Here is a 71,441-nt window from a genome sequence, read left to right as displayed (position 1 = left end):
TTTGAATACTTGATTCCCAGTTGGTGGAACTGTTTGAGAAGGATTAGGAGGTGTGGCCTTATTGGCGGAGGGTGTCAAGTGATGGGTTTTGAAGTTAAAAAGTCCATACCATTCCAAGTTATCTCTCTTTCACTCTCTGCCTCATGCTTGAGGATGAAGATGTAAGCTGTCCCCTATTGCTCCAATGCTGTGCCTGCCATGTTCCCTGCCATAATGGTCATGAGCTCTAACCCTCTGGTACTGTGAGCTCCAAATTAAATGTTCTTTTTTGTTTGTTTGAAACACGTTTTCTCTGTAGCTTTGGAGCCTGTACTGGAACCAGGATGGCCTCTAATTCACAGGAATCCACCTGTTTCTGCCTCCCAAGTGCTGGGATTAAAAGCCTGTGCCACCTCGGCCCAGCTAAAGGCTTTCTTTTCTGGCTAAAGACTTTCTTTTGTAAGTTGCCTTGGTCAACAATAGAAAAGTAATGGAGTAACTAAGTAACTATGACACATGTCAAGGAATTGAGGCTATATTTAAAGTGAAGAGTTTGTTAACCTTTAGCCAGGTTTTTATTTGGGTTACTCTCCTTCCCCTTTCTAAGCAATCATATTATGGTGATCAAACCACAAGAAGACTTGCTATAAAAGATGGTCAATTGCTATAAAAACTATCATTTCTTGTTGTTATTTTGGGTGCCAGTCTTCATATGTGTACCAGGCTGGCCTTGGACTTGTGGCAATCTTCTTGCCTCAGTCTCTTGAGTGCAATATGCCCAGTAAAATGCTATTTCTGTTCCCTATTCCCTCTAAAGCCTCCCTGTTCAAGGGTTCTGGATTCTGTGTTGCTTAACCATGCTCCTTCACTGTCGCCTGGACTGTTAAGTGGGTTCCATTAGTTTTCTCCTTTTTAGTTTGTGTCTCTGAGGCTATCATGATGCCCACTCGAGGATCCATCTCTGACATTTACCAAGGCATGATTGATTTAGTAAACGATGTTACCCAGAAGCATTGCCACATTGCCTTGTAAGATGTTTCTAAAGCCTTTAGAATTGCCATGGTGCTGCTTGAGATTTGAGATCATCTTCGACATTTTTCCTTTTCAAATGCACATATTGGGTATCCCCTTTCTTGAACTATTGAGTCAATCATGGCCTTTTACGATTGCTTTCACTCTTTCTAGGAGTCAGGTGCAAGTCCCTCGTTGTGGGACACACCTGGAAGCAGGACCTGGCTAAACTCAGAAGTATTCTTTAACACTGATGTGCCCTGGAGCCTCTCTTATGTGTCTCCACTCTCTCAGATCTTATAACCTGTTCTCTCCTGGGTGTTTTGGTCCCCCAGGTGAGGCTCAGTACATCCTTGGTCAGTTTGACACGCTTAGACAACTTGGAATGGGCTTAAATTCTCAAGGTAAGTCCTTTATAGGTACTCTTCTTGGTGAAATGCAACTAAATATATTTCTAGGATGGTTGGATTACCATCCTACTCAGTGAAAATTACACTTTGGAAATAGAGATGTGTTTGTTTCTATTATTTAAATATGCATTCATTTATTTCTTCACTTAGTCAATGTACATGTAATTAGCAGCAAATATGCTTACTATACACCAGGGACTGTCCTGGGATTGCAGACATTCCAGTGATAAAGTCAGGAAACATCCTTCCTTTCTTGAGGTTTACTTTCTTGCAGGGGGACGAAATAGTTAATAGACAAGTCATTGCTGTTATTTCAGATGGGGCGAGGGCCTCTTTAAGTCCCCTGAAGCACCGGATTTAGTTTTAATCTTGGATGCATTCTTTCTGGAGTGTGACTGATGAGATCAACTGCAGAGCTTATGTCACCTGTGCACTTGGTTAGACATGTCCCCTCACTGCAACAGGTTCACCTCGGAGTCATTGATGTGGAAAGGGAAGAAGCTTGAGAAAGAAAAATGAGCCTGATGCTTTTCCACTGGACAGCTGTTGATGTTTCCAGCAGCCTCTTCTATCTTCTCCATCGCTCTTCCAGTGACAGTTCCAGCGTTCTCCTGTTGAAGGGAAAAAACGATTTTCACTTTATTCTAGCAGGATGCCTTGTGATTTCATCTAATTGTATACCGCTCCAGTGTAGAAGGCGATGTTCTGAGTATTACCTCTGAGCCTGTTTAGTCTTCCTAGGTTTCTGCAAGACCTTTGGTTTACAGATGAGTGTCCCAAGTCACAGAGTAGTAATAGTATTGAGATCTAGCCATCTACATGTCTCCTGCCATACATTAACCCTGGCTGTTGTACGGTACATTAGCCTGGAATCAATCAATCAGTTTTTGTTTTGTCTCTCAGTCTCTCTCTCTCTCTCCTCTCTGGGGTATGGGTGGACAAATATGTAGAGTCCAGAAAACAATGTCATGTGCCTTTCTCAATTGTTCTTAACCTTATTTTTAATGATAGGTTTTCTCATTGAACCTGCAGGTCTCTGACTCCACTAGGCTGGCTGGACATGGAACTCCAGGGATTCTCCTGTGTCTGCCTCCATGTTGCCGGGGTTGTAAGTGTGCGGACTGCTCAGCTTTTTTTGTGGATGCTGGGGACCAAACTCAGGACCTCCTCATGCAGCAAGCATCTTACCAACTTAGCCACTGGCTCTAAAGATTTTTGAGATGAATGTTCCATGTTCTTTACGTCTTCGAGGAAGTTGAAGTTGGATGGATGAGGTGGCTTATCAACTCACAGAAGCACTAAGCATGCTTTTCTGCCTGACTCTAAAATGCATTCACTTTCCACTAAACTATAATCATCACCAAAATGAAGTCAGGTGGTGTCAACTGTACTTGATCTTGGACGATAATATGAAGGCCAGATGAGCCATGGGGCTAGAATTCAAACCCAGGTCCCCAAAAATCAATCCTAGCCAAGAGCATTGGCCGTAAGAGTCATACAAGTAGAAGTTTAAATCCAGCCTATTGAACTCACAAGTGGTATGTCTATTGACTATTCTGCATCTCAATATTCTAACCGGTAAATGGGCATAATAAATGCCCATCCCAAAAGGTTATTAGAAAGAGCAAAAAAAAAAAAAAAAAAAAAACCAACAAACTCATAATTCTGGTTTTGGTGCCTATTAAGCTGCCTGGCCATTGTTCTGTTTCACTGTGGCACAGGCTTCTCTTGTTCCTCACTAAAATCCATGCTCTGCACAGCTCTCAGGCTTCTCCTGGCCCTGATAGATCGTGGTCTAAGTCACAATTTCTCAAACTATGGTGCCTAGAAGGAAGTGTCAGTGCAGCTTACTATCAATACTAATTTGGGGTCCCATGTTAGATCTACTGAACCCAAACTCCAAGCCTGCTATTCTCTTATGACTTTTGCCTCCTATGCAAGCCCATGTCTTTTGGAATGCCAAAAGATTCTGTGGACTCTAATCAGACTATTTATGTCTGTCTTTTTTCTGTGTTGACAGTGGAGCACAAAACAGCCATTTCTTCTTTCTGTCAGACTAGATGAACCAGCAAGATGCTAAACATCCTGGATGAAGAGAAGCTTGGTTGTTCACGTGTCCAGTTACAAACACAGATCATGTTAGGCAAGGAGAAGGCGACATGCTGTTGGGCAAGTAACTGGGCTGTGAAGTTTACTATGGGGACCAGGAAAGGACCGTCTCAAATGAGACATTTAAACAGCAACCTGAAGGGTGAGTGGGAGTAGTGAGATTGCGTGTGGGAAGATGAAGGGGAGGAAAGGTAAGAAAATCTTCTTATAGGAACTGGCATTTGCACTGTCTCAGAAGTCAAGCTGGTGTGGCAGAAAATGTCTCTGTATGTGCAAATTAAGAAGAGCATAAGGCACAGGTTAGAACGTGAACAGGGTCTATGTCTGGGTTATGGGATTAGAAGTATTTCTAATGTCCTTGTTTATGTGTGCTTTTAAAAGGAACATATTGCTTGTGTAGTTCTTTTGCAATAAATGAAAGTTCCCTTAGAAAAGTAACCATGGCTAGAGCTGGAGCTCAGTTGGTAGAGTGTTTGCCCAGCACCAACAAATGAATTTAGCTTTGGTTCGGTCCCCAGCACCGCATACATCTGGCATGGAATGCAAGCCTATGATTCTAGTATTGTCTCAAAAAAAAAAGTTCATAAAAGGAGGAGGGGCAAGAGAGGGACACACACACACACACACACACACACACACACACACAACACAGACAGAGAGAGAGAGAGAGAGAGAGAGAGAGAGAGAGAGAGAGAGAGAGAGAGAGAGAACAAGTAAGGGAGAGATTGACTCAGAAAGACCTTCCTGGCCTAGCCAGGATTGGATTGGAATGTATGCTATAGGGGAGAGGTGATCTTTTCAGGCAAAGGAAGTGGCCTGGACAACAGCCTGTGTTTAAATAACTCCTAGTTGCTAATGGCTTGTTCCAGCATGGCTGTGGGGGTTGTGTGGGAGATCAGACAGGAAAGTCGGCAAGAGATCAAATCCCAGAGGCCTTGTGTCAGCAGGAAGTTTCATGTTCATTCCATGGTCATGTAGAGTAAATTGATCAGATCTGTGTTTTACAGAGGTCCTGTGGTGATTGTGTGAGGTTTGTGAGACAGCTGTTCTCACTGAGGTGAGTGACACGGAGCAGGCTGGGAGAGTGTCCTTCCTTCCTTCCTTCCTTCCTTCCTTCCTTCCTTCCTTCCTTCCTTCCTTCCCTCCCTCTGTCCCTCCCTCCTTTTCCTTTTCCTTGGGAAACAAAACCACAAAAATAAAACATAACTTAATTTTTTAAAAATTTATTCATTTGTGGGAGAGGGGGAGGTGTAGTCAGAGGGCAATTTTGGGGAGCTGGTCCTCTGCCTCCCCGCTTCCCTGTGAGGAGTCTGGGGATCTAGCTCAGGTCATCAGGATTTGTGGTGAACGAGCACCTTTTCCTGCTGAGCCATCTAACTAGTCCCGCTTTTTTATTTATTTTTTTTAAGGCAGCAAGTTCAAGAATGTGATCTGAGATTTAGTCTTAGTTGCTTTCTGATTAAACATTAAATTCAAATAATTAGTAAAACCACGCTGATGACAAATAATGGGGCAAGAGGCATCTTCAGTATTTCATCTTCTATTCTAGTAGCTCACAGGCCACCACTTCTCATCTTCAATGAGTCCTGTGAGTATCTTCAGACCAAGAAAGCACCTCTCTACTTCCTACCTTAGGGCAAGATCAGGATGCGGTCATTCCTGCAGCATGATTGACATCCTCAGACACAAATGGCTGAGACAAGAACTGTCAGCATCATTTGCCACCAACTTTTTATGCAAGTTTTAATTTTGTCTGTTCATTTCAACCAACTCTGAGGTCTCCATGACTACAATAGAAGAACAGAAGGAAAAGAATGCTTCTATGTTGGAACACCCTAAATGGTATTGTTTATTATAAAATGTGGATATTTTAAAGGATGCCCACGGCTTTAAAAGGTGTAAATGCTATTCATATGGTGTTCTAAGCCACAGACATTTTTATGTTCAAGCTGTGGGTGATACGGGAACACATTGAGAAGATGCATCAATAAGGGCTCTCAAGAGAGACGAGAGACAGACAGAGTTGGGATCGAACACAAATGGAAAAAGATGTATATTTTCTCAGCTGCCAGGGCTCTCTGAGACCTGAGCCACGAGGTCAAGTGTGGTCAATTGGTTGATTTTAAAAAACAACAGAAACCTGAGTAAAACAATCAAGAAAAAACATTAACCCCCTTGGGGCTTTTATGAGAGTATGGCTAACCTTCCCAGCATCATTAGGACATGATGGCACTCCAGCCATGTCCTTTTCCAAAAGGAGCAATGTGTCTGAGGTTTTGGGAGTGATAACTGAATTCCATCTCTTCTACTTACTGTCTGGGCTTAGATGTCTTTCATGGAATACGGGACCCATTGCAAGGTGTTATAGCGGGAAAGTAGATGTAATTCATCAAGTTCCCAGAATTTAATAACCTCTCAAAAACAGCAAACCTTACTGTTGTTGTTATCCATACTCTTCTGGCCATGGAGACTTTGTGTGTGCCTCCACAAGAATTTTGATTTCTGAAGAACACTGAGTAGAAGTGTTAGGATAGGGCTGGGGTTTTCTGTGTTCAAGGAACTGAGGTCCCAGCCCCTGATCAGCGTCTGGATGGTTTGGAATCATGCCCAGTACCTGAGGCTATTGTTTTTACACAGATGCCAACTTCTCAGGCTTCCAGCAGACACGGTCAAGGAGACAACAGTTTACCACTGAGCTGGGCAGTTCCACAGCCTCCGGTGGGAGCAATTCTGGCTGGCACTGGTCCACTGACTAGCTGTCTTGATGTTTGTCAGTGGTGTGGGTCCCCAGCCATTTCTCAGGCCTCCTTTCCTCCCTCCTGGGCCCTGTCCTAGTCAGGTACTCTGCTTCCACTCAGGTATCCAGTCTGTGTCCTATTTTGTTCTCTGCTAAGGAGAGCAAACCTCTGCAAGGTGAAGCACTTGATGACAAAGTGGGGCTTGTGCCATTTGAAGAGGACTCTCGAAATCTGGAAGAATGACATTTTAAAGACAGAATGATAGACAACAGGTTGATGCTTAGGATCAGAGGACTCTCCCTGTCACCTGTGATTAGAACACAGCAGCTGCTCTGTCGATTAAGAGTGTAATTCCTTTCTGGAAATAGTTTTTAATTTATCTGGAGGGCCTGAAACAACAGGGGAATGTTTAGTAGAGGGGCTATCCCTTCCATTCCTCCTCTTTCTTCTCCCCATCTTTAATCTCTCTCTCTCTCTCTGTCTCTCTCTGTTTTTCTCTGTCTCTCTCTGTTCCCCCCTCCCTTCCTTTCTCTTTTTTTGGTGGCAGGATCTCATGTAACCCATGTAACTCCATTGAAGATGATGTAGAAAGGTTGTGGGGAGGACAGAACATAATCAGTAAAATGAAAACCCAGCAGTGGAAACATCTTTCCACAGACTTAGCTGATTTGTTATGACAGTGTAGAAACGGTAGAACTACATTGTAACTCTAAAAAAGCCACTCAGTTTTGGATGCGTGTGGTGGCTCAGGCCTATACTCTTGGTGCTCTGGAGGCTGTGGCAGGATGACTGTAAATTCTGAGGCCAGACTGTACTATATAGTGAGATCCTGTCTTAAACAATACAAAGCATACAACAAACAAGAAAAAACAAAAATCTATTTCTTGGGCATCGTGGAAAACCTGTGTCAGGATGCATGGGAAGGACTCTGGCTGTTTTCCTAGTCCTTTGTTCCTCCAGATCTTCTGATAACAACACCTCGGTTTTCCTTTGGGACACCTGCATCTTCCCATGTGTGTAATCCTGCACGACTTTTTGTTTTCACCCTATTGGTGAGGGAGAGATCCCTGATTTAGGACCTGGGGTGGCTGAATCCTGACACTTAGTAGGGGAGAGATGAGGTCACCAGTATTGGTTTTCCTTTGGGACACCCGCATCTTCCCATGTGTGTAATCCTGCACGACTTTTTGTTTTCACCCTATTGGTGAGGGAGAGATCCCTGATTTAGGGCCTGGGGTGGCTGAATCCTGACACTTAGTAGGGGAGAGATGACGTCACCAGTATTTTATTATTCATACGTAGTCACAACCTTGGAGAGGAGGATGCTGCAGGCCACACAGGGCCATGAGGCAGGGCCGGGGATTGTGCTCGAACTGGGGAACAGCATGAGCAAGAAGGGGCCCTAGGAAGCAGACTTTGTAGATGAAGATGGTGAGGAGTGCCTGTGACATTCGAGGGTGTAGCTTGATTATGTAAATCATGTCACATGCCACCAGGGAGGCAAAACCCACACCTAGGCACAGGCAGAATCGCCCTAGTTCAATTGATGAGGAGGGCTGTTTATTCGCAGGTGTGGTGAGAATTCGAGTTAGGTTATTTAAAACCCTTATTTTGTTCCTTAGATAGTATTGGGTTTTATTTTATTTTGAAACAGGGTTTCTCTATGTAGCTCTGGCTGTCCTGAAACTCTCTATGTAGACCAGGCTGGCCCCCAGACTCACAGAGATTCACCTGCCTCTGCCTCCCTGAGTGCTGGGATTAAATGTGTGCACCACAATGCATGCCTGGCTTTGGGCCTTATTTTAGTCTTTTCACTTGTTAATCATAGTTCTGTGTCCCCCACTGTAAAGAGAACAAACCAACCATGCTGCCTTTCTTTTCTTGTAAATAGGAAGCATGAAGTTTGGGGAAGCAAGGGCGGACAGTCACTGGAGTTTGTTAATCTAGACAGGGCTTCAGAAATTGCCTGTCCTGAACACGAGTCTCTCTTCTTGTCCTTGCTTTTCTGAGCATCCTGTCTTTCTCTAGAATATGGGAAGTTATCATTGGTTAAGTTGCCTGGAGCTGCTTCTGCTGCTTATAGTAGAATACTGAGAGTTGTACATGTGTTTGATCTACTGGCCCTAGGAGATAGATAATTTTAAATTTTATTCTTTAGGGACTTCATACACATATACAATTCATTTTGATCATATCTATCCCCGCATTTACCCTACCCTGTCTCTCAGAACTCCTCTCCAGCATATCATCTTCCCATCTTCATTATTTCCTCTTCTCCTCCTCTCTTCCTCTTTTACCTCCTCCTCCTCCTCCTCCTCCTCCTCCCCCTCCTCCTCCTCCTCCTCCTCCTCCTCATCTTTAGTAACTCATTACGTCCAATTACTGTTACCAGCATGGGTATGGGGTCATTCTCTGGAATATGGCCAACCCACTAGGGGCCATACCCATGAAGACAATTAAATCTTCATATCAACTACCAATAGTTCCTTAGCTAGGGTTGGGGCCTTGTCAGCCCTCCGCCATCCGTGACGGAATGCTGACACTGGCTTGATCTTGTGTGTGTGTTTTACATGGGTAACCACAGTTACTGTGAGTTCAGAAGTGCAACAGATGTGTCATGTCTAGAAGACAACATTTTTACAGCACTCTTCTCCATTCTCCAGCTCTTACATTCTTTCTGTGCCCTTGCCTGTGACATTCCATGAGTCTTGGTAGTGGTGGATTAATAGAGAAGTCCCATTTAGGGCTGAACACCCAACAGTCACTTATTCCCAGCTCTTTGACCAGTTATGAGTGAGTGTCTTCATTAACTGTTGCCTAGTACAAAATAGAAGTCTGGTCAAAGTTGAGATCAGCACAAATCTACAGGTATAAATATTTAGAAGGCAGTTTGAGCATTTCGAAGACAACAGTAGTAGGCTCCCTTTCAGGACCGATGAGCACACCAGCCATGGATTTTTGGCCAGGTTTCAGTATCAGACATGAGTTTCCTCCTGTGGAACTGGTCTCAACCCTAAGCATCTGGTTACCCTCACAACCCTCATTCCACTATTGTACTAATGGGTGTATCTTGCCTGTCAGGTCAGGATTATGGCATACAGGGCTCACTGTTACATATTATAGCACACTGGGTAAGACTGACGATGACTTTACACCCCAGCAGCCTGCACTATGAAAACTCCTAGCACTATGAAAACTAGCCTACAGAGAGGAAGTTTCCCAGTCGTTTTCAGCTCGATTCCTCTATTCCCTTCAACCAAGGGTGTAGTATCTTCAGTAATAAGATCTTACCATACAGCTATGGTGGGAAACCAAGGGCACTGGCAATATTCTGTGTTGTTCGGGAGAGCCTCTGTGGCCTCCCTGACTAATAACTTATATAACATACCTGGAACTGAGTTTTTTGTTTAATAACCCATGCCTTCTGGGAGAAGTCAAGGCATGGAAATTATGGATTCACCAGACCCAGTAGAAATGTATAGTGGAGTTTTATTGGGGAAAGAACTTACACAGAAAACAGTAAGTGACCGTTGCAGCATTCCTGCTCCAAGGATGCAGACCCTGTCTTCCCAGTGTTCTTTGTGAAGGGTGAAGGTGTCCTTCCCCCTCCCCCCATCCCGATCCTCTCCCTTTAATCGGTCTTGTTCACACATGTAACCACGCCCAAAAGGCGTGGCCACAATTACAGGTACTCAGACAAATACATCGATACAGAGCCGTACTATCCACACATGCACAGCACCTATATTCAGATGCCTTCTTTCTAAATACTATATATTAAAAATAATTTACAAAGTAGTGGGTTCTCATAAGGATTTTCAACATATCCTTAGTTTTGGTTAACCCAGGACCATCCCTCCCAGTAGTTTTTATTATTCCCACTTTACAGATGAAGGAAATGGAGGCAAAGAGGTACCAAGATTGTTCAAGTTCACAAAACACATAAGCAAAGATGGGGAAAGTTAAAAAAAAATAGAATTAGCTTTGTAATTACGAGCGACTCTGCATCCTTTTTTTTTTTTTTTAAAGCAGTAAATGGAGACAACCTCTTAAAACTCTGAATGCCAACTAGGAAGAGGAGTATCAGTATGATAAGTTGTCCTTCATTGGCAACATTTGGTCCACCATTTGGCCATTTATGACCCTGTGAAGTCCCTGGCAATTTTCCCAGAGACAAGGGATCTCATTCCTTGAGTTCTAAAGATTATCATGAGTGAGGCACCTCGTCTAAGTGGAGGCTATACCCAGAGAATGAAAGGGTCTTGTGGAAGAGGTTTCTGTCTTGAGTGGGAAGGGTGTGTGCATATGTGCACTTCAGGTGATGCAGCCTTTCCAGACAGTCATCACTTAGGTCTGGGCTTTGGTGGGCAGATAGGCCAGACCGAAGACAGAAAAGAAAGCTAGAGTAGAGACCTGGGGTTTTCCCATTCATAAGTAAGGTCCTGAAAATGGAGAATGTGAAAGAAAGATGGATAATGTTCTAAAAAGGGTTTTGATCTAAACACCTAAAGGAAAGCACATCTATAGAAACAGGAAGAAAACTGAGAAGCAGCAGAGTCTCTGAAACTGAAGATGGAAAAAAGCTGTGCAGAAACAGAGAAGATACCACGGTGGTGACTGTCCAGAGCAAAAGGTGCCTTTAGCTGGGTATCTCAACCAGGCATTTCTTTCTCTTCCGTGTCCTGCCTCCTTGGAGCTGAGAGCTGCTTTAGAAGGGAGTGTCACTGAGCGGATCCCAGAAACAGTAATGTCTGCTTAGATGTTCAGAGGTCATTGCCTCATTCCAGTGGTGAAGGAGGAAGTGTCTTCCTACAGACACAGCAGATCTGGAATATGGGACCACAAGTGGTGATTGCCTCAAGTCCCACTCCTCAGGAGACCCAAACTCATTGTCAGTACTTTGAGGTCTGTGGCTCTCAGCAAGGTCTAAGGGCTTCAGTGCAGAGGGACATAACTAGTCTCTATCTGGGAGCCGGCCTGGCAGTAGGAAAGATGATGCTGGTCTAAAATTATCCTGTCCTTATTGCTTCAGCTGAAAGACACACTCTAAGGGCATAGGTATTATGCTGTCAGTCTATCAATGGCCTCAAGCTTCTTGTCAGAGGCATTATTTCAGCACAGGAATGGATGGGGCTGGAGTCTGCCTCTGTCAAGAGGGCAACTTTGTTGCACCAGGATCAACAGAGGCTCAGCTCTGGGTCTCTCTCTCCTTCAAGAAGCTGCTTCATGGACACATATAGGACTTGGGTCCTACCCATTGCTACCTTGGAGGGAGTAGGAAGGGATGCTTGTGTCAGGTCACATGGTAAGGGAGGAGCCTGAGAAGAAGCCACAGAGGGAAGCAGATGTTTTCCTGTTGATGGGCTGGCTCTTCATCCTGAAGGTTGCTGCTGCTTAGCCTGTTGGCTGAGAGCCCATGTTGCATGGGCTTAATTCCAGCTGCACAATGCCTAACTTCTCTGTGCCTTAATTTTATTATCTGCTTAATGACAGGCTTATCTCAGGACTTCTGATGACTGAGGAAAAATAATCCATCCATTTTCGTTACTTTTCTATTGTGATAAAACACCACGGCCGAGACAACATATAGAAGAAAGAGTTTATTTGGGGCTTACAGTCCTAGACATTTGAGTCCATGATGGTGGAATGGAAGAGATGGTGACAGGTGGCTGGAACAGCAGCTGAGAGCTCAGTTTTCAAACCACAAACAGGAGACAGAGTGAACCCTGGGTGTGTCTTTTTAAGTACCAGAGCCTGTTCCTAGTGGCATACTTCCTCTAGCAAGGCCACACCTCCTAATCCTTCCCCAAACGACCACCAGCTAGAGATCAAAGTTCATGGAGGTCAAGTATTCAAATGCCCAAGGCTTATGAGGGGGCATTTCGTTGAAACCACCATACCATGAAAAAAAGCTAAGTACCATGTTGGCATACAGAAAGTACCTAATGTGTGATTGATTATGATGCCTAAATAGTTGTCTTTGGCACTTCTGTCCTTGAACTTTTCCTGATCACACCATAGAGATCTTCTGGCCCCAGGTCAGACTTATTAGAGGTGAGATGGCAAGTGGGGTGGAGAGGAGTGGAAAAAGGGCTGAAGATGCCTTGACAGATGTTAATACCAAGTCTTGACTCTCTGGGCACACTCTACCCTGTTTTGTGCTTGGATTATATTCAAAGACACACTCTTGTGGCCAACGTTCTTAGAAAGCTGGCTCGAGCCATGCTTGGCTCTAGCAATTTTAGTGGGCAAGAGGCCACATTCCTCAGCTGGACCTGCTCCAAGCAAAGTGAAGTGGAACAGGCTGTCTTGGGCTCTCCCCCATTTGTTTCTGAGGCCTTTTTAAAATAATGACCTTCTTGTGTACCATCTTTTCTTGTTCCTATCAATGCCTTGGTTGAGTAAAAGAGCAGAAATGAATTCGTCCTGAGGTGTGGTCTGTCTTGAGTGTTACTACTTCAAGGGATACATTTGGACACAAATGGATTTTGATATAAACACATTAATTGTAGGGGTCAGCCCATGGGAGAAGGCATTCCTGGGGGCTCAGGACATTCTGGAATATCTTGCGTAGGTGGTTAATTACCTTCTGCACCCTGGTCTTCAGATCTCTTCTTTGCAGCTTCCTTAGCTCTAGTTAAAGGCACCAACTGAACAGGAGAGGCTGTTCTCGGGGTGCAGGGGAATTGAATCTGGCACTAGGGGAAGCCCCAGCATCTGCCACTCCACACTCGACTTGCTCCCAAACCCATCATTTACAGGAGAAGCTGCTGAAGTAGGAGGCTACTGACGCCCCCATACAGGGTGGTGAGAGGAATTCTGGGTCTCTGAAGCCTGCTGTAATAATTAGAAGGGTCTGACAATTCTCCCGCACAGAGTGTTCTATCTAAAGGAACTGTACCTTACATATATTGTTTTATTTATGTTGCCATTTGCTTATACATACTGTAAATATGTACTCCTGTCTCAGTATTGATGATTTGATGAATATTGGGGCTCTCTATTGTCTACTTACCTACCTCAATACTAAAGTAGCTTTTGCTTTTTAAAAAAATATTATAATGGTTGATTTTATATGTCAACTTACATGGGAATACCCATTTAGCTCAAATCATAATTTCTAGTAAGTCTGTAGACTAGTTACTTCTTGTCTTCGAGACCAAATACTTGACAAAAAGTAACTTGAGGGAGGAAGGGTTTATTTTGATGGATGGTTTGAAGGGACAGCCCATCAGCTGGGAAAGGATGCTAACAGGAGTGGTTCACAGCTGTGGTAATGGGTGCTTGCTCACATTTGCATAGATTAGGAAGCAGGGAAAGGGCAGGAAACAAGGGTTCCCCAATGTGACTCACTCTTCCTTGACATGGGCCCCACCCCTAAAGGTCCACTGTCTCTCAAAACAGTGCTGTTAGCTGGAGACCAAATATGCAAATGCTGGATTCCGTGGGGGAACAGTCCACATTCAAAGCAGAGTATTCTGTCTGGATGCTCTGGATGAGATTAGCATGTGGGTTCATAGTTGATGAAAGAAGTTGCCCTTTTTTGGGGAGATGGTATATACCTTCAGTCTTAGCACTCAGGAGGCAGAGGCATGTAGATGGAATTTGTTCTGCCTGGTCCTGTAGCCGTTTAGTCCCAAATGAACATACAGAGGCTTATACTAATTATAAACTGTTTGGCCAATGGCTCAGGCTTCTTATTGGCTAGCTCACTCTTAATTATTAACCCATAACTATTAATCTATGTATTGCTACATGGCCTTATCTTACCAGAGAATGCCTAGCATCCTATCTTCCTGGTAACTACATGGTGTCTCCTTGGCCACACTCTAATTTCCTCTTCCCAGAATTCTCCTAGTCCCGCCTATACTTCCTGCCTGGCTACTGGCCAATCAGTGTTTTATTCATCAACCAATAAGAGAAACATATATTAACAGCATACAGAAGGATATCCCCATCCGAGGCAGGTAGATCCCTGACTTCTTCAAGGTCAGCCTGGTCTACACAGGGAGATGATGTCACAAACAAACAAGCACGCAAACAAAATGGAGGTAGAGACGTGAAACTTTTGTCCTAGTGCCTTGTGGGTCTAAGTGAGCCAATACTTTTGAGCAAGAGCAGTTTCCTTCCTCCCTCCTCCTCTCCTTCCCTTCTTTCCTACCTTCATTCTTTCCTCTCCCTCCTTCTCACCCTTATGCTTTCTTTTTTTTTCTTTTTGAGACAGTATCTCATGTAGCCTAGGCTAGCCTTGAACACTGATCCTCTTACCTCTGCCTCTCAAAAGTTGGATATCAGGCATGCGGCACCACACCCAGCAGCAAGAAGATGCCACTATGGTTTTGGAGGAATGACTCTGAGTCCTGTGAGAGCAGAAGCCACTTGTGTCCTGTGGGTGTTTGGGTTACACAACACTCCTTGGGCTCATAGTTAAAGCTCCAGTTTCAGTTGTATAAAGGTAAACTCTTTGTGTATTCTCCTCCCATGGTGGTTTGAAGAAGAATGATCCTCATAGGCTCACATATTTGAAAGCTCTGTCATCTGAGAGTGGCACTATTTGAAAAGAATTAGGAGGTGTGGCATAGCTATGGCCTTGTTGGAGGAAGTGTGTCATTGGGGGTGGGTTTTGAGGTTTCAGGAGCCCAAGTCAGTGGTGGTCTCTCTCTCTCTCTCTCTCTCTCTCTCTCTCTCTCTCTCTCTCTCTCTTCCTCTCTCTCTCTCTCCTTGCTGCCTGTAGATCTGGATGTAGAACTCTCAGCTTTATCTTCAGCACCATGGCTGCCTGCACACAGCCAGGCTCCATGCCATGATGATAACAGACTAAACCTCTGAAACTGTAAGTAAGCCCCAATTAAATGCTTCCTTTTAGAAGAGAAGCTGTGGTTATGGTGTCCCTTCACAGCAAGAGAACACTGACTAAGACACCTCTAAAGAAGATGGCAAGCTTGTTCACAGCAAAGATGGTCTTACTCCTCTTTACATCTCTTGTGAAACCAAGGGCTATGTCTTGCTGTGTGTTGATGTTCAATAAATATTTGTTAAATAAATGATGCAATCTGTGGCTTAACTCCCACTAAGTTTTATTTCAAAGTAGCTTTTCTCAACACCCAACCCACTCAATGACAATGACAATGTTCCTTTCTGACTTCTCCATCAGTGTGTGCTGAGGGAATGCAAACAAAAAGTTAATTAGAGAGGTGAGTGGACTTTGAAATGAACTCACATAAGCAAATGTAGGACAGAGGCAAATTTTAAGACTTGCAGAATCATCGGAGGTTATTATCCATGACCTTACACTGGCCCAGTTTTTTCAGATAATCAGGTTATAATTGGTATTGGTTCTGTATTCCTCTTTAGAACGGAGGAAGAAGGTGTGAGGATGTTATGAGCATGAAATAAGAGAAAACACAGCCATACAAACTCAAAAATTGTAAGTTGACACAAAACCAAGAGACACTGCTTTTCATAGCTGAAGTCTATGCAAATATACCACTAGGCCCCAGTCCACACTAGAGGTAAGTTAGGATGAGACCACACTTCCGTCTGCTGCCTCTCCTCGAGTAGGGGTGGGGGTAAATGAAGTTGGATGGCAGCAGGATTTTAAAGACATTAGCAGTTTGTCATTCCCGGTAGTACATTCTCCTGCAATAATACAAGCTTCCTGGCTCTCTCAGGAAAGGTATTGGTTTGTAACTTTTGCTATTACACAGGTAACTTTCCCAAGATTTGAGTGGCAGGAGAAAATGTTTCTTTCCTTTCAGAGAGAATAGGAAGAGGATAGGAGATCTTTGCACAATTTGGGTTAGAACAATTTGGGTTACAGACTTGGGACTGTACCTGTTACAAGTCAGGGCCACTAAGAACAGCCCTGTCTTGGTCAGATTGCAGATTGTACTGAAAGGGTCAAAGGGACAACTTGTTGGACGTGTGAATGAATGGGCAGATGAGTGCACAACCCCAGAGCCCCTGCCCTTGGTCACTTTCCTACATAGTCCACCGACCCACTGGCTGTCCTCTCAACAGAGGTGACTTTAGTCACTGTGCATTATGATGTAAGGATGGCATGTGTGAATTCATTTGGTCAAAATCGAAGAGCCAGGTTTTTATCTCTTTCAACATGTTGAATTACCACTTAGTGACCTATGCATTTGACTTGATTTGAAATGCCCATCATGGTTATCATTGAGAGCTTACATAACAAGGTTAAAGAATTGAATTGTGAGCTGGGTGCGATGGCTCAGTTTGGAAGGTGCTTGTTTGAATTTGGGTCTACAGCACCACGTGAAGTTTGTGCAGTGGTAGGCATGCCTCTGTACCCCATGCTTTGAAGGAACCCTGAAGCTCATAGGCCAGTCAGTCAGTCAGCAGAGCTGAATCACAAGCTCCAGGTACAGCAGACTCCCTGTGTCAAAAAATAAGGTGGGGGGGGGTGGGTGACTGAGGAAGACAACAGACATTGACATCAGGATTGACATCAGGCTTCTCTACCCACATACATACATAGATATCACACACACACACACACACACACACACACACACTTCTCACTAGCACATGGGAGGCTGAGGTAAGAGGATCAGGAATTCACACTCACCTTTGACTACATAGTAGATTTGAGGCCAGTCTGTGCTACATGAGATATTTTCTCAAAAAATTGTGTTTTAAATTTCTGTAGGAAGCTATTGGAAGATTTGTTTTTGTGCAGAAAGCCATGGACAATTTAAATAAATTTAGTTGAGTTTGGATCTTAATGATCTCCTATTTGTCAGATTAGCTGGTTGGGTCCTTGTCCTTTGAGACACTAAGACAAACATTTAATGAATTAATTTATGTTTGAGACAGGATCTCATTATGTAATCTTTGTTGACCTGGAATTCACTATGTAGACCAGGCTGGCCTCTAAGTCACAGAGATCCACCTGTGTCTGCCTCCCAGAGTGTTGGTATTAAAGGGGTGAGCCATGATGCCCAGCCTAACACAAGTATTTGAATCTGAGGAACACACAGAAAATTAGGAAAGATTTGAGGGCACCCTAGGAACCTCCCCCTTGGTACATCATGTGCTTTAAGGGACACAAAGTTGCAATTGTCCTAAAGGAAGATTGGACATGAATCTAGTGTAAGGAGTTGGTAACTCAACTTGCTTTCTCTGTATCTGGCACCTTGTTAACTAATGGAGCTTCTTGAAACGCCTCTGCTATGCTGTCACGATTCTGTTCAAAGATAAACAATGTTTGTCTACGGCCCATCAGTTCAAACAGTCCCTCTCTTCTTCCTTGTTCTATTGGTTTCACTTATTTGCCTTTGGAGCGTAGTTACAGCTGTGTGAAGAAGGCCTAACTAGCATGTTTTGACAAGAATAATGACACACTGGACAGTTTTTTAAACAATGGATGTGTTATAAAGATATATGGTGTATGTAATTCATTCATTAAAACTGAGAAGCTTAAGCTGAGTCAGGTTTGCCACAAGTTCAAGGTGGGCCTGGGATAGATAGTAAGTTCCATGGTGGGCAGGGCTGTAGTGTGTGTCCCTGTCTCAACGGAACAGACAAAAATACTATGTATGTAATGCCATGTGGTAAATGCACAGATAGAAACACATGTAAACGGAGGTTTCTGCAATGAATACTGGACTAGGGTTTGGAAAACTTGACTCCAGATCCCACTACTCATTATGAAGCCTCGAATAATACTTTCTGGTGAATCAATTTGCTCCAAAGTCAGTAGTCCTCTGATTGTTTCCATCAAATCAAACGATTGTGAGTCTTTTTAAAATGCAAACTCTAGAATTCAAATAACTCTCAAATACATTTCACCAAGTAACAAACAGAGATTCCATCAGCTTGTGGGTGAGTGTTCAGCTCAGTGCACTTGCTAAAATGGGAAAGCAAAGCAAAGCTTTGGATTTCCCCGACTCCCAGCGTCTCAGCTATTTCAAGAAAGCTCCTGAACCTTCGAAGTCGGGATCAGCTCAAGACTGTACCCAGGGTGTCCCTTGGGACCCCTGCCGGGACTTCCTCTCCTCTTGAGAAAACCCAAGAATGGTGCTCTTGTTTACTTTTAGAGGGAGGCATGCTTAGGCACCAGGGATTGCTGGGCTCACGGAGGCAAGGAACAAAGTAACACACCCGGCAGAGGAGGCGGGGCGGGTGTTTGGGGGGTCAGGTTGGGGTGAGTGGTCACACCTGCTTCCTTCCATTTTCCAGGGCAAATGGCTTCAGCTGCTTCCCGGCAACAGCAGTTTCATAAAAGCTTTTGAAAAGGTGTCAGCCAATAGGAGGGCGGGATCCGGCCTAACAGCTGGGGGCCCCTCCCCCCTCCTCCTGGTTGGAGCACAGAATGGGCAAGCAGCAGATGGAGGCCTTTCTCCCCTCGGCAGGCTCCCAGGGCTCGGCAGCAGTGCCCCCAAGATTCACGAGCTCAGGCAGAGGCAGACCCTTCACCACTGATTTTCTTTTGGACCAGTCTGCAGAAGAGTCCCCCTCCCATCCCCCATCCCCGCAGGCTTGCAGTTTCCTAGGTGGGGTGTGAGGTACCAGATCTCATCCAGAGCCTAAGGGTTTTGCTTAAATGTTAAATTTGCCTCAAGTCTTCTCATGTGACATTAATCAAACAGCTGAGCTGTGGCGGCCCTGCTGGAGTACAGCATTCATTAGAGTCCCCAAGGGACCCCTTTCTTTAGATCTGGGAACTTTTTGCGGCAGGAATAGAGATATCCGCTCTGCCAGGAAGGCCCCAGGCTTGAGGCACTCCGAGGCCACTCCTGGGCTTTCCCTGAATGTTCCCTGGGATTTCGAAGCCCCATGGCCGTCCCTAGGACTCTGTGACTCTCTCCGGATTCCTATGAACCCTGCAGCAACCAAGTCTCTCGGGGGAGCCGCAGCACTGCGATCTGCATGGAAGTTTCCGAGGACACAGCCATATGGAGCATGTCTAGACTGCTTTGTGAAATGTTTTCAACTTTCCCTGTGGCAAGTGTCAGTCCCTGGGGGCTGGGAGTGAGGAGAGTCCTGGGCCCTCTGCCAGGGATGCTTGGCACCCCTATCTAATCTCTCCGAGGAAGAAGCTGTTTCCAGAAATCCTGGCTTTCGTCTCTCAGCCCCCACCCCCTTCCCCACACACCAACCAAGCGCCTTTCTCCTCTTCCAAATACAGACGGGTGCCGGGAAAAGAAAAGCCCCTTAGCTGGTGGTTGCCTGGCCAATGTTTCTAATCACAGGTGAAAGGAACCAAGTGAATGAAGGCCTGTCTCAGTGGCTGGCGCTGTGAAACCTCTGGCCCTGGGATGGAGATCCGAAAATACAGCCTGAGAGGTGGCTTCTGATAAGAGATGAATCGACATGCGCGGGTTATAACTCCTCGGCTGTAACCAGCCTTCCGTTTAACCTTTCCAGAACTATTAAAAAAGAAACTAAAAGCGAAACTAACCTAATTTCTTGCAGGTAGTTTCATCTCTTCTGCCACCCCACCCCCTTCCACAGACACACAGTAAACCTGAGCAGTCGTTGACATTTGAATATGTGTAACTACACGTGCACCACAGAGATTTGTGTGTGCACTGATCTCAATTCGTTTGTGGTTCCCATTTTGTGCGTTCAAAAACTAAGGCACGGCAGGATTGAGTCACTTGCCTAAGAAACATTACTTTTTTTGCTCGTTTGGTTTGTTGTTTTTTGAGACGTCTTACCTACTGCTCCGGCTGGCCTGAAACTATATAGGCCAAGGTGACCTTGGCCTCACTTTGATCCTCCTGAGTTCAGGGACTGCAGGCATCAGCTTCCACACTGACCCTGACACCAGTGCTGTCTACCCCTCTGTGGGTTTTCCAGGGCTCTAGTTTTCTCCCTTCTCTTCAATTGATTTTACATTTCTCTTAATCCTGCTGACTAATAAACAGTACGGCAGAGTAACAGGGAAGAAGAGAGACAGAAACATTGAAATCTGTTCACCTTTAACAACCTTCAGCCATCCTAGTGGTCTTTTGGGTCATTCCCCCCCTCCCCCCACTGCCACATTGGATTCTCTGAATTGTGGATATCACATGAAAGCCCAGCTATGTCCCTTCTTTTCTCCCAGTTAGTTCACTTCAAATCATTTTTAATAAGCACACAAATCGTTTCTGGCAACTAAGACTCATAGCCCACTACAGTTAAAACATTCTATCAACTGAAGGTTGCAAATGTTTATACTAGAGCCTTAAACTTTCAGGAGGATTGACCCTGTGAGGGGTAGTCACCAACCTTAACCTCATTACTCAGATTGCAAGATTTCTTGGCTATGGGAATCTTAGAATGTGTGTGTGTAGGTGTAAATTGGGATGAATTGTATGAATTGGGAAGACAGAGTATATTGCTTCCATCTTTCCACAAGGACCGACCCATGTTCTGGAAGCTTTGGAAAGGCTCCTCGTGTGTGGTCTGCCCTCTCTGCGTATCTGAGTTTTGATTACAGTTGTCAGCTAGTGTTCAGTCTTGTTCAGTTATCTATTTTAATAATAGCTGAAGGGGTTCTATTTCCCTCCACCAAGACTAGAGAGAAATTGTTTTGTAAGGAAACTGCTTTCTGGATTTGTATTTTCTTCTAGAGACTTCAGGGGCTGCCCCCTACCAGGCTAGAAATTGCTTGGAGAGTCTTTTATTGTTCTTTAAGGATTCCATACATGTGTACAATGGAATATGATCATATTCATGTTCGGTCCCCTCTGGAGCTCCCCTCACATCCCTTCAGCATTTCCTCCTAACTTCATGTCTTTCTCTTCCTCCTCTGGCTCTTCTTTTCTTTTTGCCAATTCACTAAATCCAGCTAGTGCTGCCCATATATAGGTAGGTACGGGGCCATCCAGTGGCCACACCCTCAAAGGGGGAAACCCCCCCACAAAAAAAAGATTCTCCTCCCCTCATTAGCCTCAGTAAGGGGCAGAATTTGAAGATCAACTCTGCCATCAATGCAGGGATTTTCGCTGGCTTGATCTTGGGTAGGTTTTGTGTGGTGAAAACAGCTGGTGTGAGTTCATGAGTGTGACAGCCATGTCACAGCATCCCTTCCCATTTTCTAGCTTTTACAATTCTGCCTTTTCTTCCATGATGCTCCCTGTGTGTAACAGGGGTGTAGGTGGGGAGCTGATGATGATTGTCTAGGGGATTGACAACTTGGTTCCTTGGCACAAACAAATACTTGAATGACCAAGTAAGACAGAAGACCAAGCTACAGAGGAAGGGAGAAATATCAACTTTATAAAAAGAGGGAACTCTCTTTCTGCTGTCTGCAGATTTGGATGTAGAACTCTCAGTTATTTCTCTAGCACCATGCCTGCCTGCATGCCACCATTCTCCCTACCATGATGACAATGGACTAACACTCTGAAACTGTAAGCAAGTACCAATTATATGCTTTCCTTCATAAGAGTTGTCATGGTCATGGTGTCTCTTCACAGCAATAGAACACTGACTAAGATAGAAAGCTTGAGCTACAGAGTGAGATCCCATCTCAAAAAACAACAGCAACAAAAAAATCAACAAAACCAAGACAAAAATGGAGAAGAAGCTATTTTCCTTCACAGTTCTTGGCAAAACGCACACCATGGCTCTCTGGTCCAGGATGTCCACTTTCTCTGGTGCTGAAGCTTAAAGTGCTCCAGAGTTAATAGAGACGTGAAGGTGAAGGCACTCCTGAGATGTATTTATCAACACCATTTCTATCGTAATTCCTCGGCATTCTGAGGAATTGATATATGCAGCGATGTGAACCAATGGTTTCCAAATATAGACTACTTACAAGCATCAAAGAAAGAGTTAGCACTGACTACAGAAATATTCAAGAATCCCTTCTCCAAAATGCAATGCAGTGTGTGTGTGTGTGTGTGTGTGTGTTTCTTCCCAACAATTTCTGTGTACCTATGTGGGTAAAGAATTACTCTTCATTTTGCTATCTTTTATATTTTTGGGCATTAAAATTATCTTTATTTAATAAAATGATAGCAGTGGTAAATAAGATTTTAATGTTTTTATTTGGAAATGAAAGATTGATGATTCTGTGTTACTAAATGAGAATTAATAAAATTTTACTCGGCTATGGCATACAAATATGGAAATTTTATGGCACAAAGTGTCTCTCAAAGCTATGTTTGCTAATGGGAATATGTATGATAGGAAGTGGACAATATACATATAAAAGAAAACTTTAAATCAATCACTTTAAAGAAAAGAACAACTAATCAATATTTTAGAGGACACAGTCACAAATAAGTTTTCTAGTCCAGCCTGGATTTCATGAGGCTCCTGTGTCAATTTACATTTTTGATATTTAGAAATGAAGGTGGAGTGCACAGATTAAAAATGGTTTGTAGGTAACAGAGCCTTAATGGCAAAATTTCAGGGTCAGTGTGGGAGATAGTACCACGAGCAGGCCAGTGACTGCCATGACAATGACCTTTAGCACCTGCTAACACCCCAGCGATGGTCTTACTGAATCCCTGTGTCTTCTGTTCAAATTGTCTTAACAATTTATTTCAAATGAGGCTTCCAGCTGGCAGGTGAGGAACGAAAGACAGAATTACAGAAATGGAAACAAATATATAGATAACTTAGTGAAAGGTGGAGGCACAAGAAGCCTGTGATTTGCTCAAAGATTCGAGCTGGGAACTGATTACATATTTTAAACATCTGTGCCCAAGTTGTAGAACCTGGTGTCTTAGTCAGTGTTCTTTTGCTTTGAAGAGATACCGTGACCACAGCAGCTCTTTGAAGGGGATGCTTTTAATTGGGGCTCACTTACAATGTCAGAGATTTAGTCCATTATCATCATGGTAAGGAGCATGGCTGCATGCAGGCAGGTGCTGGAGCAGTAGCTGAGGGCTGCATCCTGATCTGTAAGTCAACAGGGAGTGGGGGAGACAGACAGAGAGAGGGGGAGAAAAACAGACCCACATACTGGGCCTGGCATGGGCTTTTGAAACCTTGAGGTCCACCACACTTCCTCCAACAAGGCTGTACTTCCTAGTCCTTCTAATCCTATGGACAGTCACATTCCTTGATGGCTCAACGTTCAAATAGTTGAGCCTGTGGGGGCCGTTCTTACTCAAACCACCACATCTGATGCAGAATAAAGTGTCACTTCTTTGCCAAGATTTTGATGAGACAAGGAAAGCAGGGTGAAATTGGAGATTTGGCTCTTGTCTTCACGGGATGTTTAGTCTAGTGGGGGTGCCAGAGAAAAGCAAACAGCCAGTAAAGGATAGTACATCCACACTGGAGGACAGCTTTGTTTTCTGACACAGCATTAGTTTATTGTACTAAGCCAAGGATAGGGTGTCAAGGGGGAGTGTGGGTTATGGAGAGGGGGTATCGTCTGAACCCATTCATCTCATCAGGACAGTGTGAGGTCCTCATGGGAGTCCTTATTTTACAGGGAAGGACAGATATGTGGTACAGAGAGGTTAAGTGCGTTATTCTAGGTAACAGAACCAGTGAGTGGCTGATCCAGACTCCAAGGTCCGTCCTCTTTGTTGTGCCCATCCATTGCCTTTGGAAACAGGAAAAGGAAAATGAAAGTTGGGAACAGGATTCCTGGATAGATACTTTAAATTCTATTTTCTCCAAATAAACTTACAATACAAGATTTAAACCCACAAGCAACTCAATCCCACGTGTGCAATGCTCCCATGTGGACCTTTGTTCATAGGGGCTCAAATACTGCCTGGGTTGGACTCATGGATTTCTGCATCAATGAATCTATCCAAAGAGTTCAGAGGATTTCTTTTTTGCTGTTCTTTGGACTATTAACTATTTCTACCCATCTGTCTACTGATCAATCCATCCCATTTTCTTTCTATCTGGAACCTCCTGACTCCTTCATGTCTTAGGACTGGGCTATTTCGGTTAGATTTCTCCTGTTTATTTTCTCTTTCCTCCAGCTGGCAGGCTCTGCTTTCTCTCGGTCAGACACACTCTTCCGGGAAAGGAGGTGGCCTCCTCTTTCCTTTTCTTCTCTCTGATCTTGGACATTAATTGTGTTCCCCACCATAGCTAATACTGTGTGGGAGAGCAAAACCATCCTTGGGTGTGGTTAGTTGATCAGAGCTAGAGTCATTTTTACTGGAAGTAAGACCTGCCTGGGAAGGGAAGAGAAGGAAAAGGAGACTAATGAGTTATTTAAAAGTGAGCTCAGGCACTCACTTTGTGTGCAGGGAGAGGGATATGCAGACCTTACATTCTACTGAAAAGCAGAGGCCATCTGGTTTCTCATTTTGCTTCTTAGCAGTCTTCTGTATTTCTGCATGATCAGTATTCGTTGCCCTTACCCAAATGCAAAAATGCCTTTACTACAGTCATTGTTGTAACAAATCACCACACACATAGCAGTGATTTAGCACAAATTTATTATCACACACTTCCATTAGCTGGAGGTTTCACAGGAGTCCTGATGGACTAGCATTAAGGTGTTGATTGGCTTAGTTTCTTCCTAATGCTTCAGGAGAGATCATTTTCCTGCTCTTTTGGCTCCTTAGGTTGCCTTCAGTTCCCTGTGCATGCGGACCTGACATCTTTACCTTTGAGGTGGTTTTCCAGCTTTCCATCTGTATTCCTTGGTTTTTGGCTTCTTCCTTCATTTCAAAGCCAGAAAACAGGGGTCAAAGTCTCTGTTACGGGTTGAATCTCTCCTACCCTTCATCTGTTTCGTCTCTCACCTTCCCTTCTGTGCTGTACTTCCACTTGGAAACAGATTTGTTTTCATTTTATTTGTGTGTGTGTGTATGTGTGTGTGTGTCCTTGCTTGCTGCAGGGCTTGCAGGAGCCCGTGGAGAATAAAGAGGGTAACAGACTTCCCTGGAGCTTGAGGAAAGGCTGTGACCTACCTGATACAGGTGGCAGGAATCCAGCTCTGGGTCCTCTGCAAGAGCAGTAAGGGCTCATCAGTGCTGAGCCATCTTGCCAATTCCCTGTTCTTTCAGTTTAAAAAACATATGCTATGGGGCTGGTGAGATGGCTCAGTGGGTAAAGGCGTATGTTACCAAGCCCAAGAACTTGAGTTTGCTGCTAGGAACCCACAGTAGAAGGAGGAAATTGACTCCTGCTAGTTATTCTCTGACCTCCACGGACTACTGGAATGTGTTAGAATGTCACTGGCCCAGATAATCCAGGATTGGATTGGATTCCCATTTCTAGGCCTCTCACCCTTTTGTGTCTTGCCTTGTTTTCCTTCCTTCTTCCCTATGTCCTCTGTCATTCTCGTGTTTATTTCTTTCTTAAAAACAAAGTTTTACTTTGGAGATGCATACTTCTGTGGACACTGGTAATATAAAGATGAGGCTGAGTTTGTAGAGTGCTTACCTAGCTAGAATTCATGAAGCTCTGGATCCTATCCTTAGAGCTACATGAACCAAGTGTGGTGGCGAAGGCCTATAATCCCAGCTCTTGGGAGGTGGAGCAGGAGAACCCGAGGGTCAAGAATATTATGGCATCTGTCCTCAAATAGCTTACAACTGGATGGGAGAATTTAACTAAAAGAAAAAATAATGTGTTAGAATATGTTATCCATATGTCAAGTCACTGTAATGTCCCTCCTTTATTACTCAACTCTTCTTACACTCAAAATAGAATAAATCTTGTAACTGGAAACAGAAAAGAAGGCTACTTCTGCGGGTGACTATGTATATCACTTAGGAAACACTTGTGAGTCTCTGTAAGTGGATCACAGACTGCAGTGGGATCTGCTGTTTCTTTCATTCCTCTTTACCCAGAAAGGTGAAATTTCTTGACCAGGGATGTTCATCCAACCTCAAACTTTGACACCTCCCTCCTCCTCCCTCCCTCCCTCCATCCCTCCATCCCCTCCCTCCCCCCCCTCCCTCCTCCCTCCTCCCTCCCTCCCTCTCCTCCTCCTTCCTTTTCTTCCTTTCTTTCTCCACCCCCCCCCAACCCCACAAGACAGGATTTCTCTGTGTAACAGCTCTGGCTGTCCTGGAACTCACTTTGTAGACCAGGCTGGCCTCCAACTCACAGAGCTCTGTCTGCGCCTGCTTCTGCCTTGAGTGCTGGGATTAAAGGTGTGTACTACCACCACCCAGCTTGACTCCTTTCTTTCTTGTCTGTTTAGTCTCTGTTGTGTAGTTTCTTCTCCCTCTCTTCAAAATCCCCACCTTGATATTGCTTGTCCTTAAAGCTAAAACCCTTCTTATTCCATCCTCAGTTCTTGATTCAGCTTATCCAGCATATATAGAGTTCTTGTACATTCCAGGTACTTATCTGGTGCTGGGGATGCAAAGAAGAAAGAGTTCTGTTCTTTAAAGCAAAATTCGTTTTTGTGGCTGGTCATATTCTGCTATTTGACCTCTTTTCATTTCATTTATTTAAGCTGAAGCTTCCCAGTCCATTCACTGTACAGATCCTACCATCGCTGAGCTATTTCTTCTCTAAGTCTTATAGGACACCTGGCTGAATCCATTGTCCCCTATAGAAATGACATTCTGGCCAGGCACCTCCAGCATCAGTAGGCAGAGGTAGGTAGATCTGTGAGTTTGGAGGTCAGAGTGATCATCTACGTTATTAAGTTCCAGGATAACTAAGGCTGCATAATAGAGAGACTCCATCTCAAAACAAACAAACAAACAAACACAATAAGTGACATTCTGCTTGTGTGATAGGGTGAAAAACTGTGGTGCAATGATACTCTTGAGGCAGATGTCCTCATGTGCAGTGCAAGACCTGCATAATTCCCAGCATCTCTGGGAATCTGTTTGAGGATACTATGTTTTTAACATAAGTAATAAAAATGTTTTGAGAAGATTTTAGATGGTGGTTATTTCCTCCCAACTTGAAGAAAGGAAAAACACTGTCTGAACCCTGCTGGACCAATAGAGAGAGAGGAGAAAAGTCATTTCTTCCAAAAAGGTTGATATTTAGTGTCCTCAATCCAAAAGGTTCAAGAGGGCAGGTACAGAGAGCAGAGGAGCCATCTTACGGTATCGGGGTCCAGGTGAGATGTGATGGACTTTGATGGCTCCTCAAAAACAGGAGTAGAAGCACATTTACTTTCTGTGGGTGGAGTTCTTAATGACCATGTTCATTTCTTACTCTTAATGAGGCTGTCATTTCCCTTGGATAGATTCAGCACTAGAGTTGCAAATTCTTGGGACTCCATCCTAGCCCTACTCAATTGGAAACCTGGGGTGCTGGGTCTCTCAGTTAGTATTTTAGCAAACACTGGAGAGGATTTGCGCTTGGATCTCTTGTTCTAAACCAAGTTTCTGGTGCCTACCAACAGCTTCAATTCAAGGTTAGTCATGTGTGTCTCTCTCCTCACTCACACTGATCTCTCTTCAGTGTTTGACTCTTGTCAGTGTTCATCTTTTTGAGTTCTGGACTGCTACATTCATCCCACTTTCTCTCTACCAGACACTTTTTTCCCTTCAATCTTTGCTTGGCTCTTATTTCCTTTAAATGTGGTAACTTTTTCAGGATCTTCCCTGCATCCCCCCCTCTCTTCTCACCATTGTTGAGGGAGTCTATTTACTGCTGCCAACTCTTGCTTTCAAGTATCGAGCTCCTGCCTTTCCATCTCTTTATCTTCTACCCTGACACAGCTCAACCAATCCATCCCCCAAGCACAACCAAGCACAGTACAGGCTTTACCAGCCTAAGGCTGCTCTTCTGTCTAGGTCTCTCAGTATTCACAGTTAGTTCTCAAATGATGGGTTACAGTCTTTCTCACCTCCTCCCCAGGCTCGGCTACTCTGAATTCAGCCCCCCTGCTAAATCAAGTCCACAAATCTCCATAGTTGTTTCCTTCCCCTCAAGTCCATTGTCGTACTTGAGTTTGCATCTTCTCTTACCTTTGAATTCATGGTAACCTATGACTGGCTTCCTCTTCCTCCAACTCAGTATCTTCTTAAAATGTAGATCTAAGGATCAAAGTGACTGCCACTTTCTTAGAGAGATGCCCCACTGCTAACAGACAACTTAGGCACCTCCAAACTCTTTACTCCACCCAGGCCGTTCTTTAGCCTTGGGTTCTCCATCTCAGTCACTTTTGCTGGTCAAAATCTGCCTGCAGCCATCAGTGTACAGGAATGAGGTACCTCATCCCAGAGAGCCTCCTTGACTTCCTATTTGAAACTCTCCCTCCTCAACTCCCTCCAGTTGTTTACTTATGTGTGAATTAGCACATACCAGAATCTCCATCCCTTTCTCCTTATCTGGCAGACCCTGAAGCACATAGTAGGTTCTCAATAGTGGTTGTTATATCGACCTGACTGTGTTTAAATGGAGTAACATTTTAGGCAGCAGCAATATGATGAGACAGGAGCCTGACAGGTTGTGGGGGAAGGCGGTTCATCTTTGGACCAGTGGCTGGTCACATCCTTTGGCGAGAGGCTTGATTTAGGAATATTAGCTTGTGGAAGGCAGGGTGGTTCCGTAGACGTCCAAATCAGTCACTTTGCCCTCTACATCCCTCCACATGCCACCTCCCTCCTGAGAAAGCTCTTGCTTGAGGTCTCCTTTCCCTTCGTTAGCTGTGCTTGTTAGAGTATTTCCCCAGCTGCAGCCTCCTTTGGTCTCTTCTCTCCTTCACTGTTTGTTTATTTATTTCCCTGTCACCCTCTCTCTCTGGCTGTGGTTGTAAACAGAGCCAGCAACTGTCAGCCTGGGGCTTGTGCAGTGAACCCATGGCATGAACACTCTAGAATCCTGCGAAGGGCCCTCCCTGCTGCTCAAAAGCAGCTCTGGGCACTGGCCCAAGGTAGCCAGAAGGTTGTGCGCTCCCGGCCCTCAGAATGGAACTTTACAGAAGCATGGTGTGGCACATTCTCTCAACTCTTCTGAGCCTCTTTCTTGATCCCATTCTTGACAGCACAAGCCCTTGCTAACCCATTGTGCATGTGGCAAGGGGAGCAGCCCAGCTTGCCTCTACACAGGCTGACAAAGGACACTGAACATTTCCTGCCTAATACCCATTCATCTCTAATATTTTCCTCCTCTTCAAGAAAGTTGGAGTAGTGCTTGACAAGAATTGCCTGCCCATTCTCAATCCTAAGTCTAAATGGCTTTTCTAGTTACAGGAGAGGAGAGGGACAACCTTGAAGCTAAGTCACGAATGTAGGGCTGTGTTTCCCCCTTCCCCTTGTCACCAAGCATGCTTCTGTCTCGGTGTGATTCTCAGCAAAAGCAGACCACCCTCTCTCTCCCACGTTGGTGACCTCAGTCACACCCTTTTGCTTTCTGCTCTCGGCAGAACTTCACAGAGCCACCAGCCCCTCAGAGGTAGTTAGTTGTCTGTGTTCAAGCCATCCGCAGAGAGCCACACAGGCATTGCCATCCTGCTGGAGCCCGCGGTCCTCCCCCAACTGCGTGGCTGCGCATCATCTGTCAGAGTGCCCCTCTCCCCTCCCTCTGCCTCCCCGCCCCCTCCCCTGTGCTCGCTAGCTCTCTCCCTCTCTCTCCTCTCTCGGTTGCTCTTTCCCTTTTCATGAGATGCAAAGCCTGGCACAGAGCAGAGCACTCCCGAGCAGCATGTTGTGGGAGCTCTTCTAGGGGTCCGAGGTGAGGCGGCCACGCTCCACCACCCTCACCCATGTGCCAGGAGAGGACTGACTCTGTCACTCAGGGCTTCACCGAGCCATGCCCAGCTGGGGCCGACACCAGCTGCATCTTCCCAATTGCGCTGCCCACCACCAGACAGGTAAGAGAGAGAGCAGCTGTTTCTCGCAGGGCCTGGTGGATCCCTGGACAGGCCAGCTGAGTCTTACTGGGAGAAGCAGGACAGACAACAGAGAGCAGAATGGCACTTCCCTCCTGTTATAATCTCCACTGATCCTCTATCAGAGCTCGTCTGGACACACTGGTCCAGAACAAGGATGCAGGAATAGCATCTTTTTCCTAGTTAGTAGAGGATGAGCTGTGAATGCTTTTTCTTTTCTTTTGAGTTATAATAATAATAATAATAATAATAATAATAATAATAATAATAATAATAATTTTATCCATTTCTACCTCAACTCCTCAGGACCCCTGAAGTCTGCTTTCTTGCTGACAGGGATCCTGTTTCTGGCCTCAGATTTTTTAGGCGGTTCCGTGAAAATATTGTCAGTTGATGTCTGGACGGTGCCACAGGCTCCTTATTTTTAGTTCGGTTCATGTCTTGCTCAGCTGCTGTTTGGAACTGGGGTCGCCTGAACAGCAGCCTGGCTGCGCATAGCATCTGTCTTGTTTCTAGTCAGCCAAGCAGGTAGGCTTGGCTCTGCTGGTGACTAACACTAGTGACACATTCCAATGCAATGACAATGAGTTGGAGGGAGATTAAAATGTGTCTGAGGGTACCAGTTCCTAAGTGGCAAGTTGAGGTCACATATAACAGCAGCAAGAGGTGATAGGTCCCTGGTGTGGTGGCTGGGGATTTTCTTTTGGGGGGGGTGAGAGGGCGTTGTGCTGGGGATATAGTTTTTCTTTCTGTGTTAGAACTACCTGACATCCTTCCACTGTCTATGTACTGAAGACCAGACTTAAAGGTCCCAATGTGCTCTGACTTTGGGAGGCCTCCACTTGCAGCAATACAGGAACGTTTAACCTAGCCTACAACATGGCTTTCTTTGGGGCCACTTGTTCTTACAGATTTGGAGACCTTTATGGTTTTCTTAGAGGATGCAGGGATTTCTGGAAAGTGGGGGCATAATAACTGTTTATGAGGCCATATTAGTGATTCGGAAAAGTTAAACCTGGACAAGGAGGCAATGCGGTACCCTGGTATCGTGCTGATAGGGGCTGTCATTATCCTCTGGGGAATCATAGCCCACAAGCCATCCATGTAGTAGTCTTGATTAACTGTTGTCTCTCTGCTCACACTCAGAGGAGGCTTCTTGGAAGGAGTTTGTGTCAGGGTTGGGGCTTGGTGGCCTACATCTCAGGCCAAGGTGAGTGCTCCTGGCTATCAAAGCCTTTTAGCTTTATTTTATTCCAATTAGTTTTTTTTCAACGTTCTTTTATTTGAATTAGAAACAGGATTGATTTACATTACAATCCCAGTTCCCTTCTCCCACCTGTCCTCCCCTACCACCTCCCCCCCAACTAAAACCCTACCTATCACATATCCTTTCTGCTCCCCCTGGATGGTGAGGCCTTCCATAGGGTGTCATCAGAGTCTATCGTATCCTTTGGGATACGGCCTAGGCTCAGCCCTGTGTGTCTTGGCTCAGGGAGTAGTCCTCTATATGGAATGGGCTCCCAAAGTCCACACCTATGCTAGGGATAAGTACTGAACTTCTACAGGATGTCCCGTAGATTTCCGTGGTTTCCTCACAGAAATCTATGTTCCTGTGTCTGGAACAGTCCCATGCTGGTATTCCAGCTATCAGTCTGGGGAGCAAGAGTTCCCCGATGTTCAGGTCAGCTGTTTCTGTGGGTTTCACCAGCCTAGTTTGGACTCCCGTGCTCTTCACTCATCCTTCCCTGCATCTGGATTCCACTTCAGTTCGGTGATTAGTTGTGGGTGTCAGCTTCTACTTCCACCAGCTGCTGGATGAAGGCTATAGGATGGCATATAAGTTAGTCAACAATCTCATAATCAGGGGAGGGCCTTTAAGGCAGCCTCTCCTCCGTTGCTGAGATTGTTAGCTGGTGCCATCTTTGTAGATCTCCAGACATTTCCCTAGTGCCTGATTTCTCTGTAAATCAGAAATGTCTCCCTCTATTATGATATCTCCATTCTTGTTATCATCTATTCATTCCCTGATTCAACCTTTCTGCTCCCTCATGTCCTCTGCATCCCTCCTCTTCTCCCCTTCTCATTCTCCTAGCTCCCTCCCCTCTTCTTCCCGTGCTCTCAATTTGCTCAGGGGATCTTGATCCTTTCCCCTTCTCCAGGGGACCATGTATGTCTCTCTTAGGGTTCTCCTTGTTTACTAGCTTCTTTGGCAGTGTGGATTGTAGGCTGGTAATCCTTTACTCTATGTCTAAAATCCGCATATGAGTGAGTACATACCATGTTTGTCTTTTTGTGATTGGGTTACCTCACTCAGAATGGTTTCTTCTAGTTCCATCCATTTTCCTGCAAATTTCAAGATTCCATTGTTTTTTTCTGCTGAGTAGTACTCCATTGTGTAAATGTACCACATTTTCTCTATCCATTCTTTGGTTGAGGGGCATCTAGGCTGCTTCCAGGTTCTGGCTGTTACAAATAGTGCTGCTATGAACATGGTTGAACAGATGTCCTTGTTGTATGAATGTGCATCTTTTGGGTATATGCCTAGGACTAGAATTGCTGGATCTTGTGGTAGACTGATTCCCCTTTTCTTGAAGAGTCGCCATACTGATTTCCAAAGTGGCTGTACAAGTTGGCACTCCCATCAGCAGTGGAGAAGTGTTCCCCTTTCTCCACATCCTCTCCAGCATAAACTGTCATTGGTGTTTTTGATTTTGGCCATTCTGACAGGAATAAGATGGTATCTCAGAGTTGTTTTGATTTGCATTTCCCTGATGACTAAGGATGTTGAACACTTTCTTATGTGTCTTTCAGCCATTTTAGATTCTTCTATTGAGAATTGTCTATTTAGTTCTGTACCCCACTTTTTAATTGGATTGTTTGGTGTTTTGGAGACTAGCTTCTTGAGTTCTTTGTATATTTCGGAGATCAGCCCTCTATCAGATATGGGGTTGGTGAATATATTTTCCCAGTCTGTGGGCTGCCGTTTTGTCTTGCTGAATGTCTCCTTTGCCTTACAGAAGCTTCGCAGTTTCAGGAAGTCCCATTTATCAATTGTTGACCTCAGTGTCTGTGCTACTGGTGTAACGTTCAGGAAGCAGTCTCCTGTACCGATTAATTCAAGGGTTATTTCCCACTTTGTCTTCTAATAGATTCAGTGTAGCTGGATTTATGTTGAGGTCTTTGATCCATTTTGACTTAAGTTTTGTGCAAGGTGATAGGCTTGGGTCCAACTGCAGTCTTCTACATGTCTGCAACCAGTTATGCCAGTACCATTTGTTGAAGATTTAGGTTTTTTTTTAATGTAATGCTTGGATTAACTATTTTCCTCTTGCTTGGACAAGATGCCTGACAAAGGCAACTTGAAGGGTTTGCTTAGGTTCACAGTTTGAAGGTGCAGTCCATCACGGTAAGGAGGACATATGAAGCAACCTGTCACACTGTGTCTGCAGTAGACAGCAGAGTGGTCCCACTGTGTCTGCAGTAGACAGCAGAATAGTCACACTGTGTCTGCAGTAGATAGCAGAGGGAGATAGATGAATGTGGGTGGAGAGCTCACTGCCTCCCTTTTATTCTGTCTGGGACACCAGCCCATAGAACTATGCCAACCACAGTTAGAGTCAGTTTTTCTACCTCGATTTCCCCATTCCAGACATGCCCAGTGGTTTTTCTCCTAGATGATTCTAGGTCTCATCAAGGTGACAAAATTATTCATCACAAATGGAACATGAAAACCGTGCTGATTCTGTTTATTAAACCTCCTGCTAATAGTGGCAAAGTCTTTTTCTCATGAGTCAGTGAACTGTGACCTGGAGATGAGTCCTTAGCCACAGTGACTGTCTCAGGAATGCCAGGTACTCATACGGCAGATGCTTAAGAGGATGGCTGGCTGATCAAGTTTATGGAAACTCTTCTTCCCAAAACTGTGGTTCTCAATGATGGGGCAACAGTGGACATGCAGAGGATGTGCGGGAAGGAAAAAAACTCTGGTGATCCTGGATTGTAGACCTTCTACAGCCATTGGCCCTTCACTCAGACATGGAGCAGCTTCAGTTTGGTAATGTAAACTGGGGACAATCACATGTGTCCCCTTATTTCTGAAGTTTTTTTTTTTTTTTTTTTTGCAAGATTCTGCTAAAAGGAATAAGACAAAACAGCCTTCTGCGAAGAAGATGTACTGAGAAACTTTGCTAGAGGCTTTCACCTTCTTGGGATAAGCTGAGGCTCAATGAGGTTAAAAACCTCGGTCAAGGCGAAGATACTTTCTAAGTCTTGACTGCACTGCACAAGTGAAAGATTTATGATATGTAATCACGTTGCAACTGCAAATATTTTCCTGCTGTTAGGATTGAATCTAGGGCCTCATTTGTGCTGGCCCAGCATTCTACCTGAGTGAGTGACATCCCTAGAGGCAGAATATTTATCCCCAGAGTCCTATCACAGACTTTCTGTTTGGTAGTTTCTCATACCTTCTTCATCTAAAGACCTGCATCCCTGGAGATGCTGACAAGATCCCATTGCTCTGTTTTCTACTTGTAGTTAAATTTCCACCGTCTAGAAACACCAGCACTCTCCCTGGGGTTTTTCACTGTGTTCTCTGCTGCAGTTTCCAACAGTCTTTTGAAATTTTCAATAAAAGGTTCTAGGAAAAGAGTGTCTTGAAAATCTGAGTGGCTTAAGGATTTCTTGCTAAGTCCTTGTCTGTCAAGGCAAAAGTGTCAGTGAGAATTTGCTTAGCACCTCTGTACCTCAAGGTGTACCCACACAGCCGCGTCCCTCCTCCCACCCCAAGCACCAACACTAATGTGAGCCTGGCATCTACCTAGAAGTGAGGCATCTGGGGGGGGCACTCAGAGGGCTCTGGATTCAGAACCACACCCAAAGGGAGAACCATTTCCAGGGTCCCAGTATGCACAGCACCATATCCTGTGGCTACAGCTGTGGCAAACCCCAATCTAATTCTAGGCTCTGATGGCTGTGAGCTTCAAACCACCTGGATCAGCAGAGCTCCCCGTCTGCTAGGATGATACTGAGATGGGAGGACAGGAAAGCCATTGCCTGAAGCCAGTAACGTAGAGGGTTAGAAAGAGTTTACTTTATAGTGTGCGTGTGCGTGTGCGTGTGCGTGTGCGTGTGCGTGTGCGTGTGCGTGTGCGTGTGTGTGTGTGTGTGTGTGTGTGTGTGTGTGTGTGTTGAAGCTGCTTCTGCTCACAGTTGTGGACCCCAATAGCAAATGGGTATGCTTTTGTTACTGTCTAAGGAGGGGAAGAAATTGATAATCTGGGACCAATAGACCAGGGGACAGAGTCACATTTCAACTGTGGTGGTGCCTGCTGCCCATCGGCCTTGAAAGCCAGGTCCCTTTACTTCCTCATCCCTGGCCCCACTGTCCTTCCCACTACCGCAGCCCCCACCCCCTACTTGGTGTTGGGCCTCTGCCTTGTCTGATGGGATGCTTATCATGGGACTTCATGCTTTCTTGAGGAGGAATAATTTACAATCCATGTCTGCTGTGATATTTCCATGAATTCTTGTACAGTGATGTAGGTGGTTTACCTTGTCTTAGTAACTTTAATTTCAGAGATAAAAAAGAGCAAGATCCTAAAGAAAGGTGAGCCCAGTATGAATAGGTAGAATTAGAGCTTGAACCCATATCACCAATGTCGGAAAGGCTGTGTCATTTTCATGACTCCATGTTGGCTAGCATCCTGCTCTGGACCAAGATATGGTCTCACTCGCCTTACTGCTCACAGGCTCAGGCCAGTTGGACACTGGAGTATTTAGTTGGTGTTGGTACCATGTTAAGTTTTGAGAACACAGAGATGGAAATCTCTTTTGCCTATGTAATGCCATGCATGGCACATTGCTTGCCATAAAAGAGATCCTTAAATGTCAGCTGAATGAAGGAATAAGTAACGAATTTATTTCTGTGTCCTTGATGAACTTGGGGCCATACAAGAAGAGAATTACAGGTAATGAGGTAGACAAATATCCCCAGAAGCCTCAAGGACATGAAGGGCCCTTGCTATGCTGGGGTGGCTGCTGGGGGACTTCCTGAAGTTCACTTTGAAGAATGAGTTGGGTTTAGGCAAGTCGAGAAAATTCTAGGCAGATGGACTGGAACAAATGAGGTCCAGGGACACAGAGCCCTGTGTTCAAGAGAGTGAGCACTGGGTAGGTGTGTGTGTTGGAGTTTGAAGCTCAAGCCAGGGAAGTGATGGGCAGCTCTCAAGGGAGGCAAGACCCAGGTCTGTGAGAGTTTGTGTATTAAGTTCTTTACTATGTTTAAACTTTATGTTTAAGCTATGGGGGCTTATATTCTGGGAGGAAAAGGGACATGATCGCCTTTGGGACTTAAACATAGGATTGTGGCTCAAAACAGAGCTGAGTTTAAGGCCACAGACTGGGTTTGCAGAGAGCAGATGCTGTGAGGACATCAGCTGGGACCATGAGGACATGAGTCAGGGTAGCAGGGATGCAAGGCAGGAAGATAGACTCGAAAACTATGAAAGAAATGTAATCAGCATGATTTGATAATTGGTTAAAGACAGGAGCTGAGAGAAAAGGAATTACCTCTAACTACTCTATTTTTGGCTTGAATTACTCAGTAGATGGTGGTATCAAAACACAATCTCACCAATGCCAGAGGGAGCCGAGGGCTGTGTGTGTGGGAGAGGGTGGCAGGAGGGGACGGCAGATAAAATAGGTCAGGAAAAGGGGATGTGATATGCATGTGTTTTAGGTCTATATTTGTATTTGCTGTGCCTGTGGGCTACCAGAGGATGGTATCTAGTGATCGACAGGTTATAGGAATTTGTATGACTGGGAGAGAGGCCAGAATTGGAGAAATGGTCAGTGCACCTAAAAGCGGTGAGGATGAGATTACCCAGGCGGCATGCAAAAGCAGTAGGGCCGAAAGTCAAGGTTAGAAAAGAGGTATCTTTGAGATGGGATGGAGGAGCCAGCCAGAGAGCCAAAGAGAAGGAATGTCATAAGATCACCAAATATCCAATCAGCGCCTACATCTTCCTAATGATCTCATCAAAAAAAATTTTTAAATCATTTTTTGACTGGAATCAGGCCCCAATATAAGTTCTATGTATTGCATTAAAAAATAAACACTGATAGCCATTGTCTAAAAGATGGGGTTGTATAACCCCATCTCCCAATTTTATGCCATTTTCTCAGTGTTCCTAGTTTTAGGAACCCCCAGGAGCATTTGCAGACTTATGGACCAAAGCCTCTGAGGTTCAATTTTAAAATTCCTTCCTAGACCCAGTTAGAAAGGGGAGTACAAAGACAGGAGAATAAAAAGGATAGGAAGAAGAACAGCCTATGGTGAGTAGCTAGGCGACAAATGGAGCAAACTGAGACCCAAGAGGGACAAAAAGAGACAATAAAGGCAACAAAGAGTAGAGGCTCCAAAAACCTCACAAATGTATCATCTTATACATTTTGTGTCACCCTGGTGAGTGAATGGTAAAAAAATGAATCTTTAAATAATAACAATCTATTTCTATTGCACCTTTCCTCAAATAGCTTGTTAAATAGCTGAAGGGACGTCATCTAGGTAATCCCTGAGTCAAGGAGGGAAGTAGTAGAAATCGAATTCCTGTTTTAGTTGGTGATAAGGCCAACAATAACACAAAGTGCTTCATGATTAAGGGCCACTTGCTACCTGTCAAGCATTGTGGAAAACACCCTATGCCATTACTTCACTTAACCCTGGTGACAAGCCTGTGACACTGGTATGGCTGTTGTCTTTGTTATATCTCACGATGATTATGACATCCAGAATGAATCACTTGCCCACGGTCATGTCTGGAAAGCGATACTGCTGTGACTGAGACTCCAGGCTATAGAGAACTTCCCTCCAGTTCTCTATAGTCTCCACTAAATTAATAATAATAATTTTTTTTTTGGTATGTCCTGGCCTCACTGGCAAAGTTCTATTTAAAAAGAAAGCCACAATCACCTCCAAATAAAATAACAGAAAACCATGTGCTGGCACTTGCAAAGCACCCACAGAGTTTTTCACTTAGTTTTTATACTCACCTTGGAAAACAGACAGGGAAAGTATGTTCACTTGAGTTTTACAATGAGAATTTTGGGGAGTGTTGAGGCAAAGATATTTTTAGTTCCTGGTCCTGTTGTCTCTTTCCGAGGGCTGGTCAGAAGGGTAAGTACCCTATGCCTGGCTCAGAGAGCAAATTAAAGTTCTTGGTCTTGTTAGTTGGTGATCACAGTACTAGTACAGGTCATTGGTGTTGCAGAGCTAGTTAGCAAGAATGATGTCCGACGGCCCTTTGTTCTGTACTTCTGTGTTTTCTTGCAAACCTCATGGGTTCTTAGCATGAGCTGCTGACCCTTCTCCCTGACCCCATGATGTCCCTTATGGGAGCCCTAGAAGGTTATTACAAATTAAGTATCTGGATGCTCGAATTGATGGACAGGAAAGGGGCTCCAAATGCTCAGAGGAACGAGCGTGAGATGCATGTTTTTGTTGTTGTTTGAAAGTAACATTTTGTGTCAGGTGTCCTCTTTCTGTCCTGCCCTTCGCTGTGTCCTTCCGGTCTCCATGGAAACCCCAAATCAATGCAGCATATGTTGATTCAGGGTTCTACTGTTACCGGGAGGCTGAGCAGTGGAAATTGCTTTTAAAAGATTTGTGGAAGAGCTTGAGCACGCTGACCAGAATTCAAATCTGATATCCAAATGACTTTTATTAAAAGCTTTGACTGTGGTGCTATCCGAGGTGGTATGTTGATTAAATAAATACACAGGGGGCATTTGGCAATAAACCTCTTCTATCGTAGCTTTTTAAAATATTATAGTGCAGATTTTAATTCCTTTTATCTTCAATTTAATTATATTCCTGGGCCTGTGTGGCAATGCCAGGTGCCCCCTTTGCTCCTGATTAATTCTACCCTGCACAGATAGGGCTGTTGGGACAGTTTATAAAAGCCCTCTGTACCTGTGCTACTCTCCCCCAAAGCTATTAGTATTCTCTGGACTTCCATCCTGAGCAGGAGACTGCAAAAGTCTTAACATATTTTGGCCATAAGGAAGGCTTAGTGATTTTTCTTCTTCTCCCCCCACCCCCACCCCCAAGAATTCAAAGTAAGGGCTGGCAAGATGTCACTTGTCACCAACCTTGATGACCTGAGTTTGATTCTTGGGACCCACATGGTGAAAGAAAAAGAGCTAACTACTGCAAATTGCCTTCTGACCCCCACGTCCGTGCTGTGTGGTACGTGCATATCACCTCCCCCTAAATAAGTAAATAAAATTAAAATGTTTAAAAGAACTCACAAATGAGAGTTAACCAGAGTATTAAACACCTACTCGGTACGAAACGACGAGAGTTGGGTGCAAAGGGAGTCAGTCATAGAGGCTGTCTTTCTGGAGTGGAAATCAATTTGGGAGGATTGGAAGCCACAAATGAAATGGATCAAGTAGACTGTGAGTCAGGCTGTCAAAATCAAACAGCAAGGTGGTGGGACTGGGATAGAGCGGCTCCTCTAATTGAAGTCCTTCTGAAGAGCTCAGGAGGAGAGCTTTGAGCTCAGAGGTAAAGGGACTGGCAAAGGAGCTGGGAGTTAAGATGCAGATGCAGGGTGGGCCTATCTGGACAGAGGGAGCAGGTGCATGGGCGTGTATGTATGTATTTGAGAGAGCAATAAAACCAGGACCAGCTTATTGTCAGGCAAATAGAGGAGCTGCAATGGAGCCCATCAAAGATTATTATACAGATGATCTGCTTATGGCGTCTGTTCAGTGGGTAACTGAGGTTTGTGGGTGGGGGCGGGGAGGAGAGGGGCAGGGAAAGCTGTGCTTGGAGCTGAATAACCTCTGTGCCAATGGATGGGAGGGAAATGAAGCTAAGGAATAATTCAGAAACACAATGATCAGATTGAAACACCAATTTAGCAAGAGGAATGAAGAAGATGCCAGAAATATCTGCACTTGTTACCCCAGGGATGAGGATGCAGTGATGTCATGAGCAAACAGAGGGAGCCCTGTGAGAAGGAAGGGAGGCTGAGAGCAAGGTTGCTGGGGGATACCTGGAGTCTGCAGACCTGAGGAGCATGGAACTGTCCAGCAGAGCCCTGTTGGTGCAGTTTCTAACTCCACAGAGGCACAGATGGGTCTGTGCCTGTTCCCGGGGGGCACGGGGTGGGGTGGGGGTGCTTTAAAATGGAAAGAGCAGAGTGTTACTGCATCGCCTATGGAGCCAAATCAGGGCTGCTCATCACAGTTTTCATGGAAAAAAACAGAAGTTCCGGCCAGTTTTCAACCAGGAAGTCGGGAGCAGTAGCCACAAAAGCTTGACTTTACCGGCCATGGCTGTAAGCCCCAGGGAACACGTGGGTGAAATCTGGCCTCCTAGAACTATACAGTTCTTGTCCCTTTCTGCCTCATTCATCCAGGAAAGAAACCCATATGGAATGCTTGACTCTGGAGTCAGCTTAATGTTTACCCTGGAGATTTTGTTGTTCTTGTGTCTTAAGACAAGATCTTCCTCTGTACCCAGGCTGGCCTCAACCACAGTTCTTGTGTCTCAGCCTCCTGAAATGATACCCCATTTCCCTCTGGAGCTCTTTACACATCTGTCTCTTTGGAAGCTAACAGTGGAGTCCTTCCATAGACAGGACTGACTGTATTAGGTTTGCCCTTCTCAGATTGGGTATTCTGTGGTTTTGCACTAATGCCTGGGAGTGTTTTGATAGAAACTTTCAGACTAGTTTTGACTGTCTTCTTTTCCAAATGTTCTCCATACCTGTCTGTTCTTTCCATTTTCACCCTTTCCTTTAAAACTTTACTAGTTATGGTATCTTTCCCAAAACATTTGACTTACTACCTTCTTGAGACTGTATTATTTCTAAGACTAATTGAAGACGCTGATATCTGGTTCATATTGATCAGCTTCTGCCCAGACTGAAGCTCATGTGGAGTCTTACACCCATTCCCTGGTGCCGTTCCTTCCTGTGTATCAGACAACACAAAACTCTGAGAAAACCTGTGCCCCATATTAGACCTGGTGGGGAAGAGTTGGTTGATGACATCATATTTACGTAAAAGGAAGGGGCATGCCAGCACCAAATTAGATGCCAGACGCCAGCTCTGTTATTTATAAATGACTTGTCTCTGTTATTCCACCTGAGAAAGGGGCTGATAAAAATGTTGGCTTTGTTGTGAAAATTAAAATAACTCAAATGCAATGCTGGGGACAGTGTCTAGCACAAACAAAATGATCCTTAAACATTAGCTCTGTGGGTACCCCTGCCCCATCCACTCCCCAGCCTTAGGGTGTAAACATATCTTGGGTGAGAGAAGTATTTATCCATGGAATTGTTTCCTCAGGCACAAAATACCAGGAAAGGCTCTAGAAAGTGAAAAATTCTCTTTCAGCTTAGCTAGCTTAGCTAGCTCTGAATTCTAGCTAGCATCATGTTTCAAGACATCTCCCTTGGTAACATGAAGGCACTTTTGCCTAACAGAGGGATGCTATGGACATTATCAGAGAGAGACAGAGAGAGAAAGAGAGAGAGAGAGAGAGAGAGAGAGAGAGAAAGAGAGAGGGAGGGAGGGAGGGAGAGAGAGAGAGAGAGAGAGAGAGAGAGTGGGGGCAGCTTCAGGATTTCTATTTCATTCTAGCAATGAATAATTACAGCACATTAATTTCACTGTCAGAACATGGGTCATGCACCAATAGATATGCTCAAAGATATCATGTCCCAGCATGACATAGGAGCGACCTCTCCTCTGTCAGAGTCGTAAGACACAAACTTTGGTTCTTGTGCTGCCATTGCATACTGTATCATTTTTCAAAAAGGAACTTTATCGCCGGCGTTGGTGGTGCACGCCTTTAATCCCAGCACTCAGGAGGCAGAGGCAGGTGGATCTCTGTGAGTTCGAGGCCAGCCTGGTCTCCAGAGAGAGTGCCAGGATAGGCTCCAAAGCTACACAGAGAAACCCTGTCTCTAAAAACCAAAAAAACCAAAAAAAAAAAAAAAAAAAAAAGGAACTTTATCACATCTAGCCCAGCTTTCTCATCTGTGTCATGGAGATAATAAACTTCCTGACTATAATATGTGGAATTATTGAATGACAATACATGAAAATGTTTTGTACTTAGCTTGTGAAGGTGGAGGTAGCTCAGGCAGTCCTTGAATTCCTGATCCTACTGCCTCAGCCTTGTGGGTGCTGTACCACCAGCGCAGTTTTGCTTTAAACATTTAATAAATGTTAAATGAGCTGGGCCTGATGGCACAGGCCTCTAATTTTTGCTATTCAGAAGACTAAGATAGAAGGATAGCAGTTTCGAAGCCTGCCTGGGCTACAGAGTCAATTTAAAGCCACCCTAGGCAACTTAAGGAGATCTTGTCTGAAAAAGAAAAAAAGGTAAGAAGAGGGGCTGGGAATATAGCTCAGTGTAGAACACTTGCCTAGCATATGCAAGGCCCTTGGTTCAATCCCCAACATTGAACAACAAGAAGTCAAATAAATGGAATTGATTACTGTTATTACAATGCCTCCACTTTCTGTAGAAATGTCTTCTAACTTCTGGCTTGAGGAATGACTTGCTGCAAAGGCTAGGTGTATTTGGAGCTGGTTCCTGAATGGACATGGGAACAGCCATAGGGACTGAGAGTGTAATGAAGAAGAGAAGGCGAGCTTTATCCCAGGGGTGTCTGCCAACTTCAGCATGTATTAGAATCCCCAGGCATGCTGGGTCCCCACTGGTAGTTTCTGCCACCAAAGGTCTCTGCATGGGGCCTGAGCAGTGACATACCCACCACATTCCAGGGTGATGCTCAGACTGCCAGTCTGGGTACCACTTTCCGAGAACTATGACAAACAGGAAGAATCTTCCTTCTGGAGCAGAGCAGGCAGCGTGAAGATCTCTGTGGGTATAGAGGTTTGGAAATAATATTCAGGGGGAAAAGATAGCAACATAGAGATGATGAGCAGTTCGGGCAGAACAAAGGAAAAAGTCTCACTCCATCACAAATGCAAGTCGGGAGGAAGTTGCTAGGTGATGGGTGAGGAAAGAGAGGTGAGTTTCTACTGTGGGAAAAACCAGGTGAGAGGCAGAGGTTGGAAATCTGCACGTTCCAGAAGGCAGAGGAGGTGGGATTTTCTCATTAAGGAGTGGGGAGCGGTGTGGTTGGTCCTGGTAGCCTGGGGTGTGGGGTGTGGAGGGTGGGGGTGGGAATGGGCTCGGGGAAGAGGTTCCTCTGTCGAGTAAGGGACAGCTGAGACTTGGCAGAGAGGGGTAATTTCAGGGCTGTGTGGTTTGGCTTGGGAGCGCAGTGCAATAGAATTGGGAGAAAGGGGGTGGAATTTAGATGTGCGACCTGCCCCGTAGCTTTCTCGCTCTCTGCATTTATCACATCACATCACACCCAGCAAGACAGGCCCCCTCCTCCTGGCTCATTAGGAGATTTGATTCGGCTTGGCTCCTGCTGTCAGCAGCTGTCTGGGGCAAGATCTTTATGCTCCCTGCTCCCCAGTGCAGCCACCAGCCTCCAGCCTCCAGCCAGCAGCAGAGCTCATTAGCAAAGAACCCTTCCCCGGATTTTCAGCTACTTGGTGGCCTGAAAAGAGTTAATACCTACTCTTGGCTGGGGGGCAGAGCAGCTGCTGTGGGCTGGGGAGAGACTTCTCCCTGAGCTGCAGCCAAAGGAGCTGCAGGTTAGTGAGGCCGAAGGAGGAAGGTGCAGGATGCGTGCCAGGTCAGCTCTGCTTGGGGGCATCTCCTGCGTCCTGCCAATGAGAATGGGCGTGCAGACTGTGCCCGGGAGCTGAGCTGCCGCCTGCTGGGTGTAGGCTGCTTCAGTATTTACTGGATGTGACAAGCAGAGAGAAGAGCTTTTGGGGCCGCTTGCTGCCTGGCTCAAGTGGTGGGAGGTGTGTGGTGCATGCATGCTTATATATATGTGTGTATGCATGCGTGAGCCTATGTGTCCCTGCAAACATGCCTTTCACCTGCCAAGGATTTCACTGCTAAAAGAAAGATCTACTCTTTCCCTAGAGCTCTTTAACCCGCATCCTCTCTGACCATCCACTTGGCAAAGACCCGCAGGCCATGAAGACCGGCCAACGACAGTAAGTATTGGCTTTGCCTTTCTCCTTCCTTGCCGGGGTGTCAGAAAGCTGGTTGCATTGTACATATTTAATTAACCTGCCTCTTCATGCATATTAATTGCTTTCTCCCCGCTGAGCTTAATTTCTCTTCTTTTCTTTATTAATCTTTTCTTTTTTGCTCTTTTGCTCCCCCCCACCTTGAATGTCATCTTTTTCTACCCTGTCTGCTCCAGTCACTTGTGACTTGGTGCCCACTTCCAAGAATACTATGGGGAAGGTCGGGTCACATTGTTGAACTTTCCAGGCTCTGGGTAACCCCTTATCTGTCCCTTATAAGTCTGTCTAGAGCTAAATGGGATAAGAGCCCTGAGGGTTCTGGATCCTGGTGTGGACAAGGCAGCTGGGGCAGAGTATCTATCCAGTGAGCTCTCATTTAGGGAATCCAAAGCTGACCTCACTCAAGGGGTGATTCTGGGAGTGCTGGGTTCAGGTTGGGGGAGAGAGGAGACAACCGGAAAGCCAATGTGGGCTGGCAGCAGGAAAGGGAAGGAAGAGCTGCAAGCAGGGACAGAGCCCAGTGGTCCCCTGCCCTAAACGACCTTGCCTGTGGTGTTATGGGTAGTGCTCTCTGGTCTGCTCAGCTGCAGAATAATAAAGGCCCCTGGCAAGACCTTCCCCCTACCCTGGGGACAGATTTTTATAAGCAAGAGGAAATGAGGCGTAGGTGCCCAGACATGCTTTCTGGAGACCCTTAGAGCTGTAAAGGGCTTTGACGGCTGGCTTCCAGAAAGCAGGTGCACTCCCACTTAGGACAGTGATTAAGGAAATGTCCCCTGTTGTCAGGGAACATGATCCACTGGGATGGGCCTTTACATAAAACCTGATTTTTTTTTCTGTTTTCTGTTTTCTTTTCAGTGTTAATAAAGTCCTCCTTCTAGTTTGTTAATGATAGAATTATTCTGAAAGTGATTTTAAAAAAGTATTTGTGAAATGTTCAGGGTAATACCAAAGCAATTTAAATGGCGCAGTCACACAGGATTCTTATCTATCTAAATTAGGTTTCTTTTAAAATGGATTCTACGTTTGGTGGCAGGGTTCCCCAAGGGAACCTTTTATGGATAGGTAGACAGCTCTTCCTATCAGCTTTCTTTTGTGGGAACAATGGTCTGAAACACTGCCAATGACACCCATGGGAAGGAGAGACTACAAGCCAATCAGCCTTCAGCCTCCATGTCCCCGTCCTGCATCCCCAAGTCTTCCCTGTGTTGGGTCAAGAATAGGCCAAGCAGAGGAAGGCTCCTTATGAGCCACAGCCAGTGACTTGCATATTCATTTCTGCAGCCTGTGCTTGGGATCCCTGCCAAGGAGCATGCCCAGTGGTGAGGGTGTCTGGTGGCTTACCTCCAAGTCCCTTCAGCCCCCCTCCTTGCTCCCTTTTTCTCAAGCCCTGGCTCATTTCCACCTGGGACAGGTGTCCTTGGAGGGAGGTGGGAACCAGAGCAGCATCCAATCAGATTATTTTGGAGCAAGTGCTGGCCTCTCCTCCCTGGTCCCTTCTGGAGTGGTCACTTGGGCATCAGTCTCGTAAGATAAAGAGAACAGTAATTTTTGATTTGCCAGGCCCATGCCTCCCTAAGGGTGCGTGTCCCAATTTTGATGGCCAGTGGTTGGGGAAGTAGGAACTTCTGACCATCAATCAGCAATGTGAAGCCTCCTGACATTTGTTCCCATCCATCTTTGATTGGCTACCCTCGCTAAGAACAAGCTGACATTTGTGGGTGCTGTGGGGAAGTACTCTGATGGTGGAGAGCCTTTGGAATGGTGTGTCGTGCGAACAGACATGAGAGGGTGAACCCTCTTACAGCAGACTCTTTGATTTTAGGTGAGAGGACGCGAGAGGGTAAATCCTTGAACCCCCGCAGTCTTAGTTCCTGCCCTGAAGTCCCTGCAAACCAGTCCAAGGGGTAACCATAAGCGGATGCCTGTATGGCTGCCTTACTGATGCCACGCAGGTAAAACGGATTGATGACCTGTCTTCCTGTCCCTGCCCCTCTCTTCTTTGCTCCACCTTCTAGTCTCTCACCTGTCCTGCTGTTTGAGCCTGGCCCAAATGTCAAGTTTAGGCCATCCTCTTGCACTATTTCTGCTGGGCCTCCAGTGCGCACTGCACTATTCTCACCTTTGTGCTTCTTGCAAAGTTATAGGCTTGCAAGTAGGACCTGCCTTGGCTCCGTGCCCTCTTGCTGACTTGGTAGAATCTCTTGGTGGTGACTTTGGGGTTAGGATAAGGGGCTGTGCGTGAACTTGTAGGAAATTCTGTGAGTTACTGGGACAGGGGTTTGTAGAGAAAAGGCAGATGAGGAAATGACCCTCCCCCTTTTTCTCTTTCTCTTTCCTTTCTCCCTCTCTCCCTGCTTCCTCCCTCCCTCCCTTCCTCTTAGCCTTTCATTCCTGTGTCTGCTGCCACCATTTCCCACCTAACTAAGGAGATTATGAGTCAAGCCTTGACTAGAAAGATAGAAAACTCTTTGGTCTCAAAGTAAATTTGCTTTTGTGAACTATTTGAACGACTCGGAGTTGTCTTGGGGGCAAGCACTACTCTTTAAACTGGTGTACAAAAGCTTGCGTGGATTTGCCACTTTCCTAGAGTCCTGTTTGTGGCTCTTGAGGGCAGTGACCTGACTTTTTATGACTGATGATCCTAAGGCGTGGAGTGGGCTGCAGGTTGGGGCCCGACCTGTGGTACAGCCCGAGTAGGACCTTTGCCTGAATTCACAGTAGTGATGACTGAAAGGGCTTTTAATCAGTTGCTTGAATGGCCTGGTGCCAGGTACCTTGTGATTTGTAAGAGTGAATGGACACATAAGATGCTCTCTGCTTCAAGAGAAAGACTAACTGTAGCAACTGTTTTTTTTTGTTTTTTTTTTTTTTTATGCTGTGAAATAGATGGAGGCACAGTGCAGCCTGCCCAGGAAGAGAGGCAGGGGCAGGGGCAGTGTGATTTCCTGCAGGAAAGGATATTTCTAGAAACTTGGATGCTGCAGCTCTCAGGGGTTCTGCAGAGATGTTCCGAGGAATACAAATGTCCATCCCTGCCAAGTACAATGCCATCTCAGTGGACAAATGTCAGATAAGATTTTTGTGAACAAAGACAATGAGTAGGCCTGGGAATGGAAATCCATTTGAAGTCAATGGGAGTGATTGAATCAAATGACCTCTAACTCCCTTCTCTAGTTTTAGGATTTATGAAAAAGAGGGCAAGGAAGCCCGGCCAGAAGGATTTGCTGTCAGCAAGTGAGGATGGCACGCTGTAGGACTATTTCCATGGCAATATCTACCATGGTGCACATGGGTATTCCTTTTGTAAGCCAGATGGAAGTCCTGGTCTGATTATACCTTTCCCCCCTTCCACTTACTTTTGCCCTTAATGTGAGGAGTTGTCATGGCTAAAGGTCAAAGGTTAGCAAACTTCCGTTGTCATGCGCCTAAGAGCAAATATTTTCAGCTTTGCAGGCTGTATGGTCAATGTTGCAATTGCCTAACTTTGCCCTTGAAGTTGAAGGCATCTTGGATAATATGTGAACAAGTGGTGGTGTTGTGTTCCTACAAAACTATGTACACAGATGTTTTTCAGGGCTATAGTATGCCAGCCCTTGGCTGAAGATAAACAGGGCAAGTTAAGCAAGCACAAGAGCTGTCACAGGGGACAGCGGCTCTCCACTGTTGGCATCATCCATCGCTCTTCTCACCGGCAGGCATCAATCCCTGTGGTCCATAGTCATCCATGTACATATAGCCTGTCTTGGTGAGGTGAGCTGAGAGAAACTGATTGGGAACTGACCTGCCTTGAAGCCCCACACTATGTACTCTGACTCTCTCTGCTGTTCACCCCTACATTTTAAGGTTTCCCTCTCACCTGTGTGAGGGCCCTGCTTTCATGGCCTTGTAGTTTGGGGCTGCCACTATCACCAACCCTGCCTCTTTGCCCTTCTGTTGGGAAAGCAAGATGTGGATTGCTATTGTGTCACTGCTGTGTTTCCACTCCCTACAGAGAACCCTAATTTAGAAATTCTCCCAAGCTAATGACCTTCATTGACTTACCATCAACATGCCATGTCAGCTTTAAAAAGCCTTTATCCTGGAAGGGAAGGGCAGAGGAAGGGCTCCACACCTATTATTACTATGCTTATAGTGAGATAAGGCATGAGCATAGCCCTTGCCTTTATTCTAGGTGATGGACTCTTCAGGGGGCTACCTGGGATGGAGAGGGCAGCAGGTCCAGGTGCCCTTTAGAGAGCTGGCAGTCATGGTCATGATAGCCCCCTTCCTTCTGCCTCCCTATCCGCTGCAGGAACAAAGGCATGAGGACTCGACTGGGGTGCCTGTCGCACAAATCAGACTCCTGTAGTGACTTCACAGCCATTCTTCCCGACAAACCCAACCGCGCTCTCAAGTGAGTAGTATGACTGTCTTGCATTCCTGGGTACCCACAGGGTTGGGTGTCTATGGGACCTTTTTCTTCAGTGAGTTGTTGACCAGATAAAGCACAAGATGATACATGCAGATCTTTTGGCAGTTCCTTTCCTACCCCTGCATGTGAGTGACAGGAAGGCATAGCTTGGTGACATCAGGTGGGAACTCTCATTTTCCTAAGAAACAGTATGGCCATCAGTGCCTGAAGCTGTGGGTGGGGGAGTATATTTCTTTATTCTATTTGCTCGTCAATCTGAGCTCTCAGCTTGGAAATAAACATCCAAAGTTACTCTAAAACTATGCTTAGATTCATATTGTCTGGATTCAGTACCTATTCTGTGCTGACACTGTATTCAATGATGTCACAAATGTCACCTTATTTCAACCTCACTCACCTCTGAAAGGGGCACTGTTGTCTCCACTTGAAGAGGTGAAGAATTTGAGGTAACAGTAAGAGCTGACCCTCTTTTGTCTTTAAGACTAGCGCCGTTCCACTGCCCTACCACCTTGACATCTTGAAATCACAGAGCTATATACCTTTATAGTTCAGACCAAAAGTAATGTATGGGATTCTCTGAATTCCCATCCAGGGTGATTCTTCTTTCTGGTATTGGGGAAGAAAACCCAGGACCTCATTTGTGTTAGGTAAACACTTTACCACCAAGCTATAACCCCCTCCCCAGCTTAGAGGTTTCCCCAACTATTGCTTGAAAATGTACCAAATTACAGCAGAGAATTGCAGGGACCCAGGTATGGTATGCATTTGCTCTCTACCAATCCAAGGAGTTCTGGGCAAATCTGAGTGGTGGCTTGGGGAGAGGAGATGTGTCAGAAATACTCAGAAAGTTGCTGTTGCTTCCTAGGAGACTCTCCACGGAAGAAGCGACGAGGTGGGCAGATTCCTTTGACGTGCTCCTCTCTCATAAGTGTAAGTAGAAATCAGGTCACATCACATTGGAGCAAATCATCCAGGTGGCAAAAGATGTAGCAAACACTTTCCGGGCTCAGGACACTATGCTGAGAACCCAGCCCTCTATAATTCTGCATGGAGAGCAAGAAGCAGAGAGACAAGACAGACATTTTATTTTATTTAATTAATTCATTATTTTTTGTTGTTTTGAGACTGGGTTTCTTTGTGTAACCCTGGATGTTCTGGAACTAGCTCTGTAGACCAGGCTGACCTTGAACTCATAGAGATCCGCCTGCCTCTGCCTCCCAAGTGCTGGGATTAAAGGCTTTCACCATTGCCACCCAGCTGAAAATAGGCATTTTAAATGTAGTGGAGTTAGACCCTTCTTTCCTGTTTTCCATGTTCAAACCATAGTCCTAAGAAGCCCAAGGTTCTTAGATATCCCATTGTATTCCATAATATTACATTATTGATTTATCAGATCTGTGCTTTCATTGTTGACTCACCATTAATAGATGTTTGGGTAGGCATGGTGGAGTCCCTTGGTTTTTAGCAGATGCCATTAAACACGGCTTTGTTTCCCTAGGGATGGGATGGTAGCTCAATGGTTGAGAACTTGCCTAGCATGTGTGAGGCTCTGGGTTCAATCCTCTTCCTTCCTCTTCTTGAGACCTGGTGTTTTATAGCTTAAGCTGGCCTCAAACATGCTATAAAACCAAGGATGGCCTTGATCTTGGGATTCTCCTGCTTCTACTGGCCACCTCCCAAGCACCAGGATTACAGGACTATCTCACTGTGGCTGGCTGCTCAGCAATGTTAACAAAATAGAATTCAGTTTAGGTAATGGAAGTTATGGACTGACTGGAATGAGAAGGTCCAGGTTCCAGGCTAGGTTTCATAAAAGGGAATGACTCCCATCACCCAAGTCATGGGGCTACTTAGTCAAATGAGTATTTTGTGTATTTTAGCAATCCCTTGGATTGACAGAATTTCACTCTTTATCTCGAGGGATAACTATCTCAGCTGCATTGCACCCCCACTTCCTGGCTTGAACACCCCTTTGCCCTCCCTCCTCTTCTATTTCCTCCCTGCTCAGCTGTTGTGTCTTTGTTTCCTACAAAGGAAGGAAGAGTTGTGCATATTGCAGTGTTTAGAGGGCAGTTTATCATTCGTCAAACTTTTCAGCTCTTTTTTCTTTTTTCATCATGAGCAAGTCCAAATTTGTGGGGCTTTGAAAGCCCTGTGGCATTAAGCACATGGAAGTGGCAGAGCAGGGGCGGGAAGCAGAGAGGGGGTGTTCTGAGGAGACAGGAAGGTTGCAGACAGACATTCGGTGTTCCTCCTCGATTTGTCATGCCAGTGTGAGATCTGGGAGCAGAAGGGCTGCTTGCATTTTGCTGTGTTGTTCCTGTTTAACTGGGGAATGCGTTTTTTGGACAATTAAATTGAAGGCTATGGGTGGGGGTTCAGATCTATGCTCTCACTGTTGACTCGTCTTGGTTACTGGATACTTGGGTAGGCATGGTGGAGTTCCTTAGTTTTTAGCATATGCATGCCATTAAAAGTGACTTTACTTGACCAGGTCTGGGAAGGTGGCTCAGTGGTTCAGTACTTGTCTAGCATGTGTGAGGCTCCAGGTTTAATCGTTAGCTTTCCATCATCATCATCATCATCATCATCATCATCACCATCATCCAAAAACAAGAAGTGATTTTGCTTTTAATTTGATGAAGTTACTTCCTCCAACTTTGCCTCTTGTTCTTAATAAGCAAATCAACAAATAGTTTGAGTGTATGTATGTGTATGCACACACAAGCATGCATTTGTGTGTGTATGAACCTGTGTGCACATTTATGCAAGTGTGAGGAGGCCAGAGGTTGCTGTCAGGTGTCTTCTTCTATCACTCTCCACGCTGTTTATTTCTTTAGTGTGTGTGAGGGGCTGTGGGTGAATGGGCTCATGCATGCCTCAGTACACCTGTTGAAGACACAGACAACTTTTAGCAATTGGTTTTCTGCTTATACCATGAGAGTCACGAGAGCTGAATTTAGGTGTCAGGCTTGGTTGCAAATGCCCTTACCTGATGAGCCTTCTTGCCAGCTATCCACTTTATTTTATTGAGATGGCCTTTCAGTAAACTTGGGGCCTACCAATTAAGCAAGATTAGCTGGCCAATGAGATCCAGGAACCCTCCAGCCTCTACTCTCCCAGGAGCATACCATCATACATCTTTTTATGTGGATGGTGTGGATCCAAATCCAGGCTCTCGTGGTGGCACCGCTAGCACTTTGCCAACTGAGCCATCTCTCCAGCTGAACAAATACTTTTGACTAGATTTTAAAATGAGCTGCAATATCTAAGAATAAGTGCATACCATAAAAAATTGTGACTTTGGTATTCCATGGGATCCACTTAGGCAGGAAAATAATTCATGTGGGTATACAGCACATGTACCACACAGCTACACTCCAATAGCAAGCTCACATAGTGAATTTGCCAAGGTAGTGGCATAGATATGATGTTTGGAACTAGATGATAATGCTTTTCTAAAAACCAGGTTATTGATTATTTTTCGGGAGTCATGTTCTGTGGAACGAGTGTCACTACCACTTTACATCTTCTGGCTGGCTTTGATTCAAGGTCGTCCTAAAGTTTGGTTTCTATTTCAGCCTCACACTGATTCACTCAGTTCAAATCCCTGAGGCTGTTTCCTTATTCTAAAATGGGGTTAGAGATGCCTGCTTGCTAGCTACCACTTGCAGACAGGAAACTAAACAAGTAGAGACATGCAGAACTCTGGGCTCTTTACTCAGATGTGATGTAATGATACCATGGGTTCTTTTTTGATGATACATTTATTTATTAAGTGCAAAAAGAATACCTCAACAGTGACTTCTGTATCCAATTATTAGCATTAAGTCAGTGTAAGACCTAGAGATTCAGTTTTATCTGCTTGATTCGGTGACTCTTGGATCTGCAACCCACTGGTCCTCCTACCACAGAAGTGTTTCCTGGAATGCTGAAACACTTCCCTAACATGGGAATCCCAGAACGGGTCACAGCTGGCACCAATTTGCTATTATCAAAGTACTACAGAAACAGGCTTTTTGAAGTATGAAGTTCTTTCATCCTTCTTACAGTCTGAGTTCTGTTTTTATTTCTGTTTAGTATAGAAAGAAAGAGCCAGTGGTATGAGAGTTCTTAGGAAGGAAGGGGTATTTAGGGTCACTGGCTGAACAACTTCAAGCTTTTAGGATTTGGATGTCTATTCCCCTGTGAAGGCTGCAGCGCCATTGGAGCCCAGGCCACCTTAAAAGATGCTGACAACATTCTAAAAGTCAAATTAATTTGGGTTGGTGTTGTGACTCAATCAGGGCTGATTAAACTTTTCCAATGGGATTTCACACGTGCCTGTCCCTGACAGCACTAATGGGATGTTTGCAGAGCTTCCCATTAAGATACACGCTATCCTGTGGAGTAAAGAGTACAGAATTCCTGAATGACTGGGACCCAGAACCCTTGGTGTTAGCCTAGAACCCACTCCTCTGTCGTTCTTCACACAGAGGTATCTGAATTCCCCGGTTCTCTCCCCCCGCCCCCCCCCGCCACCGGCCGTGGAATCAAGTAGACCTCTGGAGCCTCTTTGCCACTCTTGATCTGTTGTTCTGGACACTAATTATTTCTCAAAAATGAGCTCGTTCATCATGCATAGACTTTGCACCTGGGAGGGAGCACAGGTGAAGGAGGCCGTGGTCTGTCTCCAATGGAGAATGAAGGTCTTGGAGAAGTCAGGGAGCTCACAGATAAACGCAAGGAGAAAACTGGTGTTCTCATCACAGGGCAGGTGGCCTCGGGATAGCCAACAGAATCCTAGCTTTCAGCGCTGCTCTTAAATTCTGTCTCAGTCAGAATTCCTATTGGTCTGGGAGGATGGTTTCCAGTTGTCAGGGACCAGGCTTTTGGATGTTTAAATGCAGAATACTAGTTGGCAGTCAGCTCTATGGGCCTGATTTTGTCCCCCATTTACTCCTGGATAGTTAGGTGACCTTCATGGATACCTTGGCTATTTAGGAAGTCAGATTCCTCACTTGTTCAGCAAAGGAGCTAGACCAGGATGTTCTTTGGAACAGACATGAGGCTAGGCTAGGTGATAGCAGCCAATCACCTGTGGCAGGAGGTTTGACTAAGCACTGCCTGTATGGTTATGTAAGAGTGCTTTCCAGCTGAAATGGCTCCAGCAACCAGAAGGGGGACCAAAGTACCTGTGTTCGGTCTTTCTTTCCAACGCTATAGGGGCTCAAATCTCAGGCAAAAAAGAAAAATAAAAAGAAAAGGCAACTTTACTATCTTCAAAACCCTAGAATTAAAACTAAAAAAATCCGGGAGGAAAATATTTAGAGTAGTCTTATTTCCCATTGTATTTGTTTACAAATGAGTACAGAGGAAAAGCTCTCACAGAGGCCTGAGAGGTAATCACTTGCTAAGTGCTTTTCTTAGAAACTAACAAACGCAACTGAAATTGACATTGCTGATGGCTTCATTAACTAGAAGGATGTCTAATATGTGCTAATTTGGAAGCTTTTCCCTGTTCAACCAATTACAATTAGACTCTATATCTGAATTGTGCATGTAGTCTACCCTGAAGGGAGATATGAGCGTGAGCGTGCATGTGTCTGTGTGTGTGCCTGTGTGTGTGCCTGTGTGTGTGCCTCTGTGTGCGTGTGTGTGTGTGTGTGTGTGTGTGTGTGTGCCTGTGTGTGCCTGTGTGTGCCTGTGTGTGTGTGTGCCTGTGTGTGCCTGTGTGTGTGTGTGTGTTGTGTGTGTGTGTGTGTGTGTGTGTGTGTGTGTGTGTGTGTGTGTGTGTGTGTGTGTGTGTGTGTGTGCCTGTGTGTGTGTGTGTTGTGTGTGTGTGTGTGTGCCTGTGTGTGTGTGTGTGTGCCTGTGTGTGTGTGTGTGTGTCTGTGTGTGTGTGTGTGTGTGTGTGTGTGTGTGTGTGTGTGTGTGTGTGTGTGTGTGCCTGTGTGTGTGTGTGTGTGTGTGTGCCTGTGTGTGTGTGTGTGTGTGTGTTGTGTGTGTGTGTGTGTGTGTGTGTGTGTGTGTGTGTGTGTGTGTGTGTGCCTGTGTGTGTGTGTGTGTGTGTGTGCCTGTGTGTGTGTATGCGCGCGCGTGTGCGCACGAGTGTGCATGCACTCGTGGGCTCGTGTGTGAGTGTGTTTACATGCCCAGAAGCCTTTTTGCTCTAAAGCTTATACCCAACAGAAGAACCAAGCCTCCCAGTTTGTGGGAGATCTACTCTGTTAGGCAGCTGGAAGACAGGGAAAGACTGTGTGCTTATCTTTTGTTTTATTTTTCATGAAGTTCAGGCATGTGCTTGTTTGTTCTGCTTTTAGATGATATTGAGCCCTGAGCTCTGAAGAAATATTCTCTTTCTGCTTTTCTTCCCTTTCTTTCTTTCTTTCTTTCTTTCTTTCTTTCTTTCTTTCTTTCTTTCTTTCTTCCCCTCCCTCTCTCTCCTCTTCTCCCCACCCTTTCTCTTTTTGATTCTGTTTACCTCTTCCCTTTGTCTATGTCTTGCTCCTGTATCCTTCCTTCCTTTGTAATTTTTGTGGACATAGAAGTTGAGTCACAGTTTTATGTATACCTTCAGGCTGCATGTTTCTCCTCTTTCTCTTACTTTTTATCCCTGCTCCCACCTCGACCACCCTCTGGGCACTGGATGTGGAAGGCATTCTTGTTTGATAGTTTGTGTAGAACCTGGAGAAAGGCTTCTTTCTGTTCAATTGGCCCCGTGGGGCCCAGATAGGGGAAATAGGACCACTGAGAGCCCTTTCACAGTCATAGCAATGCCTGTCTCTGTAAACCAAGACCAATAGAGAAGACTTTGGTGTCTCAAGCTTAACACCCTTCAGATGATGGTTGAGATATAAAAACACATAATAAGTTGAACTGGTCACATAGCCACTAAGCAAAAGATCCCAAACAAACCATCATATGGAAACTAAATGACCAGCTTGTGCGATACTTTATTCATCTAAGTGATCTTTAACTCTGGAGCAAATAATCAGGCCTCCACTTACCCTACAACTCTCCCTATAACGTCTTTAAGCCAGAAGATTCTAGAAAAGTCTTATTCAAAGTGTGAACCAAGGAAAGCAGCAGCACCTGAGGGAGCTTTCAGAAATGGACATTTTTGGATCTTATCTTGGACCTGGGGAATCAGAGTCCCTAGGGCTCAAGACTGGGGTGTGTTTTCCCACAAGTCTTCAGGAATGGGACAGTGATCTGATGGGGTGGTGGCCTAGGGAAGGACAGTGTTCTGATGGGGTGGTGGCCCAGGGAAGAACAGTGTTCTGGTGGGGCGGTGGCCCAGGCTCTGGGAAAAAGAGTATTTTGTATTGCATGGAGGGCCTCAAATCCTCAGGCAGCACCTCCCTTTAGTGACACATCTGTGTCATGGATCCCACATGTGTGGTGTGGAGGTTTCCACAGGTAGGGATAAAGGAAGAAGGAAAGACAAAAAACTAAACAAATAAAAACATGGCTTCAGCTGTTTCAAGAGAGCACAGGGTGAGATAGAAATAGATGTGTCATGTGGAGACAGGTAGAAAAGAAGCCTCTCAGTTTTCTTGTCAGCATGTCAACATTGCTGTAAGCTGTACTCGTACCCAGGAACATAGGTGCTGAGTTGATCCTTGCTAGGAGGAGTGCCAGGGCTATAGGCATCTCTTAAATGCTTGTAACAGTTCTGAACAGAAGTGACTGTGCAAGCTCCCAACACCCTTTCTGTCATTTGTCAGCGATGTGACCTTGTGCCAATCACCTAATCTCAATGAGCCTCATTTTCCCTCACCTGTGAAAGGGGGATGATGTCAATGTGCAGTGCAAGAATTCAGTCTGGTTGCTGTCCCAAGAGACTGGTACATGGAGGACTGGATGGAGGGTAGCTGGTTTATTATTTTTACAACACTATAACTGCACTGAGAAAATATGCATTTTGTGCATCCCAAGTGCCCGAGCTAATGTGAGCTTCCTGTCCCATAGACAGCTTGAGGTAGCAGATTATGGAAGAATGAGAGACACAGAGATGTTTCCCCTCACTCAACCCTTTCAGTTCCTGAGCTTTTGGGATCCCCTCAGGTCCTCCTACCCTCATGGATGTAGGAGAAGCTGCTGGGAGTGAAGTTTTTAACAGACTAGTAGGTAACATATATGTTCCCTCCTTTAAGAGCCCCAGCAGTATTCCTTCATCCAATTTCTCTGAGAAATATTCTTTCCTACTGAATTTGGAGATCTTTAGGCTATGCACTGGTGTCTGTGGGGTTTTATAGTACTTCTTTATTGGGGTTAGATCTCTAGGATAGTCCTTCCTTTTGCTCCTTCCTTTTGCTCCCATATTTTAGGAATAGGAAGCCATGCCGCCTCAGGACATATTGCCCCTTCATGTCCTGGATAGGTGTCGTCACCATGTCTCTCAGGTCCTTTTTGACACAGACACTTACAGTCCTACTATAATACGTTACCCTGATATACTGTCATCCTGACACACACACATTTAAATATATGAATAAGTAGAGATCATTTAAGAAAATCACCAATCACAAGTGTGAGATATAATTAGCCTCACATTGCTTGTCAGTAAATATGGTAAGTGTCAATAGTTTGCTCCCTGAGTAAAAGCCCTACATAAATCTTGATTAGACATAGTAATTTGCTTCAAAACCTTCATCTCACAGGTGACATGGAGGAAAATTCTGCCCTCATTGCAAAATTCAAATCAGTGGCTTGGTTCCCAGTCAAACAGGATTTGGCTTCTCCCGGGGCTCATGCACCTTGACTTGGCTGAACCTTTTTCTGTTCCTATCCTCTGCTTGAATCGGGTTCCTATTCACTGGGTTATTTCCTCCCATTGATCAGGAATGCAAAAGGGTTCTAGTCTTTGAGAGGGTACTTTGCTAAATACAGAGCTTTAAAAAAAATTTTTTTTTCTTGTCCTTTTGTGTTTTCCCAAGCCTGGGAACTGAGCGGGACTCAAGTCCACCCTTGATGCCAGCTAAATCGGGACTGCTGGACCTTGAGCAGTTACCTAAGCCACCCTCCCTGCTGCACCAGCTGCACTGCTCATTCATAGTGACCCAATTTCTCCCCTTATGTAAGCACCAAGCATGAAAGAACCAGAGGGAGAAAGCCGGCAGCCGGCAGCATGTGCGGCCACGGCATGTTCTTGGAGGTTCTGTGGCTGTTAGAAAGGACGCCAATATCCTGCCCACTGTTCCAGGGATCCTGGACACATGCCTGTCCCTTCCTTGCTGTTGGCTAGGCACCAATCTCAAAAACTTTGTGCTGCTTTCAGAGCCTTGACTCCTGGGAGGATTCCCCAAAGAAAACCCAAGTGAAATGCAAATAAAACGACTAGAAGGCAATCCCCCCATTCCTCTCCTATTTTCCTGAACCATTTACTGCCCATCCTCTGCCTTTAATTGGTCAGGCTGCATTTGGCATTATACATTGAGTTCTGGATCACGACTCCACCAGAACATGGGAAATAACAATAACAACATGCATCGAGCACTCCCCGTTTACCGGTCAGGATCCACATGTCACTTGCGTGTCTGAACTCATCACGTTCCTCTTAGCCCTGTGGAGGAGGAGCTGATGGCATCTGCATTTTATCCTTGTGAGAACCCAAGAGCAGAGAGGCCACAGCTCTCTACACACTAGCTCACACCAACTTCTGTGTGTCAGAGCCAGGACACGCTAGCTGCAGGGGTTGGAGACAAATTGCCCAGAATGTGTAGGAGCTCAGGAGTAAGGTTCTGGACTGGGGTTCTGGATCAGAGCTCCAGTCTTCACAGCTAGTGTGCAGGGGACACAGGCCCTAGCATCAGCGGCACCGCTAACACAAACATGGCCACCCCTAGAGATTGCAGCAGACGCTGCTGAGCTGTTCATCGATAAATCAGCACTCGGTATTTGGAACCAACCGCGGTTTGTGGACAAACAGAAGGCAAAGAAGAGGGTCCTGCTGGAGGGAAAGTGAATGATGGAGGGATAGGGGAGAAAAATGGTAACAGACAAGGAGCAGGAGAGGGGCTGGGGAAAGATGTGGAGGAACAGATGAGAAGCTCGCTGGGACGAGGCTCGGCAGGCACTGCTTCTGTCCTCAGTAATTCGCCTGCTGGGTCACATCAGCAAGAGATGCATACCAGGCCTGGAGCAAGTGGTCTATACAGAGGCTGCTGCTGCCTCCTGCCATGTGCTACTGGCAGGAGGGGGCCTCCTGAAGTAGCGGTGCTCGCCCTCCCCTCATGATTCACTTCTATTGTTCCAGGGACCCTCCATGGCCTGCCTGCAGTGACACCTGTTCTGGGAGTGTAAAAAGGGTAGGGGGAGTCTGTGCCTGAGAGGGAGTGGGTAGAGAAAGTGGGTGAGCTGAGGAGAAGGGCTAAGGGAGGGTGCAGACGCACAGGCCTTCGTGACTGTTGTTGAAGCATCTTTGTTGCAATCTGTTCTCGTTGCTTTTCAGGTCCTGACACCAGGAGAGTCCATGGGAACAGGGCCATTCTTTCTCTTTTAATGGCCTCTCAAACTTTCTCTTGGAATCCCTGACAACTTCAAAGTGCCTTGTTCCCCTAACCTCCTCCTGAAGTGCAGGCAACCAACTGGTTTGAGGCTTGAAAGAGAGAGCACAGTATATTTCTTAAGACACTTGTGATCCCTGACTGGGCTGGGAAAGCTGCCTGGCAGGTTGAGAAGAACAAGTTAGCCCTCTTGCAATGGGAGAACCACTGGTGATAGGTTGACCATCAAGGCTGCAGGGTGGAAAGAATTTTGTTAGATTCCAGGTTCTTGGTGCTACCTAATAGCCCCAGTTCTCACCATAAAAAAGGTGATGGGAGGTGTCCTCCAGCTGGACAAGCCCCAAGTCTATGAGCCAAATGGCACCTTTGCAGGGCTGTGGCACACATATGCTCAATGTGTTTGCCTGACTGGGGCTACTGTTTATCTGCACTGGAGAAAGTGATCCTTGGATTAGGGAGAGTGGGCTCTGAGGTCACCTAGATGTGTAGACAAATCTACTTTGTTCATTTTACTGACTTAGTGACCACAGGCAAATTCCTCTCTCAGATCTCACATTCCCTTTGTAAACCAAGCCTCGTTAAGGACTAGCACTATTGACTTCATAGTGAGAAGGAGGCATTTTTTGAGAGGATTGCTTCATTTGATCTGTTAACAGTCTAAATGCAGTTGAGTCCTGGTATGGTCTCCATTTCATAGATAAAATTCCATGTTGGGCTTCAAGATGGTAGGGTACTCTTCCAAGGTCACATGGGATTCAAACCCAGAGCCCATGTCTTTGTCTCTCTCTGTGTGTATATATGTATGTGTGTATAGATGCGCATGAGTGCACATGCAATTGGAGGTCATGCATCTTTTGTCAGGGGTTGTCACCTTGTTTATTTGAAACAGAGTTATTGACATGGAACTTATCTAGTAGCCTAGGCAGGTCTGCCAGTCTTTTGTTTTGTTTCACGTAGACTCTGAACTCGGGTCCTCATGTTTGTACAGCAAGGCTCCTTATTGATGGAGCCATCTCTCTAGCCCCAGAACCTCTTCTTAATTGCATTGATCCCATGATACATTGGGTTCACGAAGTTAAGATGACCAGGCCTGGAGTAAGTCCTCTGTGTGTGGAGCGATGGTGCTAAAAGGTGTGGAGGAGGTGGAGTGATGGGATCAGGAGCAAAGGTAGGCTAAGAGCCACGTCCGATGAGGACAGGTCTAAGTTGGGGTGAGCACAGAACAGAGAGAGCACTAACCTGGGAAAGGTCTTCAAATCTACTCCTTCCTTCTACAGTGAGGATGATGAGACCAGTAAAGCTGAATGTGTTGTGCAAGGTCGTACCCATGTGTGGGCTTGGCTGTGCTCAGAATTGGGGTTCTCAAGTGAGGCCTGTGCTGCCTGTGAAACCATGGGTGCTGCCGAGCCGTCTATGAGTCGCACACATCCCTTCAAGTTTCCAACCTGTACAACTATTTCAGTTCCTTGCAGTGAAATTCACCAAATCAAGGTCCACACCCATCTGTGTTTCTATGTGTTGTTGTTTGAATTAATACTTCTCTACCTAAGTGACTTTCCTTATCTTTTCTTTACCCCACCCACTGCTGTCACTCATAGAAATGTACCATCCACAATGTTCCCCATGGCTCCTTGTCTTGCCTTGCATGGGACTCCTCCCTGTCTCACCACTTCAATAGCTCTTAGGCCCCAGGTCCTACAGGTCTGGAGACAGCTCACCAAACACATATACTGATATTGGTTTCTCCTTTATTTTTGATTTATTTATTTTATTTTATGTGCATGAGTGTTTTGCCTTCATGTATGGGTGTTCATCACATATGTGTGTGGTGCCCCAAGAAGTCTGGAGAGGAACTTTGGTCTCCTAGAACTGAAGTTACAGATGGTTGTAAGCCACCATGTAGGTGACAGGAATGAGAGCTAGGTATTACGCAAGAGCAGCAAGTGCTCTAAACCACTAAGTCATCTCTCCAGCTTCTTAACTTGGCATTCTTGTCATTAGCTAATCACGTGACCATGACAAGTTATTTACCTTTCCCAAGCTTTGTTTTTCTTTCCTCTCAAATGGTAAGAATATCAAGATCTATGCTGTGAATCTACCATGAGAAAAAAATGCTGTAAAGTTCAGAAAGAACTTGGTGTGGCCAAAGGAAGCGCTCAGTAAATAGTTGTAGTGTGTGTCTTGAGACATGTTTTCTGACTTCAGCGTTGTTTTCAAATTCCTTCTGTTCATCTGCCTTTCTTTGTTCTAGCTTTCAGCTCCCAAATTGCTGCTCTCTAAGGCCAAGGTCCATTCAGCAGCCTGGACTGAATGGTCTTCTCTTTGATGGATGGATACAGCCCCAAATTAAAAGTGCTTCCTCCCTTCTTTGTGCATGGAAAGTCTCTCTAGGAACCAAAATCTAAGCCTTCATGGTTGTTTTCTATTTCCTGTTGCACTTACATTCATCTTCCCCAAGGCTCTGATCTTTTCCTCTCCCCTAGGTGTCTCCCCTATAACACCTGCTGCACTTACACAATCCAATATTTCACATTATTCCCTAATGCTTGTTACATTAGACTGGCTGGAATGTTCTGTGAGGTGGTGATTTTAATTGTACCACAGCTCAAAGCTTAGAACTCGAGGGTAGCCTCATTCCCAGCAACATCACTCCAAGTTAATAAAGAGCAAGGCTGTCCAATTTGATGCATCTCAAGTATGTCCCATGCCTGACTGTTTCTGTCTTCATCCACCACTGTTTCTGTTTATTCATTCTCATCCTTAAGGAAGGCAGGCTCTCCCATTTCTTCTGAGTCCTCTAAAATCTGCCTTCCCCGATAGCAGCTTTGACTGATTGAGTTCTCCCTTTACCTGCTCTTTCCCTTCTTATACACACCTCTGGAAAGATCTTGCTTTGGGATCATGTGGGCCTGGTGAGGAATCTGGGTTCTTACCAGCTATGCAATTGGTCCATTTATTCCACTTCTCTGAGCTTTAATTTCTTTTTGATTTTTTTCCTTCTCCTTTTCTCCACTCCTCCTTCCTTTTCCTTTCTGCCCCTTTTTTCTTATTAAGCTTAGGCTGGTCTCAAACTCACAATGTAGCTGAGAATGACCTTGACCTTCTAATTGTCATGCCTCCACCTCTCTTGTGCTGGGATTGTGGAATTACAGATGGGATCCATCACATCCAGTTTAATGCGCTGCTGGAGATTGGAACTGGGGCCCCATGTGTGCAAGACGAGCACACTACCTACCAAGCCAAGCCACCAGCCCCTTTAGTATCTTCCTATGGAGAGTGAAGAAGATAGGCTATGAATGAATGCTATCTATTACTGAACAGCGTTGTGCAGATAAATTCAGATGAGGTTGGTAAAATCTTGAACAGAAAGCCTGAGATATAGTAAAGTTCTGTGACCCAACTCCTAAATGAATAAAAATAAAAACTCTGCCTTTCATAGCCTTATCCCTTCCCACAAAAACAGAGGCTGCCTTGCACTTTCTCACGTCATCCATTTTTTTCATCATCATAGTCCTGTACTCAGGCTACTTTTCCTGCCTTCCTTTCAGGCCTTTCTTTAACTCCCTCTTACTCGGCATGTCTTTTCTGACCATACCAACATTTTAAAGCACTCAAAACCATCTCCAAAGCAAACGGAGAAACTACGGTCTCAGCGTTCCTTTTAGCTATGTTGTCTGCTCTCCTTTTTTGCTAGACACATCTGAATGGATGCTTCTCACTTTCTCTTCTCCATTCATCACTGTACCTACCACAACACAGTCAGGGGCTGCATCACACTTCCAACACTGTTCACACCAATTGCCGCATCCAGGGGACCTTCTCACTCTCTGCCCAGCTTGACTCTTCGAAGGCCTTGCACGTGCGGCCACTTCCTCCTTTGTGCAGAGTTCTCTCTCCTGGCCTTTTGCAATGCTGTCCAAGCATCCATCACTCTGGTCTTTCACAGGGCTCTCTGTTATGCCCGGTAAGTTCGGTCTATTTTCTTATTAATTCCCAATCTTACTAAAGCATTCCACATTGTTGTGCTTTTGATTTTTTTGTTTTTGTTTTTGTTTTGTTTGTTTGTTTTTGAAACAGGGTTTCTCTGTGTAGCTTCGTAGACCAGGCTGGCCTCGAACTCACAGAGATCCTCCTGCTTCTGCCTCCCGAGTGCTGGGATTAAAGGCATGTGCCACCACTGCCCGGCCACTCTAATGAGTGTTTTGTAAAGTTCTTGCCTTTGTGTGTATGACTCTCTCTTCCTGAAATCATCTTCTCTGTGCCCTTCCTTCTTTCATGTTTCTTCCTTCTCATTAACTTCCCCCAGCGGGAAGTTACAGATGGGAACCATCACATCCAGTTTTATGCGCTGCTGGAGATTGGAACTGGGGCCCCAGGTGTGCAAGACGAGCACGCTACCTACCGTGGGGGGTAGAGGGGTGGGGAGTCTTCTTCTTGCAGGTCTTTGTTCCCTCCTGACTTGGCCCAGGTGTTGGTTTAGGGTCCTTTCATAGCACCTTGTCCTTTCCTGTCATATAATTTGTCCACCACATCATAATCGCCATGATTATGTTTTCTTCTTTTTGTCTCACTCTGCCTTTTGATGGCGGGAAAGTCAAAAGTGTGAGGTGGCTGATCATAGTGCATCCTTACTCAGGAAGCAAAAAGAGACAACTGTTCATGCTCAGCCCATGGTGTGCATAATATCTCATTGTGTCTGCTGGCTGCCCGTGCTGGAACAGCTGGTTCACCCAGCAGAGTGAAAGCATGATTCAATAAAAATGCAGTTGTTATCCCAGTGGCCCGGGAGTTAATGACCTTAATCTCTAATGCTGTGTGTTGTCAGGTACAAGGTCAGGCAAGTTGGTTCTCGCCTTCTATGTCCTTCTCTGTAAGCTGGGAGGAGGAAAGCCACACCAGGGAGGACACTGCAGGTGTATGTTTTTCTAGTGGCACCAGGATCCACCAAAGCTGGGATCTAGGTGAAGAGAGATAAGATCTGTGCCCTAGAGAGCTGGGCCATATAGACTTTCCTTGACAGAGCTGATTACCAATACTAGAGAGGAGAGTGGAAATGTAATATTCTTTATCTGCAACTATGTTTAATGGCTTCTCAAGCATCTGTTTTTGTGTAGAGGAAAACAAAAACAGTGAACTTGAACTCTCCCATTCAAGGAATTTAGTTCCCTCTGGCTTAAAAACAGCCACAGACTCCTGAGTCATGTCCCAGTTCTTCTAGACAGTGGTTCTCAACTTGTGGGTCATGCCCCTTTGGGGTCAAAGGACCCTTTCATAGGGATCGATTAAGACCACCAGAAAACACAGATATTTACATTATGATTCATAACAGTAGCAAGATTATAGTTATGAAGTAGCAATAAAAATAATTTTATGGTTGGGGTCACCACACATGAAGAACTGTATTAAAGGGTCACAGAGTTAGGAAGGTTGAAAATCACTGGGCTAAATAAATGCACAGTTGTAGAGTCATCCATGTTCCCTTTCTCACCCCTCTCTGACTGCAGTGGAAACTGTGTGAAGATGAGGCAAATATCACATGACCCCACCCGTCTGTGACATCTAAGAGTAGATCTTGTTGAGGTATAGAGTGGCACCTGGGGCTGTGAAGGAGGAAGGGAGGGGCCTGGAAGGGTTGATCAGAAGGAGCAAAAAGTTCTGGGGTGCAAGTGCACAGTAGAGTGACTGTGTATAACAGCGGATTAAACAAGCCAGACGTGATGGCTCACACCTGTAATCCCAGTACATTCAAAGCCGAGGATTGCTATGAATTTGAGGCTGGTATGGGAACAGAGTGAGTTCCAGGTCAGCCTGGGCTAAAAAGTGAGACTCTACAGCAAACTAAAACAAATGCGTTATACATTTTTAAAAGCTAAAAAGTATTTTGAGAATTTTTACCTCCAAAAAAAGGGTATTTAAATGTTCAATTTAAGTATTTTACAATGTATAGTATAAATATTATCTCATTATTATGCATAACTTCTATGTTTTTATGCTCAGTTAAAATAATTTTATTAAGAAAAATAACCCCTTCAAGGAAAAAAGATGGGGACGTGTGGGGCGACTCTGTGGGTCTTCCTGTGTCCACTGTAGGTCACTACTCAGAGCTCTCCCTTGCTGGCCCAGTCCCTTCAGATTTCTCAAGGTCATTAATGCTGTCTTCCATCTAACTTCTGCTTGTAGCTTCCATCATGGAGGACCATCTGTAAACAGTGTCTCCTGACGTGCATGCTTGTAACCCAATCTGAGTTGACTCCATGGCATGTGGAAATAAATGTCCATGTCTCCTCCATGGGGAACTAGCTTTGAGGGCATAGAATGCGGGAGGGGTCCCAAAGAGAGCATCCACAGGGTGCTAATAGGCAGTAATTTTATGATCTGTTCTCTGATATATCCCATCTAACTTCTGCCTGTAGCCTGTGCCACAGGCAGCATCTTGAACAGAACTGTAAAGACCGCTAGTCTGATCCATATTAAACAGGGTAAGTGATTCTCAGGCCTGAATATTGCCACTCACCATTCCATCTCTTGAATTCCTAGCCTGCTGTGTTTCTACCATTTTCTTGTAGACGTTTGACCTATGCAGACGTGGGCATGGGAGGTACCCAGAACATCACTCTGTCTGGAACCTAAATCATTTTACTCTCTTCTTCCTCCCTGTCACAGGAAGATTTTTATTTCCATCCTGCCCAGTGTAAAGGAGCCTTACATGATAGTCTGTTTTCTCCACTGGATATGTCCTGGGCCTTGCCTTTGGCACTATGACTTGAGCCAGTCATCTAAAGCAGTGAACAATGGTGTCCCTTCGGTGTAGAAACCTCTGGAGTGGAATGATAATTCACAAAACCACCTTACTTTTCTTAAGCACTTTAAGGCAGCCTCCAGGCTTAAATCTGTGACTCAAAGCTTAGCTCTGGGAGCCCCGTGAAAATGCCTCTCTTTCTCAAGTCCCTGGCTTTTGCTGTAAAAGGCTGTAGCTTTTATGACTATTATTCTAGTGTGGACATTGAAACACCTACTTTGGATGAGGCATGGTAGTGACCCCAGTACTCAGGAGGCCCAGGGGGATGGCAAATTTGAGGAAAGCCTAGGCTACAATGTAGTAAGTCCTTGTCTAAATGAATAAATATAAAGAAGCAAAAGAAGACAAGGATGTATTTTGTCTTCAAAATGATTTTTACCAGGAAAAATAAAAATGTTTTAGAATAAATATTTTAGGCCCAGTAAGACGGCTCAGTGGGTAAAGGGGCTTTCTGTACAAACCTAAGGACCTGAGTTCAATCCCCAGAACCCACATAAAAGCAGATGAAGAAAACTGAATCCACAAAGTTGTCCTCTGACTACCACATTACACATTACCCCACACACATCATACAAACACACATACACACATCATCATCATCATCATAAGAAATAATAGAAACATTAAAAAATAAATGCTTAAAATCACATGGCACCAACTGAGTTGTCTTGGCTAGTGCCCTCTCCTGGCATATACCAGTGATTATCAGGTGTCCACATCATTGTTGACATAGAATTAAAAAGTGCCAGGGTTTGAGAGATAGCTTAGTAGGTAAGACTGCTTTCTTTGCAAGGATGATGACCTGAGTACAAATCCCTAGCACTCATGTTACAGGCCCGGCCTGACTGCTCATGCCTGTAGCCTCTGAATTGGTGAAGAGAGACAGTTGATTCCTGAGAGCTTGTTGTCCTTAGGAATCAACTTAGGTAAAAGAAGCCTTCTGCTTCAGTGAGAGAGCCTCTCTCAAGACACCCCAGCCTCCTGTTCTGGACCCAGCACATCCATTCACATGTGTGTACACCGGCATACTCAGGTGTCACACACACACACACACACACACACACACACACACACACACACACACACACACGCAAAGAGAGATGGGTTTGTTGAACTAGGATTAGTTGTACCAGTCTGTCATCTCAGGCTTGAGCCTTGCTTGGGCTATGAAGTGAATTAAAGACCAGCAACAACATAGAAAGGATGAAAAATGCCACATACCTTGGCAGCAGAGCACTTGCATAGTATACGAGAGGATTGGGTTCACTGCCCAGTGCCAAAAATAGTAACATGAATTTTACAAAAGAAATAAAAATGGTCATTGAGCCATGTTTGTTCACCATTTTGGCACCTTATTCTTCACTTTGAGGACCCTTTCTAGGAAGCTGTCATTGTCATTCCAACAGAAGAGAGTGAGTCAAGAGTTAAAACAGTTGATTAAAACTTTTTCAAATAAAAGTGCAACTGGAAGTGCATGCTATAAATAGCTGTTATTTTCCTCCCCCGCTTATCTGTGTGGATGGAAAGCTTGGCAGGACATATGACATTGATTAGTAAGAGGAAAGGCTGGATTAGCCATTAGATAAATTGGCAGGAAAATTATACTCGACCTCAATTAAAGCCTATAACCTGGGTCAGCGACATGGTTTAGTAGGCAAATACACCAGTTACAAAGCTAGAGGGCCTGAGGGCCATCCCCAGGTCCCACATGGGAAGTAGAGAGCTGTCTCGTGCAAAGAACTGTGTCCTTTGACTCCCCCCACATAAACACACACACACACACACACACACACACACACACACACACACACACACTCGCACCCAAATAACTGTAACTTTAAAAATGTTTTAAAAATCTAATTTGATAGGCAAATTTCAAAGCAAAAATGAATAGACTAAAAAAACTGCCAAATACACATCCTCAAGGATTTCCTTAAAGACTCACAGAGTGCTATCTTATCCATGCAGCAGACTGAACTGAGTTTCTATTTGATGTGTTTCTGATAGCAGTAAAAGGTTGGCTCTGAGACATGTATACTCCTGTCCAGTTTGTCTTACAGCTGCCCATGTCTTCTCTCTGGTGTGGATTCCTTAGGGCAGAGAATGTATAGTGCCTATTAACTTGAGCAACACAGGCTTACCACCAGGCCTGGGGCTCAGCCAACTCTGCATCAACGGGCAGGCAGGCTTTATCAGAAGTGACCAAGTTTACCCACTGTTGTCATTATTATGGGATTTTAAACATTTCTCTTGGATATTCCACACTGGCCCTTGGACAAGAAGCTTTCTCTGAGGAGAGCTGTGTGTCGTGTGTGTGTGTGTGTGTGTGTGTGTGTGTGTGTGTGTGTGTGTGTGTGTGTGTAAAAGCAGCAGGCTTGGACAATGAGGACACCATCACAATAGGACTGTTTTTCCCGAAACAGCAGTCTTGGAATTAAGCCTTCTCTTCCTTCCTTTTCTCCCACCTCTTTCTGTAGATGGAGTGGCGGCCTTCCGTGCCTTCCTGAAGACAGAGTTCAGCGAGGAGAACCTGGAGTTCTGGCTAGCCTGCGAAGAGTTCAAGAAGACCCGGTCGACTGCAAAGCTGGTCTCCAAGGCCCACAGGATCTTTGAGGAGTTTGTGGATGTGCAGGCTCCACGGGAGGTGTGTTGGTCATGGAAACTGTCTCCTGAGGTCTTGGAGGGCATTTAAGCCAAGCCCCCAGGATTTCCTCCAATCCCAATGGGCCTCCCAACTGTGGTGGATCCTGATGAGAAAGGGTAGCTTTTGAGAAGTGGAAGATCCAGGTTTTCATGAAAGGAGATGCATTAGGAGTGGTTTCTGTCTGCCTGACACGTGTTACCGCAGTGGTTTCACAAGAGTACGTTCCCTGGAGCCCATGTCTGTTTTCCTATTCAAAGCAGTATGGGGGCCGCTGAATTGACTCATTGAGTAAAGGCACCTGCTGCCAAGCCTGATGACCTTAGTTTGATTTCTAGAACCCACATGATAAAAGGAGAGAAATTGTCCTCTGCACAGAAGCGTGCACACTCGTGTACACACACACACACACACACACACACACACACACACACACACACCCTAACAAACAAGCATGCAATAACTTAATGGAATAAGTACCCTCTTAAAGGATTTTGTTTGTAGTCTCAGTTCTGCCACTATGTGTGATCATCCTTAACTTATTCAAACTCTCTGAGTCTTATCTTCCCCAGTGTAAGATAGGATAATGCTACTTGCCTTTCAAGGCTACGCTGTGTTAGAGGTAAAGCACCTACTGAGTGTTTGCCACTGCTCATTAATGAATATCTACAGTCACTTTCATTGCTGTATTATAATTATGCATAGCTGTTCTGAGTTTTAATGCAGCATGTCCCTCTGGAGGCTTTAATTGATGAACAGTTTGCAATCTGTATTGAGGTTTGGCTTTGACTTGGGGTGTGAGACCTTTACAAACTTGGTAGAATGCTATTGGCCCCAAATGATGACACATAGAGAGATGTATGTTTACCAGGGTCTGTCTATACTGGGCATCCATTGGCCTTGGTGGTTAAGAAAGAATGAGATGGAAAACTTAGGGGAACCTTATTAATATCTGGCTGGAGACTCAGCTTAGTGTGGAATGAAGATTCTTGTTTAGGATTTGTTGACTTGAGGATTCTTGCCATGGTTCTGGTACTAATCCAACCTACTTTAGACAAGTTTTGTAGTATTTCTTTCTTTTCTATATTATTATTATTATTATTATCATCATCATCATCATCATCATCATCATCAAGAAATGGTCTCCTTTCATAATGCTGATTGTCCTGGAACTCACTCTGTGAACCGGGCTGGCCTTGAACTCACAGAGATCTGCCTGCCTCTGCCTCCTGAGCACTGGGATTAAAGGCGTGCGCCACCACGCCCTGCTGGTGTCGCTTTTCTTCACTTACCTTATTTACAATTTAAGACTACCTGGACTTCAGACTCCACAGCATTTCTGCTGGAATCCCCAGGAACGAACCCTGTAAAAGCAGTTTGAGAAGCATCCGTGACCCTAAAGATGTGAGATACTGCATTGATGGTTGTTCTGTAGCTTGGACCCACTATCCAGAAAGTGCCTTGGCCTTTGAGGGCCTGTGACCTTGCTCTCTCTTTGTATCTCCAGGTGAATATCGATTTCCAGACCCGAGAAGCCACAAGGAAGAACATGCAGGAACCATCCCTGACTTGTTTTGACCAAGCTCAGGGGAAAGTACACAGCCTCATGGAGAAAGACTCTTACCCCAGGTTCTTGAGGTCCAAAATGTACTTAGACCTGCTGTCCCAAAGCCAGAGGAGGCTCAGTTAGACCTTGGATGGAGACTTTTGGAAGTCACTGGCTTTCCCTTCCCCTTGCTGCCAAGACCATATTCTAATGTGAAATATCATAGGTGTTCAAAGGCGCCAGGGTTAGGGGTGGGAGGCTGGAGGTGACAAGGGAATGAAGGGCTGTTCCAAAGTGTGACCCAGCTTCTGGAGCTGGGACTCTCTTCCATTTACTCAGATTTATGTTTGGGTTAGAGGTAGCACTGCTGCTGACATCCTTCTCTGGGTGGGCCAGTAACTGGCCCTTCATATGCCTTCTTCATCTCCACTGAGAAGGCAGCTACACTGTGCCGGGCTATTTGTAAATAATGCCAACGCAGTTCCCATCACTTCCACACCATGCCCTCGTCAGTAGGATTCCTGATCTTCACCATGTCCTTTATTTACCCAAGGGAGGAGTAGCTAGAAGGCTCAGGTTCTCACTTGTGATTCGCTGTCACAAACCAGTGGCCCAACCTGAGTACCTGAACCTCACTATTTAGAAGAGATCGCTTTGGAAGTTCAGATTCCTAGCACCACTGACAGGTGACCTCTGACCAAGGACATATTCCCTGGAGTTGGCTGTGTCCTCCATTTCTACAGGACCAATATGAGAGTCTGGGGTCCCTACTTAGCCTAAGGAATTCAATGGATTTCCTTACACCTGCAACTCCAGAAAGGGTCTTGGGAGACCTCTCCCATGACTTCTGAGTGGAGTTGTCAAGACAGAGACAACTTATCGAGAACTTTTCTAGAAGCTAAGTGACCAGGGAATGTAGCATCAGTGGACTTTTGTGCAATGAGGCTCTGTATAACCTGTCTGTTGCCTAATGTATTCTGTGCCCTCACCTCCCCATGGCATCACTTATCTCAGATCACTGATCTCTTAGGATGAAAGACAGTTTGGCAAAGGGAGGTCAATTCCCATAGCATGACAGCTTTCCTAGTGCCTGATGCTTTCCTATCCCTCCACCTCCTCCTTCCATGCAGGCCATGTAACTATGATGGGGGAGAATGGGACCCTAGGCTGAAACTCTCGTTGCAGCTTGCTTCCTGGGCCTACCTTCTTAGAAAGGATCCACTCCTGACTATTGAGAAATAGCTGCCTTCTTTGTCTCTGGCCTTTGGAACTGAATATGAACTGGGAAGATCACTGTGAACACCAGGCTGTGAAAACTTTCCTACAATGCTTGTGTGGTACCCTGGGGTGTCTTAGAAATGTATCAGGATACACTTTGTTGGAGGAGGCATGAGCAGCATGGAATCTCTGCGGTTATCCAGGAGAAATCTGACCCTGCCATCTCCTTTGGCGACAGGGAGATGACTC

The 71,441-nt window shown here is 45.2% G+C and overlaps 1 protein-coding gene across 2 annotated transcripts; it reads left to right on the top strand.

Annotated features, from left to right (window-relative positions):
• The first annotated feature begins 43,980 nt into the window (after positions 1–43,980).
• Positions 43,981–70,118, top strand: Rgs8 (regulator of G protein signaling 8). 2 transcript variants are annotated; one of them, XM_035445928.1, is made up of 5 exons: positions 43,981–44,048; positions 48,379–48,480; positions 49,364–49,428; positions 68,265–68,431; positions 69,936–70,118. In XM_035445928.1, the coding sequence occupies exons 1-5, from the start codon at positions 44,029–44,031 to the stop codon at positions 70,116–70,118; spliced, it is 537 nt and encodes a 178-aa protein (XP_035301819.1). In that variant the 5' UTR covers positions 43,981–44,028. The 2 variants fall into 2 exon arrangements, with proteins under 2 accessions (XP_035301819.1, XP_035301818.1); XM_035445927.1 differs by lacking the exon at positions 43,981–44,048 and adding an exon at positions 46,014–46,039.
• The last annotated feature ends 1,323 nt before the right edge of the window (positions 70,119–71,441 follow it).

This window comes from Cricetulus griseus, chromosome 5 (genome assembly GCF_003668045.3).
Source record: "Cricetulus griseus strain 17A/GY chromosome 5, alternate assembly CriGri-PICRH-1.0, whole genome shotgun sequence".
NCBI lineage: Eukaryota > Metazoa > Chordata > Mammalia > Rodentia > Cricetidae > Cricetulus > Cricetulus griseus.
This window is presented reverse-complemented; position numbering and strand designations above follow the sequence as displayed.

Excerpts from the sequence above, each read along its gene's own strand:
- Rgs8 (XM_035445927.1), top strand. The coding sequence starts at position 46,014 with ATGGCTGCCTTACTGATGCCACGCAG. Across the intron at positions 46,040-48,378 it reads GCCTTACTGATGCCACGCAG|GAACAAAGGCATGAGGACTC; the intron begins GTAAAACGGATT and ends TATCCGCTGCAG. Across the intron at positions 48,481-49,363 it reads AAACCCAACCGCGCTCTCAA|GAGACTCTCCACGGAAGAAG; the intron begins GTGAGTAGTATG and ends GTTGCTTCCTAG.